The 72089-nt window shown below is 37.0% G+C and overlaps 1 protein-coding gene across 8 annotated transcripts; it reads right to left on the bottom strand.

The window, feature by feature from the left end:
• Window positions 1–20833: 20833 nt before the first annotated feature.
• HMGN3 (high mobility group nucleosomal binding domain 3) lies at window positions 20834–52142 on the bottom strand. 8 transcript variants are annotated; one of them, XM_079146553.1, is made up of 7 exons: window positions 51958–52142; window positions 31931–31981; window positions 25576–25605; window positions 23089–23139; window positions 21839–21952; window positions 21632–21718; window positions 20834–21309 (listed from the first exon to the last, which is right to left on the bottom strand). In XM_079146553.1, the coding sequence occupies exons 1-7, from the start codon at window positions 51970–51972 to the stop codon at window positions 21271–21273; spliced, it is 387 nt and encodes a 128-aa protein (XP_079002679.1). In that variant the 5' UTR covers window positions 51973–52142; the 3' UTR covers window positions 20834–21270. The 8 variants fall into 8 exon arrangements, with proteins under 8 accessions (XP_079002679.1, XP_079002675.1, XP_079002674.1 ...); XM_079146549.1 differs by lacking the exon at window positions 51958–52142 and adding an exon at window positions 51261–51594 and having other exon boundaries at window positions 21619–21718; XM_079146548.1 differs by lacking the exon at window positions 51958–52142 and adding an exon at window positions 51261–51594.
• Between the last annotated feature and the right edge of the window lie 19947 nt (window positions 52143–72089).

Here is a 72089-nt window from a genome sequence, read left to right as displayed (position 1 = left end):
ATCCTTTGAGACAATCAACTATTGTGCTGAACTGATGTAATCTCAGTCATAACCCAGAAACTTGGTACTTTAGTTAGCTCATAGAGATTTAAGTTAAATGTCCCATTTCTATAAGGTTTTCTGATAAAATGAAAATAGTGCAGTTTCCCATCATTACCTCTGAGGCCATTGAGAGACCTGGAGATAGGACCTGAGGTTGGGAGTCCCGCTTTCAAATTACAGAAAAGTATACCAGGCACTGAGCTTTATTGTTTTCTATTACATAAAGTAACAAAGACTAATTTCCAAAGCATTGGCATAAAATGTCCCCAGGGGATTTGGCTTAATGAACAGCTAAAAGTGATCTACAATGAACATATTTGCTATGGTATGTGAATGGTGCTTTTAAGAAGCTTTAGTGTTTTCTTCTGAGGGAGGTGAAATCTGGTTTAGCCTGTTCATGTGCTTTAGTGCACGGAACTTCATCATGGCATTCTGTCTCAGTGATCACCAACCATCCCAGGAGAGTGAGCACAAGTTCATTCTCTCCCTGTTGTCCTTTGTGCTGCTCTTTCCCACACTAGGAGTAAGAGAACTGATTCTAACGATCTGATTTCAGCACATGGAATGGGTAACTTCTTCCACAGGCCTAGCACTTATGGGTAGAGACCCTTTTCAGCAATTCCTTTAGGTTTTCTTTCTTGTTTTTTTTTTCCCCCCTTTCCTCCAACACAGTATAGGTTTACTACCCTAACCTGAGAAGCAGAAGCAAAGCCAAAGGAATGCCCACTCTTGAATAAATTTTTGAAAAATTAGATCATGTTGATGAGAAGGTAGGTAAAATGTCATGACAACGGAGGCTATCCAGAGGTTGTTGCTCTTTCCTGCTTCCCTACGGATCTAACTTGGCCTGCCTCTGCTCCAGGGTAGGTCTTCTTGATCTGATTTTGCCTTTGCTTAAAACAAACAAACAAACAAACAAACAAACAAACAAACAAAAATCTGTTAGGTGAAATCCACAAAGGTCCAGTAACAAATATCCCCAGACTGCAGTGACTTAAATTGGTAAAAACTAATTGCTTTCACGTCATAGTCCAATAGAATTGGCAGTTATTCAGGAGAAGCCTGGGCTCCTTCCACCATTTGACACCACCATTTTCAATACATAGACTGGATAGGTGGCTAGACGGGTAAGTAATGCACATCGCTGTCCCCCAACTTCTTCTAGCCAAAACATATAAGACCTGTGCCAAACTAGGAAGGACAGCTCAGAAGGGACACAAATGAGCTTAGTAAAAACTTGGAAGTGTCTCTGTTACACATGCTCTGAACGAAGGGGTAAGAAATTTTTTTGTCTTATGCTCTCTGGAGGTTTGATTACGCTGTCTTTGGAAGGGGTGCTTGTCACATTTCAGTGATAAAGTTTGAGATTTGGGTTTGAACTAAGTGATTAATTGTGGGGTTGTATCCCTGAATATTTCTGGTTTTCCATGCCAAAATGCCACATCAATAGCATTTAAGAGGACCTGAATTAATTGTAGAGATTCAGAAAGAACAAAATCCGAGTTATGCAGGGTCTCTCTGAGAAAATGGATTTTGTTTGATATTATAAAGGTCAGCAACAGTATAGAAGTATGCGAGGGCTTTGGTTCTTTCCTAATTAATCTTGTTGGAATTTTTCATCGTTTGAAAAATTTTACCTTTCACAAGCAATGCTGCTAGAATTTTCATTTAACCTACGTGCACAAAGGACCATAATCTGAAAATTTGGAGGCAATTAAGCCTAGTGGTCAAAAGCACATGTTCTAGGTCAGACTGCCTGAGTGTGACTTTGGGTCATTTGCTTAATTCTCTATGCCTCAGTTTCCTTATCTAAGTGTTGGGGTGGCTCCGGGGTGAATACATTGGTTTTCACCTGGTATAATATGAACTGCCTTGCTTACCTTACATTGTACCTCCTTCTGGGGGTTTTTCCTCTTCATCAAAAGTTGGAAAGCTAAAATCTGCATTTCTCAAAACTTTTGGCAACTGGGATTTGGTTATGATTTTGATTCTGTCATTTTGATGAATTTGTTAGAAATCTGGAAGGCCATCATCTTGCCTCCTTTGACTATTTTGCTGCTGGCATGCAAGATTCTAGAGTGGAGAGGTTTAATCCATAGTAGGGTTCCAGAGCATCCTTTTTCCAGCTTCCTGAATGTCTAAGGCAGTGTTAGCGGTGGCATGTGCAGCAGCTTCTTGAATCTGGATTCTGGTTCTGGGACGTGTTCTTGAATTGACTAGTTCCAGTGACCCACAAGTAGTGGCTTCATAGTGGGCTAGTTCTGTATTTCTCTGAGAATTACTTCTGAAGACCCAGACTAGAACCTGTTCCTTCAGCCCTTGCAGCTATTTCATAAAATCAATTCCCTGTACTACCCAGCTTGCAAAAAATACCTAAGAGAGATTCCTTTATTTTTTGCAGTGAATCCGAAGGAAATCAATTCCTCCTATGGTTACTGCAAGAAAGAAATAATAAATGTAAAGCACAAGAGCTTGGTATGTAGTAAGTACCAAATATATGTGAGCTTTATTATTATGCACACTAAGGACCAAGAATGTGAAACAAATTTTTATAGGATCCCCCAAAGAGTTCCATTTCAAATATGAATTTGGCTCTAGAAATATGAGTACCCAGCAGCAAATAAGTGGAGTTTGAGTCATACCCTGTTAATTTGCCCACATTCCTTTTCACATGCTAATTCAGGAAAAGCTATTTGGCCCTTCACTGACCCCAATACTTTAATAATTGCCATTTCACCTGGTTCTAAAAGGATACAACCCCAAATTATTATTTAGCTCTTCCACTTTGTGAGGACATTGTTGATGAAGATGCAATGCACCAACAACAGAAGTATCTTATTAAAACCCTCTCTTTTTAAATCACTGTATTTAATTTCAGAAGTCCACTAAGGATAAACAACTGGCTATTCTAAAACAAATGCTAATAAAATAAGAAACTTTGAAACAAAATTGTATTTGGTCACTCTATGAAACTTCCTTTATTCAGAATATAAAAAACCTAATTTAACACTCATTTCATCCTTAAATCCATTCATTATGCCTTTTTAAAAATAAATTACCTTTTCAACCCATGCTTTGCTTTGAAACCACAGAATTGTTCCCTTTTTCTGTTCCTCCTGTTGCACCCATATTTTGAATCAGAGTGACCATTAACATGCCATGCATGAGGAATTTTTAACACAATATCATTAATGAAATTTGTGTCATTTTGGGAGGGGGTTGGCAGATTATGTCTAAGGATGATGGTGATGACTTTTTTTACACAAGAGTAGAACTAGCTTTTTTGAAATGATAATAATTCATTTTCAAATTGAAATTCTCGAATAACTTGATTTGCATTGTCAAAAAAGATTTGCTGGATGCCACAAGGAAGAGAGGTAAGAATGTACTTTAAAACAGGTAAACTCTGATGAGACTCTAGCTACAACTTTTATGACCATCTCTGTTTTTTTTTTTTTTTTCATCTGTGAAATAAGAATAATAAGGGAGGAGGAGAAGGAAGGGGGGAAAGACTAGGGACTGAATTTGAACAAATTATATTCCATGCTTGTATAATTATGTCAAAATGAATTCTAATATCACATATGTATATAATGAACTATAAAAAAAGAACTAAAGAATAATGATAGTTTCTTCTTAGATATTTATGAAGAGTATTTGTCATATGTATGTAAAATGCTTCACACAGCACCTTGCAGACACTAGTGGTACTTATGACCACTAGTAAGTTTCTTTAATTTTCTCAGAAAACTTCTTTACAAAATATTATTAATAGTTTGTATCAAGACCTACTGCATACATGTAGTTGTTATTGTGCCTATTCTTCTTCATAAACAGTTAACTCTCTTTAGAGTACTCTCTTTAAACCAGATACTCCTAAAGTATGATAGATAAAGGATTACCTATTTTTCTTAAGTCACTAGATATTTCTAAAAAAATAATCGATTAAAACATAAAACAAAGCTTAAATTAAAATGACCATAGGCCTAAATGCCATAGAATCAGTTCATGAATTCTATTGTTGTCATAAAAAAAAAAAAAAAAAAACAGTTTTTTTCTTTTTAAGCCTACAACATCTGGTATTTCCATGCAGTCTCTCACCCAAATGCTAACCAGGCCCAATCCTGTTCAGCTTCTTTTTTAAATTTGTTCTTTTTAGGTATACATGACTGTAGAACGTATTTAGACATATTATACTTACATGGAGTATAACTTATTTTAATTAGGATCCCATTCTTATAGTTGTTCATGATGTGGAGTTTCACTGGTGGTGATTCTTATATGTACATAGGAAAGTCATATCTGATTCATTCTATCCTCTTTCCTTTTCCCATCCCATTTCCCTTCCTGTTTAGCTTCTGAGATTAACTAAGATCTAGTACATTCAGGATGGTATGGCCATAGACAAAAAATATTTTTCCACTTGACCACCTGTTTATTTCAGTCACCAGAGCCTGGGAGATTATGTCTAAAAATTTTGCTTCTGAGCCCAGAACCTAAACTTACTGTACTGGAAATTTTCACAATATTTCTAGATAGGAAATATGAACTGTTCATAAAAGTATTAGGTATTTTTATAGTTGTTCCTGAGAATGTTTTATGTTTACAAATGTGATTTAATTATAAGCAAAGACAAAAGACATTAACAAGTCAAAGATGAAAGGCTATTGGTGGAGATTGTGCTGCTGACATTTTCTGCAATGATCATTTGTAGATCCTCAGGATTGTGTTTTCAACTGTGCCTGCAAAGATGCTGAGATTGTTTGTATTTGAGAGTGTTGTGCTGAGTTTGGAGTAGTCTGTTAGTTTTGAGTTATCAAAGTCTGGATCTATCTCCAGGTTCAAGGAACTGAGTGGGTCTTGAAAGTTGAGGAATGGGTTTTCTTGTAAGTAACTAGTGCCACTTGTCCCTTTAGGGTATGCCCCACTCAATACCAGGGAATAAGGACCCTAACCTTCCACGGCCATACTAGACTATTTGACTTGCTGAACCAGGATCCTCATTTCTCTGCCAGTTAAATATAATCCAGTGTGGCCATCAATGCTCTGCCCACTGGTGTCAGCACAGAGGTTTATAACAATGTGCATTTAACTTCTCTTCTGAAAATGGTCTGGAAATACCCTAACTCAGACTTTTCCCTCAAGATCAGGGTTATTGACACTGGAGATTATTATGTAGAAATTGGGCACAGATACTGAGTAAAATTCTCCTCTTGTAGAAAAAAATATTGTTTATCTTTTTTTGATATCCTCTAATTAAAAAATAGACTTCGTGAAGTATAATTTTCATACCACAAAATCTACACATTTTAAGTGTACAATTCAATGATTTTTTTATTGGTAAATTTACCTAGTTATGCAACCATCACCATAACCTAGTGTTGGAATATTTTGGATTGTTCATTTATGCTGAAATATAATTGATTTTTGTATATTGGTCTTGTATTCTGAGATCTTGCTAGACTTTAAAAAAATAAAACCATTTTAATTGTTTTTCTTGTTATATGTATGTTGTTCTATATACAGCATCCTGTTGTCTGAGAATAAACATGGATTCCACACCCCCCCAACTTTTAATTCAATGACAGATATCAAATCTAGCTCCTTCATGAGGAGGAAAGATTGGGAGGAGCCACTGATTTTAGCCTATTCAGCCCATGGAGATGTCTGTATGGCAAGTTGTAAGAACCAAGGACCTATTCTGTGTATTTAGGAATAGGTTACCTCTTCACAGTTACTTGCCTATTTTTATCTGTAGTTATAATTATATATATCACATTCTTACATTTATCTATATTTATTTGTAACTGTGGTTATTTACAACAGTTAATGAGAATGGTTTTATTCCCTTAGGTTGAAAAAGATATTCAAGACTGTAATTCAGATGCCTTTTGATCCCCTGTATGGTTGTGACCTATATTTTATACACTATAATTTCTACCAGGAGTTCCTTGCCATTATTTCTTACTCAACTGACAGTGGAAGAATGACTTACCTCTTCTCCAAATATACCTACCTCCTTTCTTTTCCTTCATAATTTCCCCATAGCACTTGATTTTTGTCTTCATGTACTCTCTTCAATTTCACATCTATGAGCAGTTTATTGGTAAATCCTGCTCCTCTCTATCATGTTGCCATGAAAGCTTTCTTTCTTTAAATTGTATTTCTCCTCTTCTCTCCTTGGCCACCTGGAAAGTCAAAGATATTTTCTCCATTATTAAAGCTATTCAGAATTCTTCCAGATAGAATGTCAAACCTCACATTTCCCATCTTGATTAATAGATACTTCTCTGTTGGCTTTAATTATAAATCACTTCTATTTGCCCAAAATCATTTTCCATCTTTGTTCTTGTAAGAACACACCTTGACCGGTCTGTGTTTTTGTTAACTCTATTCCCCTCATAGAATTTTCATTATATCATGAATGTAGTTCGTCTTTCCTAAGTATCTCCTTCAGCCAAGTTTGGCTAATCTTTTGGTTTTTAAGGTACAAAACAAAGCAAATTGGAGAGGACATCATTCCTCTACCCACTTCAGAGAGTAGCGTTCATGCATTCACATGTTTACCAAAACAGAGGCTGGGGAGCCAGGGGATGTGTTCTGTTCTTATGGTCTGTGTTCTCCCAGCACTAAGCATAGATCCCTGCACAAAGATGCCACTGCATGTTCCTGTGGTGGCTGAACACCTTCCAGATCTCTGGGGACAGATAAAAGGAATTGCCTGGACTTTGATGAGTTCACAATCCAACCTCCAGCAGTGTGAAAAGGACAACGTATTTATTGTAATGAGCACTGTGATAAAAGCAGGGACCTACTGCTATGGAAACACAGAAAAGATCTGTCCAGGGAAGGTAAGCAAAGGTTTTAGGAAGAAGTTGGCATTGGAACCCGGCTTTGAAGGGGATTTTGCCAGAAGAGAACCTATTTAAACAGAATAGTTCTGTGAACACTTTAGGCTGTTGAAACAAGAATGAAAACAGCAGCATGGTGAGGGCAAACTTCCTGGACTCAGTCCTATTTTTGCTATTTTCTAGTTAAATGATCTTGAGTATATCAGTTATCTGTGTCTGATTACCCACCTTTTAAGTGAAACTGATATAATAACATTTCTCTTAAATTATCTGTGAGGATCACACAAAATGATGCCTGTATAAACCCACCTGTGAAAACCTATTTCTAAGAAATTATATGAAAATAGCTTAATTTCAATCTATTCTGTAAATATGGTACGTTAGTTGATATTCCCTGTTTGGAAGCTGATGGAAAGATTATTTTTATGTTACAAGTAAAGTATGCCTTATCTGGAATGCTTGAGACCAGAAGTGTTTTGGATTTCATGTGTATTTTTAAGTTTTGGAATATTTGTATGCACATAACAAGACATCTTGGGGATAGGACCCAAGCCTAAACATGACATTTATTTATGTTTCATGAACTCTTTATACACAAAGGCTGAAGGTAATTTTACATGATATTTTTAATAACTGTGTGCACGAAATAATTTTGTGGAGTCTCCCACTTATGGTATCATGTTGGCACTCAAAACTTTTGGATTTTGGAGCTTTTCAGATTTCAGGTTTTTTAATTAGGGATGCTTAACCCATGTATTATATACTATAATATATAATTATTAAAAATTATCATGAGTTAAAAAATCAAGCCTCAGGGGAAGAAAAACACTTTATTTAGAATTATGGAAGTAAAATACCAGATGAAATAACTGAAAGTGTATGCCTTTGGGATGTGGGTCTTGGGGAAAATGTGTATCATGCAATTGTTATGTACTACTTAACTTTTAAAACATTTGGCTTAAAAAAGTAAAAGTAAATTAAAAAGTAAGAGTGGATAAGCTCAGAAAGAAGGAGTGTGTTTGTGACCTCAAATCCTCTGTTCCATCATACTTCAAAACAGAAGCACAGACTCCACTCCTTGGGCCTGACTGTATACCCAAACTCTATCTGACTTCAGGATCAGAGGTAACCCAGGTTCTAAGTTCTTAATGGTGCTGTACTGTGTCCTCAAAGGGTGTTCTTCTATGAAGTCCTTACTAGTTGTCCCAATGACAAGTTGCATGGAGGTTGGTGAGGAAGGGTCTGGAATGGGTTACTTACTGACCTTTTCTGGGCAGGAACCAGGTATACTAGAAATCCCATCTTGCAAACAGTTCTGCATTTTTCATGACTTTTTGTCTCACTGGATATTCATGTAGTTAAAAAATTTCTGTAGTATCTAAGCCTAGAATTTAACTTTGTTTTAAAATATACATGGTAGATATTCTATTTTTTTTTTGTTGTTGCAGTTTTAAATGTTGCATTCAATTTGGAGTTTAAGTATTGTGTACTATTGCAAAAAAATCATTACCAACCATAAAGTCATTTGTCGTATTTGGGTCTCCATTACAACAGTAGCCCTTGCATTGTAGTGATTTCATGCATGCGTAGAAGTATATTTGTTCCTTATTTCCGAGTTTCAAATAAAAAGAAAATATGCTGATAATCCATTGAATATATTTATTTCTCATAAATCAAAATTTATTTTTTGCATCTATCTACTCTGCTATGTCTTCCTGTGACACCATGCCCAAGTATTTACATATGTAGTTTATTATAAATTATTTTTAAAAATTAATATTTATTTTATAGTTAAAGCAGTATAGGTTTTGAAATTATGCCTTAAGGTAGAATATTGTCTGTGAGTTGTATTCCAGAATAGTGAAGAGGGTATTAAGTGTCTGTCATGTAAGTGGGTAGGTCCAATAGAGTTGAGTACAGTTATTATAAGAACTGAAAGTTCTTTAAAGTTGAGCCAGATTCCTCCTGTCATTATTTAACATCATTTCCAGATTTCAGTCGTTTTCCATCTCCCTAGAAAGTAGCTGGAAAAGAGCTACTCAGAATCACCTTAAATTTTTCTTTCTTTTTATTTTTTTTTTAAGTCCAAAGGTATCAATGATGTCATGTCTTATGCCCACTAAGTTTGGCATTGTAAAGCCCTTTCTGAGTACAAATATAATTTTACATGGCTCAAAGTTCGAAATCCACATTTGGTGTGGAACCAGCCAAAGGATAGCGCAGCTTTTCTGCTGTCTTTTCCTATAGAAGCCTTCCTGAGCGTCCTGAATGGTTGCAGGACTGGTCCTGCTTCGTGGTGATTTGTGGGGCCCTGTGAGCTGGGGCCTGCTGCACTCTGCATTTTCCCTTTGCACTGCTAATTCACGAAGCTAATTAGGCTAGTTAAGGGTCTATTAAGGCAGAAATCTGTTGGAGTTTAGTCTCATTCATTTCTTTCAGAGGAACTTGCAAGGAAGCTCCTGTCAGCTTTTGGAACAGGAACAGAATCTCAAAAGCTTGGCATGAGAAACAGCTGAAGGCGCCAACCTTCCAGGCCAAAGATTCTAGTCACAAAGAGTCCCAATTCAACTTGTTCCCTTGAGGCGAACTTCAAAGTATGCAGGAATCAAAAACTCATATAATGAAAATAAACCAAGGGATAACACACTTAGCTAGGACTTGCTGGAAACACATTTCTTCCACTCTACCTCCACCTCTCTGCCTCCAGAATGGCCTCCTGATCCTTAATGACTTATAAGGAAGAGTGAACAGTTTTTCTGATGTTCACTTATTTTATTACCCTTGTGCTTGTTTTACTACACACTTTAATAATTATTCTTAATTTACAGATGAAGAAATATGCAAACATTTTTTATTTTCCTTTAGTGGTGTTTTTCTTTATTTTTTTTCCCTTATATAAGGTTTTAGGACAATATGTAATTTTGTCTGAGTACCAAATTTCATTTAATGATTGAAAAATTATAAAATGACTATAGTAGAGGCAGAGTAAAGCATAATCTCAAAACACAATATTTGGAGTTCTGGGCTTTTTATTTTAGGTGAAATATCAGCTACTTAAGAAATTTTAGAGCAGGGCATAAATGAAAACATTTTAGACATGCATTTGGTCATTAGTCTCAATTTACCAGAATAAATCAGCACCAGAGGTTTTAATCTCTTGGATTTCTCTTGTTTTTATGTGCTTTTGGCATTGCCTAATTTTCCCCCCACTGGTGAATTGCTTACCTCCAGGCTTTTTTGTGATGGCAAGAGAAGAATGGCATCCTCACAACCTGAGTAGGGGCATTGTTCACACATCAGAGCACAAATTCAAAGAGCAAAATGTCCAACCACGGTGACTACTGCAGTTGATCATTCACACTTCTTGCTTGCACCTATATAGTCCCATTTATCTGCAAGCTTTTGTGATGATTTGATTAAAATGTATTGCATATATATTCAGCTAGTTGGTTTAAAAATTATCAAAGTTGTTGCAAAGTCTTGAAACTTGTGGTCTCTGAAAACTAGAACTTCCCAACTGGAGCATTTTGGATTTCACAAAAGTGGACAAAAACTGTGTTTATTAGATAGATCCTCCCTCATCTAATTTCTTTAGGGTATTGAAATTTTTACCACCACTATTTTGGAATTCTGAAGCCTTGCCATTTAGATTTGGATTATCGTCAACTACCAATTAGTGGAGAGAGGTGTGGGTCTGCTCTCCCCCTTTAAATTTTTTCCATGCCATTGAAATTTTACAGGAAAGTTGCTATTAACTGGAATGGTCAGAGAATGTGGAGGTCTGATTACTTGGATAAGGGAAGAGTTAATGAGGAAGCCCATTCTCTTAGAACTCTTGGACTTCTTTGTAAAATTAATTAGTACTCTTAATGGCCTTAGCAAACAAAGTGTGTAATATTAAACATCACTGAATCTTTCTTTCAGAGAACAAGGTATTTCTATGCCTCAGTGTCCTCATTCTGTAAGTGCATTATTTTACAGAACTGTAGATGGAGAATAGAGGGGACAGGACTGAACCTATGTTACTCCCTGGCCTTCATACTCTGGAATTCTTTTAACTCATATCTCTGATATAAATTGTTTCTTTATCAACAAGATAGGCTATGGAACAATCTGCCAGGGATTAAATTTTAATCCCACAATTCATTCACTGTGTGATGTTAGGCAATTTAATTCTCTGTTACTAAGTTTCCTCATCTGTAAAATAGGTAAAATAGTAGAGCTTATAATAATCCCTTAATGCTTATGACTATTAAATTTCCATATAAAACACTAAGGAAAATGCTTATGCCTAGAATCAGCCAAACTGCAAAGTCTGAGGTTCTCAGACTTTCTCAAGACTATCCTCATTTTTGATAGCTTTTGTTGGCCCCCTTCCAGTTTTGATTATGTACTTGAAGAATTCATAGAACTCACTGAAAACCATGGTTACCGTTCATTGCAGTGAAATGATACAAGAATCTAGGAGGGTTCCAATCTTTAAACTTCTCTTGTCCTCATGTTGTTCTGCTCTTCAAGGACCAATGTGTGGTAATATGCATGGAGTATTATCAACCTGGAATGCTTGTTTGAATTTTAGTGTCCAGCGTTTTTATTGAGACTTGATTTCATAGTTGTGATGTTGTGATTGATTGATTGATTGATTCCTATGTGGTTGAACTAAGTCTCTAGTCTCCCTCCTTTACCCTGAGGTTAAGGCGATACCACCTGACCCATGGGCTACCATGAGTCACTTTGCTAGCGTAAATCAACAGACATGAACAAAACCCAGTCCTCTCTTTTTGTCAGGTCATATTCTTTATTATACAACCTGGCACAGAGTAAGTACTCTTTTAATATTCATTTTATTATTAATTATCCTCTTTCTTCTATTAGAGGATCTCAAAGTTTTTTGGATTTCTTCATTTTGTATTGTGAAAATGTACAGATATACAAAAAAGAATATTACATGAGTACCTGTATAGCCACTGCTAGCTGCAACAGTTAATATTGTGCTGTATTTATTTTATTCTATTTAGATGAATGTGTATACATACGTGTATATAACATATCGAAAGATAAATATATAATTTTTGTATCATTTGAAAATAAGTTGCAGCTATCAAAACTATTCATCCCTAAAAACTTCTGCACAAATTTCTTAAGAATAATAATGATACTGTTATTACAATTTAGAGAACTAATAATGATTCCCTAAAATGCAATATTCAGACTATATTCTAATTAAAGAAAAAATATGAGTTAATTGAGGGAGATGCCTCTTTCTGAGAAAACATGCTCATTCTCCCTCTCCCTTGTGGAAGAATCTAGGGTGGCTTCTTGTTTCTTCCTGAATCAAGTCCAAACACTGGTGGCCACCGTTCAAGGCTTTGTATGATTGTGAGTCTCATGTACTTTGCCTCCATTCCCACATACATTTACATAACATTTCCTGAGTGTTTGTGCCAGCCACAGTGCAGAGTGCTTTATGTGCACAGTCTCAGTTCCTCCTGCTTCCCACCATCAACCCTGCACTCCAGTCATGGTATCTCCATATCTTTCTACACAAACTGTGCCCACTCATTATTGGAAGGAGTCACTCTGTCACCACAGAGGTTTGATTCTTTCCTTCCTTTCTTATTTAAGTTTTGACATAAGTAAATTCTTCACATGAAGACCTTTAGAGGTACCCTATTTGGGAGTTTTCAAATTGTATCCTATGGATCCAGTCAAGGAGCTCTCAGGGCCACCTCAAGGGTGAGATGACAGCCAGGAGGGTAAGTTACTGAGTCCTGCCCTGAAGCTCCCCTACTATCACCGTGAAAGAATTGTCCACATTCGGTTGCTTTAAAAGCAGTTTTATGAGTCACTAATCAAATTCAGTTAGATCATTTTATAGAAGAAATGGAAGTGCAAAATAATGAATGGATTTGTTCAGGTAGTCAAAGCTTGGTTTTGAGAGATGAACTAACCTAGGGATATCTGATTCCCTATCCTACCCTTCAGCCTCTGGAAAGGTTGTTCTCAGGTCCAAAAACTACTCCCCCTCCATCTGGTCCATTCCAATCCCTTAAAGGATCAGGGGCATCTACATGCTCTCCTCCACTAATTCCTCTCCCAGCGGATCAAGATGATCCCTTCTCTGGTCCCTTAGCGCCCTGTTAGTCTGAACTGCACACATTCAACACTTAATTTTGTGCACTGGAAAATATTTTTTCCTCTTTTATGTGTTTTAGTACTTAAACGGTTGGAGAACAATTTGGACTTTTAATTTAGTTCATGTAAATATTTTAATAAACACTCATTGAGTAATGACCTGGCACCAATTAGGTGCTTTGGAGGACAAAAAGATGAATGATTCCCTGCTTCCTGAGACTCAGTTTCTATTGTGGAAATAGACTGTGTTCTACAATATGAATGAAATGAGCACATAAATGGTTCTGTGAGAAGGCGACAGAAAGGCAACTCATTGTGATAGAAATGATCGATGAAATTCTCTTTTGTATTTATCCATCACGGGTCATGCAGTAGATACTTGTTGATTCACAGAAGGTCTTATTCCATCTCAGTTTTGATGAATTAGTATTCAAATTTGTTGTATAAAAAATTGAGAAGTGAATTTGGCTAAGGGCCTATCTTGCCCATAATGGCAAAGTTAAAAATTGCATCTCTTTTTGGAGTTGTGATTACTCTGTTGGTGCAGGACTCAGGACACAGTGGCTGCTTTAACAGTTGCTTATTGAACATTTGTGGTGCTTTGTATATGCTGAGTAAGCCCATTTTCAAAAAGAGTATCATTCATTACCAATTTTTCCCATTGAATTCCATCAAAAAGTGAAAGCATATTTTTAAAATCACCTTATTCTGATTTAGTTCCCTCAATAGAAGATCTCAGAAAATTCTCAGGGAAAAAAAAAAAAAGCAATCCTTTTGAAATTCAAGGGAGACTGAGCTCTAAGAATAAAACTACATTATATATCACTAAGGTCAATCGGATTCTATGATTTCCAACTCTGAGACCACCTTCCTCTCATCCTTTATTTCCCCAAAACTGTTGTTTTACCTGTTAGGTCATTCAAATCCCACTGGCCATCTGTGTGACAGACTGGAAACTTCTGGTCCAAAAAGACATCAGTGGAAGAGCCATGAGAAGTACTCATGGCTAATTATTTCTTGGAAGTACAACTAAACGTTAATTATGCCAAACCCAAATTGTCATTTTTGGCAAGCACTCTATGGCAACCAGATGAATAATACTTGAAAAATGCTGTTCAGTAAGTTAACTTATTTAGTTTCTTGTGGCTTTGTTTATGGCTAACATCTGCTAGGGTCATTGAGATATAGTCCTGAAAATGAAATCCATTAGAGGAATGACATTAAAGGTTTACTGTGGAAGAAGTTAGGGTTCTGTAATGGCTCATGTAAACATACATTTATTTGTGTTACTATGTAATTAATGTAGGCTTCTTTACTAGACCCCATGCTCCATACGAGCAGGGAAACTGACCTCACCATTGTATCCCAGTGCCTGATATTTAGATGTTTAATATATTTCTATGAATGTGTGAGCCTGGAAGAAGACTTTGATGCAATCTTGGAGTACTCTTTGCTCAGTAAAGCATATTTGTTAGAGATCAGGATGAACTCACAGAAGATATAATAAAATTTGTAAAGGGTAAAATAACTGGGGAAAAAGTATAGGTTGGGCAATATGAAATCATTGTTTTTGCAAGTCTTAAAGAGAAGATAAGCATTTCCTATGTTTCACCTAATGCAATTTTTTTTTGAATAATTTCTGCCCCCACTTCTCAATCTAAATTCAAAAGCCTCATTGAAATGCATCACATTTTAAAAAAAGAGATCTATGTCCTACTACAGTAGTCTATGAGGATGGGTGAGAAAAAAAGAGGTGTTTCAAATTGGATGTGATAGGCAACTTCAGATGTTTGAAGAGCCGCTGGGGAAGAATCAAGCTAATTCATATGTTTCCAATCCTGGCAGAAGTGGGATAAAAAATTGGAAGCGACAGGGAGATAATTCTTGCGGTACCAATTAGAAACCACTTTCTAACTTTCAGAGCTGCTTGGGTGAGAACTTCTCAAAAGCTGGAGGTGTTCAATCCATCTGAGCAACTCTGGGGAATCTAAGCTACATGAGAGGGAGTAGTAGATGACCTCAGGTGTTGTTCCAATCTTTATGAGTTTATGCTTTGGCTTCAAAGAACTCATGAGCCCCATTAACCTAGATCCAAGAATATTTCCCTCTAAGGGAATATCCTTTGTTCAGTTGTTAAGTACTTTATGATCTGGAAAGAAAGGTATTATATAGAGCATGATGTAATTTTTCTACAAGAGTGAAGTTGGGTCTGTATCAAAAGTAAATATGTGAGTACACAAGCTGAACAAGTATTGTCACAAGAAGAGTACCACCGCTAAAAGAAAGAGGCTCTTAACAGTTATGGCATTAGTGTTTTCAAAAGTGTTAGCTAAATAAAAACTAAATGAGATAAAGATGGTCCAGGTTTTTGCATTAATTTAAGCAATACCGGCTGGAATTGAAGTGGCTAGGTTTGGCTATACCATTCATTCAACTTCATCTGGAGATGGATATACTGCAGTGGTAACAACCCCAAACCTGGTTCTTGCCTGAACTTTGAAGACCACAGACACTTCAACAAGTGATTAGTGGGTCTCTATGCCTGAAGGCACAAGGGAGAATGAAAGCATGCTGCCCACCCTCAAGGAGAAAAAATCCAGGCAGCCCCTCATTTTGACTAGTAATATTAATACTTTCTGAACACTTACTTTGTGTTACACCCTGTATGGTTGTTTTAGTCAGCTTTTCACTGCTGTGACTAAATGATCTGACCAGCACAATTATAGAGGAGTAAAGGTTTATTTGAGGACTCACAGTTTCAGAGGTCCTAGTTCATAGAAGGCTGGCTCCATTCCTCAGGGCTTGAGGAGAGGCTGAACATCATGGCAGAAGAATGTGGCAGAAGGAAACAGCTCACATCATCAGGAAGCAGAGAGAGAGAGGAACTCTACACTCCAGATTCAAAATACATACCTCAAAGCCACACCCAATTCCAATCTCCTCCAGCCACACCCTACTACTTCAATTAATCCCATCAGGGATTAATTCACTTATTGGGTTAAGACTCTTACAACCCAATCATTTCTCCTCTGAACCTTCCTGCATCATCTCACATGTGAGCTTTTGGAGGACACCTCACATCCAAATCATAACAATGGTAAATGCTATTTTTATTCCCATTTATAGATGGGGACGCTAAGGTAAGACAGACTGAGTGAACAGTCTGTGGTCACGCACTCAGTAAAAAACAAAGACAGGACTGAATTCAGGCACTCAGCCTTCAGGGTTCACAAGCTTAAAATGTGCTTTGAAGTGAAGCACAATTCTTCCTTTCGTGCTTTTCAAGGGAGACCCACTCATCCAAACTGACTGCTGACAACAAACGTGTAATATATAATCATTGGAGAATGCCTACAAAGCCCATTGGTACTCATCTAATTCCAGTTCAATCAACATATATGGAAAACCTACAGTACTTTAGGCTCTGTGCTGATTTCATAGTAACCATCTCATTCAATCCTAATACCTTTGTACTGTATTATCTCTATTTTAGAGATAATAATATTGAGAGGTGGAAGTTAAATGATCTGTCTAGGTTCATATAGTTACTGAGAAATAGTACTGGTATTTAAATCCAGGGCTCCAGATTATAAACCCAGGTTTCCAGATTCTAAGTGTTTTCTGTAACATGATAAATGCCATTTTTAAAATAAAGAGTACAAGTCTATGGTTGTTAGTACATTTGAAGTCATGCAAACATCATCATCACTCAGTTCCAGAACATTTCCAACACCCCCAAAAGTCACCCTGCACCCTTTAGCTGTCCTTCCTCATTCCTTTCTCCCACAATACCTACTTTGTCTCTATGCCTTTTATGGATATTTCATATAAATGGAAACAAACAATATATGGTCTTTTATGCACACCTTCTTTCACTTGGTATGTTGTGCTTGGTGTATTGTTTTCAAGGTTCATCTGTTTTATTTATCCACTTATTAGTTGATGGACATCTGGATTGTTTTCACTTTAGGGCTATTATAAAAAATGCTATCATGAATACTCACATACAAGTTTTTGTGTGAACATGTTTTCAGTTCCCTTGGATATATACCTAATACTGGAATTGCAGGGTGATAGGGTAACTCTATGTTTAACTTTCTGAGGCGTTACCAAACCATTTTACATTCCCACTGGCAATGAATGAAAGCTCCATTTTCTCCATATCATTGATAACCCTTGTTATTTTCCTTTTGTTATTGTTAAGTCATCCCAGTGGGTGTGAACTAACCTCATTATGGTTTTGAATGGCATTTCCCTATGACTTATGTTGACCATCCCTTCATGTCTTATAGGCTAATGCCGTGTTTTTGAACAAATGTCTATTCAAATTCTTTGCCCATTTTAAAAGTGGGTTGTCTAATTTTATTTGGTCTTTTTGGGTATACATAACAGTAGAGTCTATTTTGACATGTTTATACAAACATGTAGAATATCTTATTCTAATTAGGATCCTAGTCTTGTGGTTGTACATGATGTGGAGATTCTAAAGTGGGTTGTCTTTTAGAAGTTATTTATATATTCTGGATTCTAGACCTTTATTAGATACATAATTTGAGAATATTTTCTCCCATTCTGTGGGTTGTCTTTACTTTCTTAGTTTTTAAATTAACTTTTGTTTTCTTGTGTCTTTGATACCATGCTTAAGAAATCATTGCCCAATTCAAGGGCATGAAGCTTTAAATATAAAAATCATCTTTAAGACTTTTTTTTCCTGCCATGAGGTTGAGATGCATAATCACAAAGTTCTCTTTGCAGTTTTAAGTGAATCAAAGCCACTATTTGCTGTGGAAAATTGTACTTACATTTTTACTAGGGTATAGGAACATAACATTAAAATAATTAAAGAATTCATAAATTATCTCAAATTGATAATTTATATAAAGTGCTTATTATAGGGCACCAAATAAATTCTGGCTATTATTATCTTAATCATTATAATTATCCTGAGATTTAAAAGTCAATGTTCCAAATAAAATAATAGAAAATAATGAAAATTTGGAATTCATGACTAAGAGAAAAGCATTAGAAGAAAAGACACATTAACATGTGATGACTGAGAATTTGGATGGCTTCCCTAAGCCTACTCATTTGGCTTAAGGGGTAGTATTTATGCCTCTAGCAGAGGGAAAAGTCCCCTAAATTTTGAGTATCTCCATTTCATAACTTGTTCCGAACTTATTATATCAGTGTACATTCAGAATTTCATGGGACAGTTCATGTATTGTTAGATCAATGTATTTTGACTTTTGGTTCACATTATCCCATCACAGAATTTATAACTGGGAATTTGTGGACCACATTCTTTTTTTTGGGTGGGTGGTACTGGGGATTGAACTCAGGGGCACTTGGCCACTGAGCCACATCCCTGGCCCTATTTTGTATTTTATTTAGAGATAGGGTCTCACCAAGTTGCATAGTCCCTTGCTTCTGCTGAGGCTGGTTTTGAACTCGGGATCTTCCTGCCTTAGCCTCTGGAGCCACTGGGATTACAGGCGTGAGCCACTGCACCTGGCGGCCATGTTCCTTTTGAAGTCCACTTACTCCAATGGAATGCATTGGGTACAATCTATTGCAGGCAGCTTGTCTTGGCTTTGGCTCTGCATTAGTCAGATCTGCAGGTCTATGCAACCAATCTGAGGTTCTTGGTTGTTTTGGGGAGCAGTCAGAACTATAGTATTCACATGCATTATCAATGTGGCAATAATATCCATGTACTTAGACATATGCCAGTGTTCCACACAGAACTCTTGATTGTTGTGTTTGAGATAAAAGTAATAGCATCAATCATCAATAAGATTAATGATTTAAAACACACTGGATCCTCAGTAGAAAAATAGACAAAAATCAGAATTCACAGAATTCAAAGGGTCAATAAGCACAAATTCAATTTAACTGGTATAAAAAAATTTAAGATTATAACAGTGAGGCATATTTTTTACTTATTAGATTGGTAAAAATAAGAGTGCTGGCAAAGGTGGAAGAGATGGCATTCATAAGCTGTTAGTGGGAGTGGAAATTGGTGCATTTTTTCCGGCAAAATTCAGAATGTCAAATGTACATTTCCTTTGATTTATACATTCCATTTCTAGGAAAACAATTAAGTTTAGCAAAAATACAGAAGTAGACAAAGCTTTATGTACAAGCATGTTATTGCAGTTTCACTGGCAACACTAAAATGTTGGAAATATTGAAATGAGCTGGGTGCAGTGGTGCCTACCTGTAATCCCAGTGATTTAGGAGACTGAGGCAGGAGGTTTTTGCAAGTTTTAGGTCAGCCTCAGCAACTTAGTGAGACGTGTCTCAAAACAAAGAGAGCTATATCCATAGCTCACTGATTAAAGTACCCCTGGGTTCAATCCCCAGTTCTGGGAAAACAATAAGAAACATAGAAAAGGAAATCTTTGTCTCCAATTGGACTTTAAGATTGAATAAATTCAAACAGTGTGATTCATTCTTTTAAAAAAATTATGTGCATATGTATGTGTACGTGCATGCACACATATGTACTTATATACACACACATATAGACAAAATGGTATGCAGTAATTACCTCTGGGATGTAGAAATGGGGGAAAGGAAGAGTTATTGGTTTGCTTTTTGCTTTATGTATTATTATAATGTCTGATATTTAAAAAAATCATCTGTAACACTTTTGTAATTTTTTAGAAAGTAAATCTATGGAGATTGAATTCCACTTTTGAATTGGAAACTAGCCATTAATGTACTTCAATTGTGTATTAATGGCACATTAATATATTTTTTGTAAAGTGTTCACAGGATACCAGATATTTTTCTTTGAAGTAAAACTATTCAGAATCTCCAAAACTCAGGAGTTAAGTTACATTCAGTGTTAAGAAACCAAGGAAAATTCTGCACATAATATGGTTGATATCTACAATTGACAATGTCAGACTTGGAACAGTGACACAAGTTTAAGTTCTTAGCAACTAAATACACACTTGAGGGGGGGACTTTATTTTGTTGACAGTACAACAAACACACCTCTAAGGTCCTGGGGGTCAATAGTCTTTTTGCAGGAGTCCCTGAGCAGTGCAGGAACTACTCTACATCTTAAAGATGCCAGTCTTCATTTAAGTGGAATCCAGACAATTCAGCTTTCCTGAGGTGCTCACAGTTCCCAAACTTCTGAGGGAACACAAACAATAACAAATTACATTTACAGAGCAACTCTTCTCTTCCTGGCATTGCTATGTCCTTCTGTAGACAGAGGATACTATTTAAAAGTCAAAGGTTGAACAGCTTGGATTTTCCCCTTCCAGTATGTCACACACACCCCACATTCCCACTTCTTAGCCTAGAAAAGAGCTCTCATACTATCTATGCCAACTCTCCTCTTGGGCTGATGCAAGGCCAGTTTGGTTGTACTGGCTGAAGAGTTTTCAGAGCTGGGAAGTCTTCGACCAATAGGATGGCATTTTAGCACAGATGTGACTCTGTCATTTTGAAAGTGGGAGATTTTCAAAGATGAGCAGCATTTAGGTTTTTAATAGTTTGGCAGAACTCTATCTTGTTTTCAAGAACTTTAAAAACACTGGTATTTTATAAGTTTTATTACATATTGAAGCTGCACCTGATATAAAGTGAGTTACATGTAATTCTTCTACACTAGCAGTCACAGATGTTTCATGAAAATAATACCAACGTTAAAGGTCAAAAAATTAAGAAACAGTCCTGTTTAACTTTTTAGAGATATTGTCATGGGATAGACTAGAAATTCCTTACATCATTTGCAGTAATAAAATGAAGCTATCCCTCAATTTAGTAAAGATACTAAGAGGCAGGTATTTTGCAGACAAGAAAACCTTTTATTTTAAACCACAAATAGTCAGCAGGTGGCCACAACTATCCATGTTTCATTAAAATCACATAAAACCTAGGTACAAAAGCACCACTGATTATTGCTCTAGAAAAACTGCATGAAAAATTTAAATATGCACAGTAAAAACACCACATATGCACAGGACCAAGTTTTTAAAGCAAATGTATGGAATGCTGAATCAATTTAACACACAGCTTCCAATATTAAATTGATATTTATTTTACTTGAGGATGATGGAGATTTCCAAAAAGTACTATGAGGGGTAAAATGTCCATCCTTATATATTTTGTATGCCAACTAGTAGAGTCCTAAAAAATTAGCATTTACAAAATACTTGGTAAAAATAGCTTTTAAAAGTTGTCTCAAGAGGTACATAAAATCAACCCCAATTTTCATGATAATTCATTCTCTCTCGTTATCTACAGATTCAGTTTTCTGTGCCTGTGAAAAAGAAAGAAAAAAGAATACGATTATCACTTAAACTACTACAGCCAAGGAAAAGTCCACCCACCAACACACACACTTTTGAACATATGTTTTTTGCAGCTCTATGTACAACCTACTTCAACTCTGGGTGGAGAACAGACAAGGCAGGAGTACATGATGCCAACACTCTGCTGTGTTCATTACTCTCTGCTTTTCAAACAGCCACAGAAACCTCACCTGCAAAAACCCCCTGCTCAAAATAAAAAAACATCACACCACTATCTGATTCTAGTCACTGCAAACATGCAGAATTTTCTACTGTACCCTTAACTCTCACTGTTTCAATCTGCCCCTTTACTGACAGTGTGCTGGGTGGGGTACTTCTGGAGGCTGAGACATTAACAGTTGAGCGAGAGATGTGGATCTGCAATAACATTACAGGCAATAAAAAGAGACATTATGAGCATGCTATCACCGGCTGAAGGATTGAGCAGTTTCTTTTAAGACACTGATTCAATCAGTGGGAGGTATTTATGGAAAGTACCTCTTCAGCTTTAGTTTCACCATTTTCAGATGGTGCAGTACCTTCCTTTCCAGCTTCCTGCTTTTCCTCCTTCTTTCCTTTAGCACCTCTGCTAATCTTTGTTCCAGGTTCTTTCTAACAGAAGATCAAGCACAAGGGAACAGTGTATGTTAGATATAGTGCGGTTGGCCAAGATCAATTTACCTCTGTCCAAATACAACGATGCCCACCATGGTGACCTTTCAGGGGAAACCAGAGACCCAGTTTTGCTGAGTTTTAACTGAGTTACACTGAGTGTCTATGAAAATGTAATAGGCTGCTTAGAAAGTCCATTGGACTTTCCTTTCTATGGAAAATAAGATGGCAGTCCTCATGTACTGGTGGGGTGGACCACCTCTCCACAGTGAGAAGTGATTCTGCCATTGAGAGGGCAGCTGCAGGACTTGGTGAAGCAGGAGACAGAGCTGGGGAGAACCTGGCTGTGGTGGCTTTGCTGCTGCTTTCCAATGAGACATCTTACATGGAGATATGTGACTTGCCTAACTAGAAAGCTGAGAAAACACTTGAAAACGAAGGCTCAGATGAGGGAAAGTTTCCTAATTTTAAGACCAAGCTACAGAAGTGAGTTCTTCTGAAATCAACAACTCACACCTCCATACAGTTTCAGACAACTCAAAACAGGGAGGGTGCTCTGAAGGGCAGAGCACAGAAAAGCCACTTGGGGGGTAAGTTCTTGATAATTATATATTTCAGTTTCCTCACCTGCAAAACAGGATGTTCATATCTACTTCAAATGAGTTGATGTGTTATGTGGTAAAACAATCAGAACAGTGTCTGGCATAGTATGAGAGCTAATTATTTAACAATTAATTATCTGCTGGCATTAATAAGTATTTTGTTATTATTAGTTACGAGACTGGCTTCTTACAGTTATGTGAGATCAGAAGCCCCTCCCCCCAGGTCCATCCAGGAACCATGTGAATTGCATGTTCTGAGGTAGATGCCAGCATCCCCGTGGTCATGAGACTTCCAGAGCAACCTGCTCTGACTTCCTGCGCCTCATTGACCAAATGGAAAACACTTTCTGCTAAAGCATAAAACTGTGCTTTATGCCTTTTAAGAAAGCCCATAACAGTGGTAATGGCCTTCTGGTCAGTACATTTTAGCCTGAACCATTAAACATTGAGTTTCCTTGGATGATTTTGGGTAAGGAACTATAATTTATTCATTGTCTAAAAAGTCAAAGGTGGGAGGAAGGGAGCACCTCTTACCTTAGCAGATGCTTTTCTTGGTTTAGGTTCAGGTTTTGGTGGAGCAGGTTTCTATAAAGATAAATTATACAAATACTGACAAGGAGAATTGCAAAGACAACTATCCATTTTGAGTTTGACTTTGTTCATTCAAAGGCAATCTCACCCTATTTTCAGCATCAGGAAACAGCATAAAGACTTTGGCATTTCATTAACTATTTTCATCCTGGATTTGCAAGCCAACGGCAGGTGAGATTGAAAAGTCGACTCATTGTTCCCCAGTCCAGAATAGCTCTCTGAGAACAGATTTAAGCTTCTAGCACCAATGTCTCTGTAATTCCTTTTATCACAGCACAGCAGCAAGAGGAATGACTCAGGCCCTTGACCAAATGGCTCCATGAATTCAGTTGCATTGGCTGTCCCACAGCACAATCACAGGCAAAGCCCATCTAGGAATGAAGGCTGCTGTCTGTGAAGTAGTTCAAAACCACTTCCAAATCCTTCCCCCTCTGATGTAGATTTCAAGTTCTGTATCCAAGCTTCTTCTTACTTTCATCCTTTCCAATGCCAGCTTAAGGTGACAATCTCTTGCCCACTCAGACACTGAGCTCATTTGTTGCAAGTGCTTTCATTAGAACACAATTATAGTGAAAACACGTCCACTGTTGGCTCCTAAAGTTTAAAAGTTTACAGCTAATATTAGCCAGAGAGCCCACTAGGAAACTATTTTCTCCTGTCTTATGTGGTTTCCCTCCCATTCTCATGAGTAGCACCCAAACCCTCTGGCCATGATCCTTCTTCCACAGAGCTTCAGGCCTGGCCAGCTCCACAGGGGTCTCAGACCAGGAGGCACCTGTGGGCACTGGTGAAAGATAACCAGTTTAAACCATGGGTTCTCTATAGATATTTTCAGGCATATATTCCTTTCATAAAGCTTGGGGAAAAATGTATATTTTCTCCTGGCACTAGAAGAATGGTTTTAAAGTAGAAAATACTACTAGGGTTTCCCTCTATGGAGAAAAATACATGTCTCTTCACTCAGTGTCCAAGAGGTTCAGGTTCAGGGCAATAAAGTGAGACGATAGGCAATGCAACTCCAGAAGACAGATGGTTAGAAATGACCTTTCAAATACAAAAAATAAAACTGAGCTTGAAAAGTAAGGAATGTTTTTATTAATCTTATCACCCTAAATCTGCAGACTGTTTCCCAAATACAGCAGCTTCCATCATTCCTCAGTTTTCATGATCTAAAACATTTTTTATTCTAAGTTTTGACAAATTAATAGACACGTTTTCTCAATTTACAATGAGTAATTTCTTTTTATATTTTCTGTGAGACAGACCTTTCACCCTGACTCAACATTCAGAGTTTTTGGCGGGACCAAGAATGGAAGTTGTACAGTCTGTAATCCTCTTAGCCTTGGAGGAGGCTGTGTTGGCACACAGGGTGATCTCAGTGGAAGAGGCTTATGTAGCTGGTTCCTGGCCGTCAGGGAAAGTCTTCTTTTAAATTATGGTTTTCCTTTGACTTACAAGGATTATTCCATTAACTGACTAGAGGTTCACAACAGCACCCTTACCTCTTAAATCCTTCTGGCGACTCTATTGCCACTTCCTTATAGGACTCAAGTGAAACACTGACTTACTCAATCCTAACTCAGCTACACTTCTGAACTTGTGACTAGTCTTAGCACCCACTTCCATGTATAGGTGTGGGCCAAGGATGAAATCCAGGCTTGCAGCTCCTGTAACATCTAGTGTCAGGATATATGCTGTCAACCAACAGGTCAAGGCCTTTCCCCACCTTCTCAGGGAGCACCTTGGGCTGCAGGAATTTGACCAAAATCCTCCACCAGAGTCAGACTGATATGTCTACTGGTGGAGTGAGGACCAGTACGTTAGGAGAGCAGTAGGGAGAAGCACAAGAGCCAGCATGGTGTACATGAAGGCTGGTAAGGAAGAGTGGAGAACAGCTGTGGCTAAGGCTCTGCCACATCTGCCCACCCCAGCTGTTATTCTAATCCCCACCCATAGAAGACTCCAAGTAATGAGGTAAAATGACTACATTTCCAAAGATGTTCCAGGACTGAAATGGGGTTAAAGCATATGGATTCAAAACATTCTGACACTGGAATAAAATGTTCTAAAGTATGAGTTGTGGGTAAAAATATCAGAAATCTGTCCATTTCAACACATCTGGTATACAGTTTGAAGACAAGGACATTGCTTGAGGTACTTCTTTCACTGCAGAGATCTAGCAATATCAAACAACACCCTGGGCTTTATTTTCTTGGTCATGACACTAGTCATTGATTTTCACTGATACATCTGATTAAGTGAATTGCTTGGGAACATGGGTCAAATTTGCTAGACCCTAGTTCATTTTCAAAAAGAAAATAAAGAAACTCAAGGGAAATACCACCTTAGTCTTCCTTTTGCTGCTTTGCTTTGGACAAAGGGACAATGCACACATAAGAAGGAACACCAAAGGGGCTCTGAGGCACTTACTGCTGACAATCTGGCAGAACGTCTTGTGGGCTACAAAAGGAATGGAAAAAAAAATTGTAATTATATACAACCAGTTTGATTTTTAAAAAATTATTGTAGACATATCCTATTTTGTTGAAAGAACATAATAAATGACTCTCTTTACCCTCTCCAGGTGAAACACACCCAAGTTGCCTGGGTACCATTAATAACTTCAGAGAAAGTGTTCCTAAAGAGGTGTAGGCACACTGTTCAAATAAGTGGCCTCTATCAATTAGGGCCATAGCAACAAAAAAGGGAAAGGAAGATGACATTTGGCTCTTGATACTAAACCATAATCTTTTCTTTTGTGACAAAATTGAAGTTTAAGAAATGGTCTCCAGTCTGATTCTTGTTCTTTTAAAAATGGAACTAAAGTTTACAAATTAATATAAGACTTATATAATAAGAAATCAGAATAGCAGGAGTTTCCCCATCTTTTTGCTGTGTTGGAAGAAAGAGAATGACTAAAAATCTTACACAGCTAACAAGAAAGACTTCTTTGTGCCTTTAAGAAAATAACACACTTATCTACTAAAAAAGATATTTAAAGATTTAACTAAAGTAAAATGTTCACTAATCTTTTCTTTTAATTTCAAAGTTTAGAAAACCCAGAGAGGAACTATAAAGATTAGATACTGATACTGAATTTAGAGGCTAGATTTTTTTTCAGGAAATTTTTCTTCAAGGATGGTACAAGTTAATAGCAAAGGAGAATGTAAAAAAATTTAAAATAACAGAAATTGTCCTAGGTGCTTCAGCAAATAACACTAGAATTGATATTCTACTTACCATCCAGCAGGGGATTTCACATTCTAAAATCACAATTGCCTTCTTTACAAGTATTTCAGAAATAAATACTCTATACATTTTGTCTGTTTATTCACTGCTCCATCTCTGGCAGAATAGTGTACTACCTAGCGAATAGTACATACTCAAGAATACTTGCTGAATAAATGAATTCAAGTTTTTCCTTAATTCTTACTCCCTTATGAAGACTTTGCCTCATTATGATAGCTTGAATGTTTCAAATACTTTTTCTTGAGGAGGTCAGGAAAAATGGAAAATAGGAACCTGTACCATGATTGCAAAGAATCATGGAAATTCTTGAAGCCATGCTTAGGTCAGTCTAGGTCAGCTGATCAGGCCAAATTGGAAGAAATATTTCTTGCCACCTTCACATCACATTTCTTGCTGAAAATAGCTGGAGAATTTAAATTCATCTTTCTTTAAACTACAGAAGGAAATGAAGAGTCAGGGCCTCCATGAATAATTTTAACCTTGGGGTCTTGAGGAAAGATCAGAGCTGGACTTCAGGCCAGCTAGCAGAATGTGCTGAGAATAGGATACCTGCAGATTAAGTGGTTGACAGGGATATATTCACTGACCAGAGCAGTAGGATGTAGGAGTCAGTACACAGCTTGATCACAGCCCTGGGATTACCAGGACAGAAGGGTGTACATGACATTCTGCATGGGAAATAACATGGTGCTTGCTATGAATATCATAGGTATAATACGATGATGCACCCACAAGTCCCTAGGAATGAGACAAATCCTGCAGTGTCTTTTCCAGGATGGTCAATCATGTTAGCTGGTTATCACTGAAGAAAAGGAAACGTTTTCCCTTCAACTGGGCAATAGTGTGTGTCTTGTGCTTCTTCAACATGCTAAGTGTGGAGGAGCAAAGGAGGATCCACCATTACTAAACAGAGCTCAGCTTCAAAGCTGCTGTGTTGCCTCAAGAACTACAAGCACCATCTCACGAGTACAGCAAGCATCATGATACCCTCCAGGAAGAAATGTCGAAGCCTCTATGCTAAAGAGAAGTGAATGGGCCTTATCCGAATCCCCCCAGCCAGACTGTCGGCATATGGTACCTGCTGGCCGCACCTCATTGTTTACCCTGTTTCGTATCTGTAAAGAACAATCTTTCTCTTATATTTTGATAGCTCCAATGTCTAGTAGGCACCCTCAATAAATGTTGAGATGAACAGAAGCATTAAACACCAGAAATCAGTAAATTACTCATTTACTCTCTAGGGTAGGCCTGACAAGGAGCCAAGTGTGTTTGGCCCTATTCATAATTGCCTGTCAACTAGTTGTCCTGAGTAAAATCTTATTGAAGTGAGGCAAAATCATGTGAAAAATTCCCCTTCTGTGATGCTCTAGCTTCTGTCTTCACCTCTCCATGTGAGCACCTGAACACACTGAATAGGCTGAGTAGTGTCACAAAGCACTAGCATTTCCAGGCAGACATTCCAGTGCTGCTGCTATGCAGGGTCTGAAAGCTGTTTGACCCAAAGGACTTAGTTCAAATTCAGTACAAGAGTTCCAAAATAAAAAAGCTTAAGTAATTAATGCAAAAACAAAGCTTCCCTCTATAAGCTTCTAAACCAGACAGTCTCTAAAAAGCATATCTTTTACTGTAAAATCATTTTATGACTTCCTGCCTAAAATTAACCAGCTCTTCTTTCTGTCATAAAAAAAAAGACTTTTCTTAAGATTTTCTTCCCAACAACCAGTATAAGAGATTTTTTTTTTTTTTTTTTTTTTTTCACAGCAAACAGTGAAGGCTGAGACTAACCTTTCACTCAGTCAGCAGTACTGATTATGCATGCAAGTGTGGACGCCTTCCTGGAAAGTTCCATCAGCTTTCACAGCCTTAAAATCTATAAATGATTGAACTATATTTATTGGATATGAAATAGACTAGACTGCTATTTTTTCCTTGTTAAAACACTAGCATTTCAAGTAGTCATTTAAGACTCATGCTGGTTGGGTAGGACTAAGGAAAAAGAAGATATTAAGAATTTCTCTTGATTTGTTGATTAAGTGTGAAACCTCAGGCAAGTGGTCAAAAGAATGGCTCACAGGGAGGAAGGAAGGCTTTTAGAATGGTAAGTCACCAGCCTGGCACAGCTGGGTACACCAATAATCTCAACTATTTGGGAGGCTGAAGCAGAAGGGTAGCAAGTTCAAGGGCCACCTGGGCAACTTACTGAGATCCTGCCTCATAATGGAAGGGGGAAACAAAAAAAAAAAGAAAGAAAGAAAGAAAGAAAGAAAAGAAAAAAGAAAGAAAGGACTGGGAATGTCACCCAGTGGTAGAGTGCTTAACTAGCAAAGTTAAGGCTCTGGGTTCAATTAAAAAAAAAAAAAAAAGACAAGTACCATGAGAATGACAGATACCAGACACAACAAATGTGATTGTTTATCATTTGGTTTCTGGTGCTGGGCACATTAGAATTATCCAGTAATCATTTGATTAGTTGATCATTCCTAGTTGGAGAAAATTCTGGTGAAGGCTATTCTGAAAGATATGGAGTCCTGTCCAGTGGCAAAAGTAGCATGCAAGTATAATCTTACAATAATAAGATATCCCAGAGATATCAAGGAGAATCATTAGAATTTGCTGAATATTGATCCAAACATATAGATCATTCCATTGGAATTTTCAAGTAGTCTTATTTTCATGATATTTCTTTTCCTCCTGAGTCTGACCATGTACTTCCAATAAAAACCCAAATGTTAGGTTGCTTTTAATTCTCAAAAACAAGTGAGAAGCTAAATAGAAATTGCCTTCTTTTCAAAACTGAGAAGTAGGAAAAGATAGAGCTCTGGCTGGGCAATGAAGAAGACTGGAAACTGGATTACCAGATTTTTGTGAATGCCGAAAAGGCAAATGGGGACAGTGGATTTTGGATCAGGAGGTTCAGCTATCTTTACTGGTTCCACTATTTCCAAGTTAGAACAAATCATGTCATTTCTCCGAGTACCTTGTTTGCTCCACTTAAAATAGGGATAATAATATCTGCTTGTTATCAAAACAGCACTTCTTCGAATCTGCTATTCCCTTGTCTCAGTTTATTTTTCTTTATAGCAAATATTCAATTATTTTATTTTACCTCTTTCTTCCCCACTATAATGGATGCTTCATGAAGTCAAGGATTTTTGGGTTTTGTTTACTATGGAATCCACTGGGCCTAAAGCACATTTTAAGCGCTCATACATTTTTGTTAAGAAATGAATCTGGAGCTAGGGGTGTAGCTCAGTGGAAGAGCATGAGTCCACCACACTTAAGGCCCAAGATTCGATCCCTAACATACAAAAAAAAAAAATAAGAAAACAAAACAAAACAAAAATAAAAAGGAAGAAAGGAAGGAACTTAGGGCTATTATATGGATCAGACAAAACAATGAATGTGAAAGGGTTTGTAAACTGTTCAGAATAACGAACAGTTATAATATATGGTTTCAGTCAGTTATTGTCTACATCTCCTGGTACTGTACACTGTGCACATTGCCCTTCAAATACCACAGCAGTGGTGGAAGACTTTCAAAAGAGGATCCCCTTTGTAATTGTTATCTATTCAGTAGAGTCAATGCTGTGCATACTCAATGACATAACTGGAAAATTCAGTCTGAACTGAATTTCAATTCAACAGAAAAAAAATCAATCGGTGTATTCTCTGACAGTTTTTACCAAAAGCCACCAGCTCACTGACTGACCTTTTCACTTTTCCAGCAACTGTGTTGACATCCTATAGACATAGCATGAGTTTTAATCTGGCCTTGGCTTAAATGACAGGTCTTGTCTTGAAAAGATTTTTGTTACTAATAATATTAAAAATAAACAAAATAAATAGAAACAATATAGAATAAAATAATAAAACATAATATAAATAATAATAAAGGTCCTTCAGCTAAACATGTGTGTATGTATAAATATATATATATGTGTATATATATATGACAGCTATCTAAGTAAAAACACATTTATCTTTTATATACTAAACATCATGATTTGCTTTTAGCACAGAGGAAATAGGAAGACTTTCTGCTAGCAATTATCTACTGTGTAAAAATGATTTTTAGATTTTTCTGATTGACAGATCAACTTAAATGTCAGTCTTCAAGGAGAAACCCAAACACTTTTTTTGGTGACTAAATCTAAAAACATTAAGGTTAATTACACTTACCAAATGTCCTAAAAATTATACTTTGCCATTTTCCAAGGAAATTCAAGTATTTATGGTTGGCTCTTATTATTTTTGGTTGGTTCTAGCATTTGTATGATGACCTGACTTTGGATCACAAACTTCATGACTATGCCAAACTCTGGAAGACAGTGAATGTCAGGTACATGGATGCCATTGTTTGCTTTGTTTTGTTTTTTTGCCGTACTGAGAATTGAACTCTTGCATGTTAGGCAAGCACTCTATCACTGAGCTATACCCCAGCCTTTTTATTTTATTTTGAGATGGGAGCTCAATAAGTTGCCCAGGCTAGCCTCAAACTTGTGATCCTCTGCCCTAACCTCTTGAATAGCTGGGATTACAGGGGTGTGCCACCATGCCCAGCTAGGTACATGGATGGTAGAGACAGGCACTTTTGTTTGCTTTGCTTTTAGATTACTTCTTTATAATTTCTGTTAAAGAGTTCCCATTTGGTGGAACTAATTTCCTTGTACAAATCTTGTGTGGGGGTTATGACAAACTTTCTGAATTATGAATTATAATATGTATTACTCAATCACAGAATCTGTAATTGGATATTGTTTCTGTCTTTTTCATGACCCTTTTAGATTATAAGTGCAAGGGTAAGAGCAGTAGTTCTCCACACACTGTAAAGCTCTGTGCAAAAGGGAAGGGCTATCGTCATAGATATATCTCATTTCCTACTTTTTATTCCATCTCCTTTCAAATGGTCATAATGTTATCACCAAGGATCAAACACAAGCATCTCTCCCAAGTTCCTGGTCTTTTTGAGGTTTCTGTATTTTAATAGAAAGTATCTTTGAATCATTGCCTAATTGGTTTTCCTAATACCCTAAGAGTTTTCTTGATTTTAAAAAAAAAAGCTTTAATATTTTGACATATTATGTGTCCTTCCATATTTTTGACTTTAGAGGAGAATTCTCTTAGGTGAATTTTCAGAATCTAAAGAGTAATTTATAATTCACTCACTGGAGCAGAAAATTTATGAAATCAACAGTCTTTCATTTTCTTGCTATGAAAGGAAGACTTTGTTCTCCTTTATGAATTTACCTATTATCTCACTCTTTGCCCAAAAGGAATTCTCAGTATCTGCTCTGAAAGACAGCAGGACCAACAGGTATAAAAATAAACAACATAGTAATTGGAAAAATACCTTGATCAGTATACCCAGATGAAGCATACCTTTGCCAAACAAGATGATACCCACACACATTTATCTCTGATTTATGTAGTCTCAGTAATGTTATTACAACAGTGTTCATTTAGATTTAGACAATCATAATAATATTAAACATTTCAACTTCAAAAATTAAAAAGAGGATGTCAAAGATACACTTACCTCCTGTTTGGTTACTTTGGATCCATCTTTGCCCTCTGTATTCTCTGGGGACTAGAAAGAAAATAGTTTGGTGAATTGTATTTAAATTAGAAATCACATGTTAAAGATTAAAATATACGAAGTCATTCCCATTCCTGGGATCAGATAAGCCAACAATTTTTTTTGCAGGGAAAAATAAGTTTATGAAAAGATTTATTTTTACACACACACACACACACACACACACAGCATTTAGCTGCATAATTGCTCTACTTTTAAAAAGGGAATAGAGAAGAGTGGATATGAATTCTTGGCCTCAGTGTACTTGCACTCTAAGCAAATTTTCATTTATCTTCAATGAGTCCATCATAGTCAAAGAGCAGGGACTCAGTAGTCAGTGGTGGGGGTGCCTGGGATCCATTCTCTTGTTTCACTTGCTTGTTATAGTCACTGTGACCTTGAAGATAAGGCAGGATGCTGGTAAAACCCAGTTCAATCAAAGAAGCATATTTTCATCCTATATATTCCTTTCTTTGATTTCTAGCTCATTTTGTAATATGACTTGACAGATTTACCCTGGATGACTATTTTTCCATATCCAGCTCCTGCATCTCCACTATATTCCCAGCCTCAGCAAGACAGGCAAGCACCTTGCCACCCCCAGCTGATTTGTTTTCAGAGTTTGATCCATCCCCTGGGGCAGAACCTGCCCGTCTTGTGACAGTTCAAACCTGACAGGAAGCAAAGGCTGCACACACCATGAAGGAAATATACTTTATATTTTCCTTATATGTTAAAGTAAAATGTATTTGAGATTTATAAGACACTTCAGATATCCCAATATATTTCTATTGGCTAAGAGTTAAAATATGAGAATAAAACAATTATGTTAATACAAAATTAAACTATTTAATACAGTTTACAACTATATAATCTGGGAGGTAAATACTCCTGCAGAGTAAATGGGTGGCTGATATGAACAGTGTAGCATCATAAAAGATACAGTGAACCCGCATTTGGCACAAATGTTTGGCTTAGCAAAACAAAACAGCCATGTGGTAACGCCTTATCTGATAAAATGAGAACACAATTTACAAGGTCATAAAATCCACCATTCAGTGGAGCTGGTCACGTGAATTAATATAATCTTTTCAAAGAACAACCTGGCATTATGAAAAAGACATAGGACTAATCAGATGACAACTCAGAAATTTCAATTTTCAAAGCAGATTCAAAAAGAGAAACTATAAAAATATGGTTTTATTTGTACTATTTCTAATATGGAGCAATGAGAAACAACTTCCATATTCAATAAATAATACAGAATTACTTAAGCTACATAACTATTATTGCAATGGGATTAAAATAGGCTATCTGAATATATGCAAAGTCTATTTAAATAATACTAAATTTATAAGCTTAGATAATAAAACAGTAAGTAAGACATAGGTCCAAAGTACATAAAAAAATCTTAAAACAGGAACTTTTCAAGGCAAAGTATACAGGGAGCCTTCTCTACTCCCTAGAGCTGTTACCTACAACTTTTCAGAGCCTCTCATGTCTATAAAGGTACCTCCTGTTTCCCAAGTGGGCCAACTGTTTTCTCCTCTGCCAGGGAGACCCTGGAGTTCTGAGAGGAAACAGCTTCCTCTTTTCTGCTCCCCACTCCTGCACAGGAGAGTTTGCAACAAAGACCTTGCGTAACATTGGTCAGTTGAGTGATAGACCGCCAAATCTCAGCAAGTTTGATTCCTTCATGGGTCATTTAGCTTTGCTCACTTCCATGGTTACAGACTCAATGCTTCTGGACCCTCACCAGACTCTCTGATTGTTTGGGAATGCTGCTCTCATCTGTAAGGTCACTCAGTAGATTTAAGTCTGGGGTACCCTCCACCAGTAATTGTTAGGCCGTTAAGGAAGTAGCACATATCTATCATCAGAAAAATTGATGTTAATAACATTATTTTCAATATTTTTCAAGGCAGTGTATTAGAAGCAAGCAAAATGATCAAGAGAGCAGTCTAAACATGGATCCAATAATGTTTGTATTAGATAAAAATTACTTAAAAAGAAGAAATTATAAAAGACTGCATCAAAAAAGCAGGTATACTGAAAATGTTAATGCCTTTGGATAAATGAACATAAGACTAGTTGAGGAGCTACAACTCTAGACAAAGCTGGCCCTCTGGAAATCTCTCCAAAAGGGCTTTCTACAAATAAGAATATAAAAATCTACAATTAGGAACAACTGATCTTTATGCTGTGATTAGCATGGCATGAATGCAGGAGACACTTGCTTGAAACTTGGCTCTCTACTTAGGAGGTGTATGATCAGGGGCAGTGACTTGATCAGAGGCTCTCATCACCCATGAATGACAGATGATAACAACATCTAACTCAAAAGATCATGCTCATTATCAACTGACAGATTAGAGAAAGCATCTAACTGAATTGTTATACAGATGCTATGCAGCAGAAAAGACACAAGATTTTTAAGTTTTCTTCTGAATTATAAAATATGAAATTATATTTAACATATATTCAGATATTGAGCACATTTTCTATTGTCCAGATTTCCTATAGATTGGTCATCTGTTTTCTGTTACCTCTACAGTAACAGGTATACTATTTTGGAAAAACCTACTATTACAGGCCATCTTATTCCTCTCTACCATTAACACTGAGCCATGTGGCTAGAAAGGAGGAGGCCATGGTATGAAGAGATTGAAACAAAAGCCCAAAGTTTTTTATCCCCATGGGTTGTGAGGAATTACAAAAAAAAAAAAAAAAAAAAAGTGGGAAATGAAGGGTTGGGGGTGCATGCAGGGAACCTCTGATGTAGCTCAACTTTCTAGTGGGCTGATGTGAAGAAGGAGGTGAGTTAAATCGGTTGCAGGGAATGCCAAGGCAAAGGAGTTTGCTCCACTCACCAGGACACAGTAGGCTTACACTAATTGTTTGAACCAAGAATAGTCAAGAGGGTGAGAACCATGGTCAAACAAAAATGTGTACTCACGTGTCTGTGACTCTCTCAGCTGGCCCAGGTGCAGAGTTGGGCCAGCATGGAGGTGGGGGATACATAGGGCAGTCACATGGAAGGTACTCCCTGGGTGCTCTGGGAAGTCCTGGTACCACCAAGCACTGGTCTTAGGGCAAGTAAGCAGGCAGGTGGATCACTGAGTACCAGGTGACTGTATTAGGATAAAGAATTAGCAAAGAGGGCCTGAACTTGGCATAAGTGAACATGGCTGATCCTGAGCAATCTCAAAAGGGCAGGTAACTCTGGTGGGCTACAAGTCAGAAACTTCTCTATGTGAATGGAGCTAAGGAAGCATCACTCTTTATAGCGTAAGCTGAAAAGGTACAGGTACTGGTCATTATCAGGTAAGTATGTATCAGTGCTGTCTGAGGGGCTGGCAGAATGTTCATCAGAAGGGCACTAGAGCAGAGTGGGCTGCTGTGTCTTAGAGGTGTTTGTATTAATCCCATATGAAGGCTTACAAATGTGTTTCAGGTCCTAACAGGTTCTAAGGGGTCTAGGGAGCAACTGGCACAGTAGGCCCTACTGTCTTCCACTCAATGAGAATACCATATTTCTGAGCTGAAGAGATAGGGAATCCCTGATAGCTGATGTGGTTGTCAAGATGCATCAGGGTCAATTTTTGTACATTCTTAGAACACAGGATTAGTTTTCAAGGACACATAGTGGTGTGGAGTGTGGCCACATATCAGAGTTTAACTGGAGAGTCTTTTTTCCCCACACCCAGTGCTAAGGCTAGTTTAGGCAAGATCTTCATACCCATTCTCTCCAAAAGGTGATTTAATTTTTTTTGTTTCTTGTGTTTTTCTAGGCAGTTGCTTAGGCAGGGATACTCCTGTGTGTTCTCTCACCCTGTGCCTGCCAGAGGCTTTGTTTTCTGTCACTTCTCTCACTTCCCAAAGGGAAAATAAGTGTGTGTGTGTATGTGTGTGTGTGCTTGCTCAATCAGATCTCAAGACTTAAAAATAACAAAATGAACAATATGAATGTAGCTAACTAACACTTATACAAAGGGTAGAAAATCCAAGGACACAGGAACATGAAAATAAAAGGATGTCAATAATATACATTAAGCTAAAATCTAGAAACAACTCAAATAGCCACCATCAGGAGGACAGTTAAATATATTACGATACATAATGAAACAATATGTAGCACTGAAAACAAATGGACTCCCTGTATGCACATCAACATGGGTAAATCTTATAAACATAATGCTGGACAAAAATAGAAAAGAATTACAAGATTCTAACCAAAGTATAAAAGTGATTGTAACAAACCTATAAGAAAAAGCAAAGAAAATGTAAATACAAAATTGTCTTGAGGTTACCTTTGGGCAAGGGTAGGGAGCGTGATTTGACTGTGATAAACAGTCATTGGTAAATGATATTTTTCTTACTTATTCTTATTTAAATCAAATATATGTAGACTATGTATGCACAGGATATGTTTTATATTAAAATGTTTTATAAAAATAAGATATTCTGAAGTAAAATAGTCATGAAAAACTAGCTAATTTGAAATTAAAAATTCTCAAAATATAAATAGCTAATTGAAATAAAAAACTCAAAGCAGGATAAACTCAAGATGAGGGACAGTAGAATAAATGGTGAACTGTCACAGAGTACTGAAGAATTAACACAATGCAAAGAGCCACAGACGTGGATAGTATGGAGGAGATTACAGCACACCTAGTTAATTGAGAAGCTCCACATCTAGCTAATTGACATTTCAGAAGCAGAGAACAGAGGTACGAGGAGGAAGGCAAAACATATGGCTGAGAATTTTCCCAAACTGAAGTCATGCATACTAGATTAAAAGTGCACATCAAGGAATGAACTGGAACCAAAATGAAGCAAACAAAACAATACAACACACATTGTCATAAAACTACAGAACATCAAGGAAAATGAGAAAAACCTTAAAAATTGTCAGAGTTAAAAGATGGGTCATCAATAAAGAGTTATTTCTCCACCAGCTACAAAAGAAAAGCTACGTAAGAAAATATGGAGTGTTGTTCAAGGAATTGAGGAAAACTATTAACCTAGAATTCTGCGTCCAGCTATCATTCAAATGATGGCAAAATAAAGCCATGTCACAATACAAACACTGAGAGAGTTCACAAAGTCTTTCAGCAAGGATCTATCATTAAAGGATCAAATTCAGCAATAAGAAAAATGAGTCTAGATGCATATGAAAAGAAATGACCTGTCTAGTAATCACATTCACAGTTCCAGCTATGCAGGAGACTGAGGTAGGGGCCTGGACAACTTAGCGAATTCTTGTTTCAAAAAATAAGAAAGGACTGGGGATGTTGCTCAGTGGTGGAGCACTACTACTTTGCCTAAAAGTGCAAAGCCCTGGAATTAATCCCCAATGACACACACTTAAAAATATACTGGTAAATCTAATCAACTATTTCCTATAAACACTACTACCTATTGTTTGTGTGTTTAAAAGAAGTTTTAATAGAAATGTTAGACTGGTAATGTCTTTAGAAACATAACGTAATTTAAAATTTTCAAACAGCCACATTAAAAAAGCAAAAAGAAACAGGTAAAATTAATTGCAATAATTTATTCAACTGAATATATATCTAAGTTCATAACCTTTCACCATGTAGTAACATACAAATTATTAAGTTGATACTTCATATGTTTTGAACTAAATCTTTAAAGTCTGGTGTGTATTTTACAATTACAACACATTTCTATACAAGCACTATATTTTCATAGGGAATATCTGCATTTAGAATTCATAAAAATTTATAGTTGTTTCACCCAGATTTTTTTCAAACATATTTAAAAATTTCCAATAATGGAATCTCATTCAATTTTTAAACTTAAGTTGGCTAAAATTAAATAAAATTAAAACTTCAGGTTCTCATTCTTTTTAAGTACTTAATAACCTCGTGCAGCTGGTGGCTGCCATTTTGGATGGACAGCAGAGCTCTAGACAGTAACAACCACAAGACATGGGAGTGGGGTGAACAGATAAGAAAGGAAAGCAGGTTAGGGTCCCAGTTTTGCTTGAGGATGACAGATACAGAATAATTTAGACTTTGCTAAAATAAAATTAAAAGATTACCATTAAAAAATTTTAAGAACAGAAACAGGATATTTAAACATCTCCATCAGGAGGACTGGAATGAAGCAAAATTTTACCAATAAAAGGAAGGGAAGACAAAATAAAAAGAAAAACATAATATGTATAAAACACACAAGTCATCAGAAAAATTTCAAATATGTCAGTAATCACAATACATTGAAACAAAGAATACCCATTCATTATGTCAAGTGATGGAGGTTGAGAGAGCAATACAGATACATGATTCCACTTTAAAAATTATGAAAAATGTACACATTAGTATTATGGATGTATACATGCATGTATCATAAAAGTATAAAACGTGGACAAGGAGACTATAAACCAATTTTGTGATAACAATTACCTCTAAAGAAGTACATAAGGAAAAGGGATAAGGGAGGTGTTTCAAAGGAAACTTTGTAATAATTTATTTTTTAAAAGACAGGAAACAAATATAATAAAAAGATTCAAATTTGTGAACACTTGGTGGCTGGTAAATAGGCATGTTATATTATTTCTTGGATTTCTCTGTTTTGAAATTTTTCTGCAAATAAAAATACTGTCCATACTGGGAGAACAAAAACAGACTAGAAGCAAACTTTCTTCATATTTTAAGTCCAGTTTAACAGTGCCATGTCTATTCCCTGACAAAAATTGCAAATTACTCAGCATCTTCTATATATCTCAATAATGTCTTATGAATGTGGTTCATACACTGCCTCCTTTTCTGTTTAAGACCTCTAATTGCTTTGGTTGTGTGATATGAAGAAACTGGACACAAAACTTCTTTTTCTAGCCAGCACGGGAGGAGCTGGCTGAAGAAACACACATGATTTCAACAGCTGATCAACGATGCTATCTGCATTCCAGCTTTACATAAAGGTGCTAGGTCCTGTATCTTTAAGATGCTATAAAGTATTCTGAAGGGAATGCAACTGTAATTTCCTTAGGTCTCTCCAGAAGTCCAGATAAAGAAACCAAGAAGAGAAACTCGGAATTTTTATTCTACAGGCCATTCATTAGGAATGCACAGGAAGTGTTGGGCTTCTCTTGCAGTAAACAGAGGTGACCACTCCACAGAGCCCCACTTTTTTCCCTCCAAACTCATGAAGATCTCAGGGAAGTGGAAAACTTTATGTTCTTCACCGGTTGCTTGGGAACTGCTTTAGATGGCATTAGCCTGAGTATCTGTCACTGCAGAGAAAAAAGATCCTGAGAGTAAAGCAGCAAGTTGGGGAGGATAAGGCTAGTGTAACCAGGTGCCATGGTGCTCAGGCACACTTGAGAAGAGGCTCAGGATTCTTGGTGGGAGTGTTGGACCTTTCTTATATCAAAGTGCCAAAAAGTCATTCCTATTAAGTGTAGGCTCTTGGAGATATACTAACTTCCAAGAGTTTAGGTGACCGGAGCTATTGCTTTTAACTTCAGTGAATTAGGTGAAAGCCAAGAGTCCTCATGAAACTCAAGTAACCACTTATCAGCAGTCACAGAATAAATTTAGTTTCAACCCTGGGTTATCCATGCCAATGTGTAAAAGTTGGGATGGAACAGTGCATACATGCAATGATCTTTCTTCAACTTTGAAGCATGTGTTACATTGAGAAGATTTTTCTCCAAGTTGCTGACCAATATTTTAAAAATTGTTATTCCATTATTTAAAAGTTCTTTTAAATTAATTTGCATATTCTGTTATGAATCCAAGGTTGGAGGTTCAAAAAAGAAAAGAAAAGAAAAAGAAAAATGCAGCCTACTAGTAAGCTTATTACTAGTTTGCAGAAGCAAACCATCTGGGGCCAAAAAATCAAATAATCCACCATGAAATAGACTGAAGTATGCCTATCCCTAACTCTGTCACTCTTCAATTAACATTAATACAAACTACTTGATTAACACAGGTTATTTCCCCACAAATGAGGTACTGCCCATGAAACTCCTAAGAGGTTTTTCAAACAACAGGTAGTTCCCTTGAATTAAAACATTCCTATGACACATGAAACACTGGAAATTTTATTCAAAGCCACAAAGACCATATGTTTAACATTGGCATGACTGTTTTTCATTCATCCTGCAGCTTATGTTTGGAATCCTTCGATGCAGCATTGCTTTTCAAAGTAATCTTTAAATACCTAATAGTTGAGAGGTTACTTTAATGGTATTAATGATCAAGCCTATGTCAAATTTTCTTGCTATTTTCTCCCCGGTTTGGCAAATCAATTTCACAGCTAACTTCTATTAAACCACACTGCATTGATTACAAGGTCACTGAAGGCTACTAAGCCTTCCACAAATATTTTGTTATTCAAGATAAGACTGACTAAGCAAGTTTTGGATGAACTATAAGGAGGGATACTTGGAAAATATTTCACTTGTAATCAAAAATAAAAGGTACTAAAAGTAAAAGTCATGTTCGAGTATGTTCGATGCAATTTTACTAGCATAAGTATACATAATTCAGTAAAGGAGGTATACCCTCACTATGAAAGAAATAATTTAAAATAATATACATCTCTTTAGTCTGAGGTGACTCCTTCACCTGGGATACCTTTCTCATGTGTTATAATTTTTTATGGATGAGATCATGGAGAAAGAACCCACCTGGATCAGAAGACTGAATTACAGTCGGCTCACATTTGACTTTTTTGGGCCTGAGTGTCTCCACCAGTAAAACCAGTAAAGAAGGGAACTGAAGATCTCACGCATGTGTTGTAACTGCTCATGTGCTTGTATTTACAACACTACAGAATTGTAAAATGTATTCTGGGAATGTATTCTGGCAATGGAATCTTGGGAAAGGATCAGGGAAGGGGTGCAGAAGAATAATAGTAATGAAGATATGTATTGGTCTTAGGTGTGAGGCAATGACCAAATAATTTAATTCTTACTACAATTTTATGAAGTTAGTAAAACGCTATTACAGACACTTTATATGTGAAAGTTAGAGGCCAAAGAAGACAAGCAGTAACTTGCCCAAAAGATGACTCAGTTGAAAACATCGCTGGTGAGTAGAAGAGCTGGGATTCAGACTAAGGCAGGCTGACTCAAAGTTCATACCTTTAATAGTACACTGCTACTTAAAGTGGCTTGTGTTGGCATTCCCAATTTCAAAACTGGCCTCAGATCTGGGATGCTAAACACCAAAGAGTTTCCACTCTGGGAAATAACCTTAATCTGTAGCCTTGGCCAAGGAGTACATGATACACACTTTAAAAATATACATTTTAAAAATCATTTCTATAATTAATCAATTGGTAATCCAGAACGCTGAAATAAAAATCCATGTAGCTCTAGGTCTAACAGATTTTCATAGCTATTAAGCTTTGATTCTTATTTGCTGAGTACTGAAAACAAAAGCATTTGCTCATTTTTAAAATCCAATGCCTAAGTAATGGCTTAATATGTACATTACAATCTCTGAATATAATGTATAATATGCAAGTGCATTTACATGTTCCTGGTCACAGGGGGAGTACCCTTATTTTTTTTTTTTTTTTATATAACAAACTGAGGAAGACACAGTATATTGGAAAGAGCAAAACAACAACAGTTCATGGTAAAATGTAAAGAAAACACTAAGCATTTTAGATGTTTAATATTCAAAGAAATCAGAATCCGAGTAAGGAAATGTGTGTGTGTGTGTACATATCTTGTACATAACCCCAGAGACCATAGTTACTGAAATGCCTGGGAGGCTTAATGTGCCTTCTTACCAAGCACAGGACTGGACACTGAGGTAAGCCTTCAGATAAGTCACAGATGTTAATGACTTATTGGGTAACTTCCTATAACTGGGGCCTAGAAGGAATGGCATAAGCCTATATCTTAGTAAAGGTAATATTTTAAACAAATGAACACTGGTGTACTTACATCATTCTTGACTCTTCCTTCTTTCATTTTTTAGGAACCTTAGTTTAAATAAAAATATATGAGGCTATTAGAAATAAGTATGTATGGTAAGTACTGTGATATGATGGTTAAAAGCAAAATTTTCAAATTAAAGAGGCTTGAGTCAGAATGCTGCTTTGCTTACTCCCAAGCTGTGTGACCCCGAGGAAACTTCCTAATCTCACTAAATCCCAGGATTCTCTCTTGTGTGTAAGAAAGGCTGAAGGGTTCACTGGTTAAGATCAAAGGATCTGTCTGATATAAATTTCCATGTACATATATAAAAAAAAATAGTGAATCACATCACCAGGTACATTCATAAGAATGGGACTCTAACTAGAATAAGATATATTCCATGCTTGTATAATTATATCAAAATGGATTCTGCGGTCATGTATAACTAAATAGAACCAATTTGAAAAAAAAAGAAAAAAAAAAAGACCAAAGCCTCTGAATCAGACTTTCAAAAGGGCCTTGGGGAAATGTGTTAGCTTCTAGGTGCCTCAACTTCCTCATCTGTAAAATGGAGCTAAGAACACAGAATTCACACCTTACTGAGTGGTTGGGGGACTGTTTACTAATGCAGTGTGAAAAAAAACAGTGCCTGACTCATAGAAAGTCCCCTAAATGCTAGATAGTCATAATAAATAACACTTCTCTGTGAGATGAGGACAGCTTCACAGAACTGTTGTGAGAACAATGTGAAATTACATTCTAATATTTCCTGTATGTGCTGATTTCTAATAATTTTACACAATGTTATTGAACTAAGGTGCTTGAATATAAAGCATAGCTCAGACATTCAATAATGGTAGCTATTTAAATTTTAAAATAATATATTTCTGTTGATTAGTGATACATATTCTGCTTAAAATATTAAAATTTGAAACCAACTTTGAAATTTAAAATCAATCTCTATTTCCCTACTTTTGAAAATGTTTATCATTTGCTTTGTGTGACTGAACATGCATTTGCCTTGGGCATACTTAAATGGCTCTGTTTCTGGACATGCCCACAGATATACAACTACTGGACTCAATACATACCTTGACCAACACCAGTAGGTAATATGACTAAATTCTTCAATAAGACAGTAAAATGTACAATAAATAAGCATCCAGTGAAAAAGGAATTCAACATTTTGATTTGGTTTATCTTTAATGCTGATTTTTAAATTACTCAGGAGACTAACATCATATTTCAACATACTAGGTACTGTGAAAGCAGACAGCTTAAATGGTATTTATTTCAGTCACCATTTCCAAATTGTACCCTGCAGGAAAGTAGAATATATTTAACTTTGGTGTAAACAAAAGCAGCATTTTAGGGGGAAAATATAGGAAAAGAGGATTACTTAACTGATTTGCCAGGGGAATCTTAATGTTATATGGAGATATTTTTAAACATTTTTTTTTTCTGTGAGAAAAATCAACGAAGTAAAAACACACAAGATTAAAGCTTATGTTCTTTCCAAAGCACTACATTTGTTATTTGGTTGTTGAATTTCTACTGCTATAACTGCAGTTAATTAGACATCCAGGGTGAGGTCTACTTGCTCCCTATCCACTGTATGTGTCATGTGTCTACAAAATGAAGCCTGAGGTTTATTACAAGCTTATTATTTCATTGTGGTTCTCTTACTAATTAAAAATATCATCATCACAATAATGAGCATTCATGGATTGTTTTACCCATGCCAGGCATGGTGCTAAGTACTTTATATTCACCATCTCATTTAGCCCCCACAACAACTCAATGAGGTAGAACATACTATTACCCTGGCTTTACCCTAGGAAACTGAGTCCTAGAAATTAGGAACATAGGGGCTGGGCATATAGCTCGGTTGGTAGTGTGTCTGCCTCGCAAGCACAAAGCCCTGGGTTCAATCCCTAGCACCGCAACAAAAATAAATAAATAAATAAATAAATAAATAAATAAATAAATAAATAAATAAATAATAGGAACATAGGAGTTTAAGGAAAGGCTAAGTAAGCTACCCCAAATCATACAGCTGGTAAATGGTGAATGCTAGAACCACACTGGACTTTTTTCCCAAAAAGCATATGAAATATTTAAACTTAACTACTTTCTCCCCTTGAAAGCAATTCATTCATCCACTTGTTCAACAAATACTAAATAGCACCTCTGGCAGGTGCTATGGGGAATAAAAGAGAGATCAGAACCATTAAAGGGGCTGGGGAGATAGCTCAGTTGGTAGAGTGCTTGACTTGTAAGCACAAGGCCCTGGGTTCAATCCCCAGCACCAAAAAAAGAAAAAAAAAAAAAAAAAAAAAGAACCATTAAAGATCTCATGGTCAAGTCAAATTAGAAGATTTACAATACAAATTCATTCAAAAATAGGTAATTCATCAAATAACTTGTGCTGATTTAGAAACACAGTGCCAGACAACAACCTTAAAAAAATCAGAGGGTTGAGATTCACTGTGGTGTGTTCATACATGTACAATAGGAAAGTTATGTCAGATTCATTCCACTGGCTTTCCTATTTCTATCCTCCTCCCTTCCTTCCCCTTTGTCTAATCTCAACATTGTGTAATCCATAAGACTGGGATGCTAATTAGAATAAAAATACACTCAATGCTTATATAAATATATCTCAAAATAGATTCTACTGTCATGTATAACTAAGAAGAACAAATAAATTTAATAATTTTTTAAAAAGTGCTCAGTTAGTAGACCCTGGTTTAAAAAAAAAGGTTAAGAGCACAACCTTCAACCCTTTAACTAAACAATTCTTTGTCAATGTTTCTTCTTTGGACATTCAGTCTGGCAAAATCTTTGAAGGCTCAAAGCTCATAACTTTTCTCATGGTTAATTATCACTTCTTGCCATGAATTGTAACTATTTATGTGTATGTCTCTTGTATACCCTGTGAGACTGAAAGATCCTTAATGACAAGGGCTTTAACTCATTCACTCTTAAAAGGGCTGGGAAAAAAACACTACTTCTTCACTTAATTTCCCAAGGTGATGCACCTTGCATAAAAGTGATGCTCAATGACTGTTTGTTTAACATGGAGTGAATGAATCAATAAAATGTACAGCCCTGACTTTTTGAGCCTTTATGCAAATATAGGTTCCATATCAATATTTAACTCAATTGAACTCAGAAAGCATTTATGGATGGCAGATATTTCATATTCAGATTGGGAGACTCAGTATCAACAGGAAGGCAACCGTCCTCAAATTAATTTATAGATTCAAATCTATATCAAAATTATGGTGGGTTTTTGTATAAAAATTTACAAGCTGCTTTTTAAATTTATAGGGATACACAAAGGACCTAATTTTCAAAAAGCGGAAGACTGACACTATCAGATTTAAAATCTTACTACAAAATCATAGTGATCAAGATTGTGTAGTTTTTCTGTAAGGATGGAATTACAGATAACAGAACATAATTGAATACTCTGAAATAAAGCTTTATGTTTATAATGCACTGAGTTTTGACAAAGGTGCCTAGGCAATTCAGTGCAGAAAGGACGAACTTTTTAATAATGGTGCTGAAATAACTTGTATCTACATATAAAATAAAGAAAGAAAACAACTTACACCCTTATCTTATATATAGTATTAGCCAAAAACGGATAATACAGCTAAATATAAATCTAAAACTATACAGCTTCTAGGAGAAAACAGAAGCAAAAATTTACCACATGACACTAAATGAACTACATCAAAATTTAAAACTTTTGTTCTTCAAAAGATGCCAGTAACATGGTATTGGTACCAAAATAGACAGGTAGATCAATGGTACAGAATAGAGGACATGGACACAAACCCAAATAAATACAATTTTTCATACTAGACAAAGGTGCCAAAAATATGCAATGGAGAAAAGATAGCCTCTTCAACAAATGGTGCTGGGAGAATTGGAAATCCATATGCAACAGAATGAAACTAAACCCATATCTCTCACCCTGCACAAAACTCAACTCAAAATGGATTAAGGACCTTGGAATCAGACCAGAGACTCTGCAGATTATAGAAGAAAAAGTAGGTCCCGATCTTCAACATGTTGGCCTAGGACCAGACTTCCTCAACAGGACTCCCATAGCACAAGAAATAAAAGCAAGAATCAATAACTGGGATAGATTCAAACTAAAAAGCTTTCTCTCAGCAAAGGAAACTATCAGTAATGTGAAGAGAGAGCCTACAGAGTGGGAGAATATCTTTGCCAATCATACTTCAGATAGAGCACTAATCTCCAGAATCTATAAAGAACTCAAAAAACTCTACACCAAGAATACAAATAATCCAATCAACAAATGGGCTAAGGAAATGAACAGACACTTCACAGAAGAAGATGTACAAGCAATCAACAGATATATGAAAAAATGTTCAACATCTCTGGTAATAAGAGAAATGCAAATCAAAACTACCCTAAGACTTCATCTCACCCCAATTAGAATGGCGATTATCAAGAACACAAGCAACAATAGGTGTTGGAGAGGATGCGGGGAGAAAGGTACGCTCATACATTGCTGGTGGGGTTGCAAATTAGTGCAACCACTCTGGAAAGCAGTATGGAGATTCCTCAGAAAGCTTGGAATGGAACCACCATTTGACCCAGCTATCCCACTCCTTGGCCTATACCCAAAGGACTTAAAATCAGCATGCTACAGAGATACAGCCACATCAATGTTCATAGCTGCTCAATTCACAATAGCCAGACTATGGAACCAACCTAGATGCCTTTCAGTTGATGAATGGATAAAGAAACTGCATATATATACAATGGAATATTACTCCGCCATGAAGAATGATAAAATTATGGCATTTGCAGGCAAATGAAGGCATGAAATTGGAGGATACCATGCTAAGTGAGATAAGCCAATCTCAAAAAACTAAAGGATGAATGATCTCGCTGATAAGCGGATTAGGACATATAAGGGGGGGTATGTGGGGTTAGTGTTAGGGTTAGGATTAGGTTTAGGGTTAGGGATAAGGAGGGTGGTAAGAATGGAGGAAGGAAGGACTTATAAAGGGAAAAGAGGGGTGGGAGAGGTGGGGGGAAGGGAAAAAATAGCAGAATGAATCAAACAACATTGCCCTATGTAAATTTATGATTTTTAATTAAAATAAATAAATAAAAAAAGGTGCCAGTAAGAAAAAAAAAATTTTTAAGGCAAAAACTGAAAGAAAATATCTACAAATCATAATCTGAAAAAGGACTTATATATAAAATGTATGAAGAACATTTATAATTCTTTAGTAAGATAAACAACCTACTTTGAAAATGGGCAAAATTATGTGAACAGATATTTCTTCTAAAAATACACATAATTCTAGTTAACACATGAAAAGATGCTCATAGTCATTAGTTATTAAGGAAATTAAAATTAGAATTTATTAGACTGTCTATAAGCAAAAAAAAAACCTGACCATACCAGGTATGAACAAGGATGTGGAGGAATTGGAATCCTTATGTTCTTCAGAAAACAGTTTGGAAGTTTCTTGAAATGTTAAACAGATTTTTCACATCACCTAACAGTTCTACTCTTCAGAATCTTCCCAAGATAAATGAAAAAATTTATCCATCAAAATACTTAAACACAAATATTCACCACAGAATTACTTATAATAATGAGAAGTTCAAACAATCCAATGTCCATCAACTTGTAAAAGGATAAACAAGAAGTGGTATATCCATAAAATGGAATATTATTGGACAATAAAAAAGAAGGAAGCATTGACATATCACCACATATAAGGAAGTCAAAACCATTATGCTGAATGAAAAGAAATCAGAAACAAAAGACTAAATAGTGTATAATTCCTTTTATATAAAATTCTCAGAAAAGGAAAATCTAGAGAGAGAAAAAAAGTGAATCAGTGACTGTATGAGGTTCATATGGAAGTAGAGATTGAATGTTATCAATATGAGGAATTTTTTGAGGTTATGGAAAAGCTATTAAACTGGATAAAGAGTTGCACAACTCTCTAATTTAGTAAAAATAACCAAACTGTGCATTTTCAATGGATGAATGGACTTTATAGTAAATAGGTCATCTTCAATAAGTTCTTTTTCTTTTTCTAAGGAAATTCAACTCTTAGTCACATTCCTTGACAGTGCACTGGGCAGTGATACTTTCAATATTTTTCAACCAGATTATTTTTTTAAAATCTCATTATTATCAATAATGTGCATACTTTGACTTCTAGTAAAACTAAACATTTTCTTCTACTTGAGTGTTATTTTTCTAATAAGAACAACCATGTTTTCCCATAAAGACTCTTACCTTTATAAAACAGCAGTATATTTTCAGTGATATCTGGTACAAATATTTTTTTCCATCTTTTCATAAAATTTAAGACTTTGGATTTTTTTTCTATATTTAACTATTTATTTTCATCCAGCCAAAAAGTACATATATTTTCATTTATGATTTCTGTCTTTGCTATTACAAGTGATATTCTATTGAAAAATGGTCAGAAATCTTGAGCATTGTAAATTAAGCATCCCCTATGCCAAGTCCAATGCTACGGGACCTTTTTGGGAAAAAAAAATCCACCTTAAAATTTCAAAGCTAGGTGTCAACAGACTTTTCTTCTTTTAGCCTCTAAATGGAAAGAGATTACTGCTTGCCTGACAAATTCATGGAAATTGCCTCAGTTGAGAATTTCCAGTGTTGAACATTAGACACAAAAGTTCTAGGGATGAGGAACTAGAAAAATAAAAAGGATGTAAAATTGTGTTGGCTTTTGCTAGTCATGCCAGAACTGTGATTCTAGGCCTTGCTGGCTCATGCCTCTTTTTAGAACATCAGACCATCACTTAATGACATGACCACTGCAGGCATTTGTGGATGTTTGATCAGAACAGCCTAGAACTCAGTTACTCGCTGTCCTACCACCACCCAAGTCCATGAATGTTATATTTCCCTGCTATTTCACTTGCTCACCACCTATTACATAAAACAGGAAACTCAACTTGATTTAAATCTTACAAACTCAGACATAGGTCACATTATTAAGTGCTATCTTGCTTCAAAAAATAACACAGTGGTCATAATTGGTTTTGGCTTAATGTTGCTGTGACTATTATATATAAGTATATACGTAAAACTTGTAAAAACATTTCATAAGGCCATTTTATATTAATGTGGACGATATAATGGCCTAGAAGTTGTGTAACTGAGACCTAGTCATATAAAGATACAATCAGAAGAGGCATTCAAATGCCAGATAACAGAAAATGACTCTGATTTTGCTTTTATATATATGAGTCCTAACTACATTTTCAAGACCAGTTCAAATTCAATCTTGTTTTCTTATCTATGGTAGAGCCTTTGGACTCCAACTACACAATCTGCAACTTATGTATGGACTAAATGTTGTTGAACTGTTTTGTGCCTGCTACTCTTATCCCTCCATTAAATTAAACATAAGCTCCAAGAGAGCAAACTATGTGTCCCTACAGCATTAAAACAGTGCTAGGACTCCAAATCTTTTCATGGATTTTACTAGTACCACTTCTTGTTCTGTATGACAACTTGATTACAAGTTACATTTCTTGATTTCAAGATAAAGGAATACAAGGAACTAAGATGGCAAAAAAGTATTGCCATGGGAGTACTTTTGAAACTGATCATAATATAGAATGGGCAGTTCTTCAGTCAAAAGAAAGTATTGTGGAGAATATGTAAAAACTTTGGCAGTTACCCAGCTGTACAGATCTTTAAGAGGTATGCATGGATCATCTCCAGTTCTTTTTTAAATTTTTTTCCTTACATCAAGGCAGGCTTTACCTATTGACAGTGGTTTCTAATGTAAGTGTTCCAGTGAACTCAAGGATTCCAAAGGGATAGCTCTAAGGTTTCACTGATAGATGGGATGGCCTTAAGAGCCAAGTTTAATCTGTGGTTGTCTCAGTCCAGACACCAACCCATGTCTTTGAGCTCGAGGTGTAAATAAAGAACCTTGCTGTTAATAAAGGAGAGTTTTTTATCTCTTTAAAAAACTTTCAGATGTCTTAAAGAACCACAGGTGCCTGTATATCTTGGTTAGCTCATTCATGGGAGTTCCTGCCTTCCAGAAAGAGAAAGCCACAATCAAAATTCAGTTATTCTACTCTCTTCTTTTCCTCCCTTTTCAGTCTCCTTGAGAGAGGTAGACAGGGGCATAAAGTTCAGAGTGATGCTTTCACCAGCTCTGGCTCTTGAACAAGGTAAAGTTCCAAACTTAGGGTCCATTGTACACAAATATGCACATCTAATCTGCTGCTTATCTAAACATTTCTTATTATCTCCAGGGAAAGAGATGGCTCCAATTCACTTTATAACTCATTTCTTGATGGGTACTAGAATTCCAAATCCATCATTAACCCTCAGATAAATGCTGAAAATGGTGTCATCAGTTTAATATCTTCATTCTATTACAGTAGCACTAGGAAAAAAATACTGTCATAAAAATTAAATTTATATGATGAGTCCTAAGTACTAATACTCTTAAAATATCATCCATCTTCTTAAGCTAGAAGTTCCTTTAGATTTCCTAAATTCCTCTTGTTGCACCCGTCACTAAATGAAGGCAATGAGTAAATAATGGTCTAGAGTAAGGCCTATGGGATTTTTAGCATTTGATTCGATCTTTGCTATTACCTACCCGTTAGTAAGAGGTTAGGCAATTTATGTCTTTAAGTAGGGTTCAATGAGGATAACACCTGCTCAGTGAGTTCTGAGAGTCAATGAGATAATGCAAGTCTGCACAGCATGGGGCACAGAGTATGTAAACATGGAACTCTGAATTAAAAAAAAAAAAAACTGCTTTAATTATTATTATTTAAAAAATAAAAAGAGTAGGAGACATGATTACTCCAAATTCTCAGTGAAGACAAATAATGCAAAAGATTCTGAATTTTAAAAGCTCTAACATTTTTAAGTAATGCTCTCTCCCTCTCTTCCTCACCCACACTCACCCACACACCAGTGCACAGTCTTTAATTGATAAAGTAAGATATTATTTATAATTGTACTTCAAGTTTAATAGTCGCACTGGTTGACTTGTTGGAAACCCTGGGACAAACTGGTTGGAAGGTGCAAAGCATTTTCTTAGGAACCATTGGTCACTCCAGTCTTCCCAGGAAGGGGGAAAGCTTTCCCTTTCCTGACTGGGACAAAGACAAGTCACATCCCGATCCCATGGAGATATGTGACCCCATGCGTGGTACTTGGTACATGAGGCCTGAGCGGAAACGGGCACATGGCGTGAGGGCACACAGTCCGCAAGAAGCCGGGGAAGAGCCTATAATGACCGGGGTTCCTTCTATGCACCGATCAGCGCGAGAACGAACCAGTGTGAGTTCGGAAAGAACCCTGACCTTGGACCAGCCACTCTCGACGTCCCCGGCGCGATTAGATCTTCCTCGCTGCCAACTCCGCGGCTCCCGCTGCGAACTACTAGTAGGTCCAGGCCGCGGGGGCCCCGCCTGCGCAGTCCCCAGCCCTGATTGACACTGGAGTTGGTACATACGGGTCTGCAGCCGAGGAGAGCAGGGGGTGGGCACTATTTTAAACATGGCTTTCCCTCTTAGCCTCAGAGCCACCGCGGCACAGTGGGCACGGCCCACATGGGGGCAATCCCAACATCTGCCCGATTTTAGTTATTTATTTTCGATTTGCTAATGCTCGCAGTTGCTTTTCTCCTCTCGTTGATTTCCCTTCCACACTAATCACAACCTGGAGTTTGAAAAGAGGAAAACTCTCCTCCTACAAGGGGAAGAGAAAATCTCTTTTGCTTCTTATTGGAAGTGGAAACCATTCTCTGAGAATGAGTTCAAAAAGAGGGGAAGCCGCGTCGCTGGAGGGAAAGTAAGACTCAGAGATCGATGAGGACGGAAGAAGGAACAGATGAAGCGAGAGAGGAATGTCTGCAACAGGCATTTGAAAACAAGTGGAGCAGCAGAGATTCCCAATTCCCGAGTTACTACTGCGCGAATTCGGCGCGTCCATCGCAATGACAGGATTTGCTGTAAGCGCAATTGAAGGCCTATGAAAATCTTTTTAGGTAAGACTTACCTTTCTCTTCGGCATAATGACTATATTGGTGCAGCAAAAAGTAAAGCAACGGGCTGGAACTGCTGGCACCGCGTTTAGATGCTGCCTCTGCCGCTGCAGCTGTTCACGCGCAGGGCACAGCGTAGCCCGGCCTCTCCGACCTGCACCTCAGCTGCTCCCTCCCGAGGCCCTCCACTCTCTCGCTTCCCGTTCCACCAATGAGGGATCCCATCAGCCGTCCGCGAGGCCCCATTGGCTGAGGCAACGTTCTAAATTCCACGAGGGCACGCCCACCTCCGCGCGCACTGTACGCGCTGTTGTAGTTTCCACTTCACTGAAAAAAAATCTGCCTGGCGACTGAGCATGCCCAGTTCAACTAGTAGCCTTCAGGCCACACAATCCTGGAGTTTCATTGTTTTACTGCTTCTTTGGATTTTATCAATTAGAACTGTGTGCATCTTCATAGAAGGAAAAAAAGTAAGGATGAACACATTAACTTGACAATGTAAATATATATCCAGCAGTACTTTTATTTCTTACCCAAAAAAGCGTGTAATGAATGTTGAAATGATGGAGACTAGTAAAGGTTCGGAAGGTACTCTCTTCCAGAAGTGTCTTGCAATCTCTGAGGATTTCAATTTCCCCCTCTAATCCCTAAAATTGCTTAGTTCTTATTTTATAAAGTCCATGATTACAAGTCACCCACTAATTCAGCCAACCTGATGAAAATGAATAGAGTATGTTTGCTATAACAACCAGGGGTAAATGAATAAGTTTAGAACAGATTGTTTTGTACTGAAATATATGTTTAAATGACACCTATCATGTCATATATTGTGCATTGTTTAATGTTTCTCAAAGTTCTGCAATGCATTGAGCAGGCACTTCAAAAATACTTATGACTTTATTTCATAAGAGCAGTTTTATCCTGATAACAAAACCAGTGAAAAAAATCAAAAGAAAGTTACAGACTAGTATGCTTCATAAACATAGACACCAAAGTAGTAAACAAAATTTTAGTAAATCAAACTCAAGAACATTTGAAGAATATGTGACTAATGTTTATCCTGAGAATACAAGTTTGATTTAATGTCAACCAATGTAGTTCACCATATTAATGCAATAAAAGAAAAATGTGATCATTTCAACAAGTGCAAGAATAGTGCCAAGGAATGGTTTAGCAAATTGTGATAAACACATACAATGGAATTCTACTGAGCAATAAAAAGAAACAAAAAGTCCTATGTGGATAAATAACAAAAAGTGCTATGTGATAGAAGCCAAACACAGAAGACCATACTGAATGATTTAATTCATACAAAATTATAGAAAAACATAATTAGGCAAGTTTAGTTTGAGAATCATCTTGGAAGGCAAAATTCACATCACAGGAAAATGTATTGAAACCTTAAACTACAAATATGACCATATCCATTTTGGTCACATGGAGGCTGTAAATATGTATTAAGCAATGCAATCAAACAATACATTTTAAAACTTTACTTTTTATTTATTAATTTTCAGAATAAATGAATTGATATTCTTTTGCAAACTCCAGAGTGAATTGAAGACTTTCTTTTTGGAACATCTTTACAAACTCATGGTATGTTTCAGTGTTTTGTTATTATTAGTTGGCATGCTTCAATCTACTGCTATCATTATTATTTGTTAATGCTCCTATGGACCTATTTATAGTCTATGAGTCTTTTCAAGTAGTGCCTATATCATTTTGTCCTAACACCAGTGGTTTTTGGTAAATTCCTTCTTCTCTGGCGTTCAATGGAAGACAATATACTCAAAAGAACAAAGATAAAATCAATTCATTGCTTTAGAACTTCATAAAAACATAGAGGTTAATAAATTTACCATTAAAATAATATTTATAATGAACATGTCTTGGGATAGAATTAGTTTGCCAATTGCCTGATAATTAAAAAAAAAAAGTCAGGAATTTGAACCCAAAGATGCTTAACCACTGAGCCACACCCCTAACCCCCTTTATTTTTATTTTTTTTAAATCGAGACACTGTCTAATTTGCCAAGGGCCTTGCTAAATTACTGAGGCTGGCCACTTGCAATCCTCCTTCCTTAGCCTCTGGAGCTACTGGGATTACAGGCATGCACACTGGCCAGGGAAGATAATTATAATAAAATGTAAACAGATGATGGGTAGAACTTGAGATCTGAGTTGAATTGTTTTTCCTTATGAAGATTTAAAGGTGTCAGAAGAAAACTTTAGTCTTTTGGGCTAAGACTCAGAAAATCGGTTTCTTTAGTTGATAACTTGCAAGGCCAAATGCTCAGTTAACAACAGCAAACAAAATTGTGATTATTTTAAATGCACCTAATAAAATGATTGTAATGAAACTGAAACTTGCTAGCTGGAGAAAGAGAGTTGATTGCGGAAGAACTTTGAGTCATTTGAGCCTTTTAGTTCATTTACAAGTGCTGAAACTAACAACTTTGGTTGAAAAGTAGCAGTGGTTATCTATCCTTTGATGTGGATTGCACCTGACTGAGCAGCACTGGAGGGTGGAGTGTTCTTTCTTGTTCCTTTGGTAGCCTTCAGGAGCTGGGAAAATCAGAATGCATGTCCATTGGTAATACTGGAAGTGAGAGGAGTAGGCAACGAGAATGATAGGTAGGTATCTAGAATTCCAGTTTAAGAGATAAAGACACCTGAGCAGAAATAAATACACCACATGCAAGACAGTGAAGAGGACACCGTGGTAAGAAGTAAAGACTCATTTGTTTTTAGTAGATTCCACTGAGCATTTCTGCTGTTTTTGAACTATAAACCTCTAAAATAGTAAAAGCTTCTTTATAAGATGCAGACACTACATTGGCTAAAATAGACAATAGGTAAATTAAGGAAGAAAGAGGCAAATTAGTGAGTAAACTTTGTTTCCACTTTGTTTCCACTCTAACTCAGAACTTTTGGAATTCTACACCTATCTCAACATTTTTCAAACAAGGCAAAACCATTTAGTGTCATGATTATCACCAAGGAAATGGAGAGGGAGAGAGAGGGAAAGAAGTAGAGAACTGGCCAAGCATGTCAGAGGTAAGTAATGTTTTATAAAATGATTCTTTCCATTTCCCATACATGTGCACATAAATACACACGATATATATGTGTGCATGTGTGTGTGTTTGTGTGTGTGTAAAGGGTACTGAGTTGTGATGGGATATGTATTTTTACTATTGGTCTTGGTGAAAAAAATTTTAAAACTACTGCATAGCTAATGAAGTTTATGGATCTTTTCGACTCCAGAAATTTGTTCCTCTGGAAAAATTGGTGTTTGATCTTCAGATCTTGAAAGGAAATTTTGAATGAAAGTTTTGAATGAAGAGGATCATTTTGCAAATAACCTCCCTCTTCATCTGTCCCCTTTCCTCATTAAGGCAGGCACAGACTTCCATAGACTTTTATCTAAGTAAAAGCAAATTACTGGAGAAATCAGACCTAGAATTTGTATATTGTTACTTGTGATAACTCTGTAATCCCAGGTTATGTTTATAGTCCTTCAGTATAGAGGCCAAAGAATTCCTAGGTGCATTCAAAGCAACATAAAAACAACAAACAAAAGGTAGCAAAAGAATACTTTATTTTGTTTGCATTTTGTCACTAAAGTCTCTACTGTGATTACATGCTAACTTGACTAAAGTTTTCATAGGTTAGTTATTACAAAGCCACTAACACAATCCAAGAGCCACTGGTCTCAAATTACATGAGTTACCTGACAACAGTGTAGATTCCTAGACCCCGTTTCCAACATACTAAATTGAAATCTTATGATTTGACCTGGGAATCCACATTTCAATTAGCTTCTCAAGTTATTCTTACACTATAGTTGAAGAATTCTAGACCAGGCCTTTTTGACAAATATACACTGAATGCTGATACAGTCATCCCTGATTCCAGGATCTCCTATAGATACCCAAATCTGGGGATGCTTAAGTCCATTTTTAAAACAGCATAGCATAGTATTTTCATATAACCTACATGCATCCTTTGTGTATTTTAAATTCGTCTCTAGTTTACTTCTAGTACCTAACACCATGTAAATGCTATGAACACAATCATTATGTGGTATTTTTTAGGGAATAATAACAAGTTAAAAAGGTTCACAAGTTTAATGCAGATGTAACTTTTTTTTCCCTTATATTTTTTATTTGTGGTTGATTGAATCTGTGGAGGTGGAACTTGTGGATAAAAAGGGCCGATTGTACTTAGAGTTTGATAATGTATATCTATAACATTCTGATAACTTTAACACACTTTCAAAGCAGGAACACAGTTCTGTAGGCGAAACTCCTTCCCCATAGGAGCACGTCAACTTGTGCTTCATTTCTTAATTCCAGGATTGCTGGGCCCTGGAGGTTCCTTTCACATTCTTTCTCTTCCTTAGTTGCAGGGGGCCTGAAGGGTGATTAAAAACTGTTCACATAAGATACCTAGAAAAACATCTCATCCATCTTCCCATGCGTCACTCTAGGCAGCTTCCCTGCAAGATTAAAATAAAATCCCTAACACCACATCCCCAAAGAGAACCCCATCTACGGAACCTGTCCTAAGCCAAAGTCCTGCAAACCACACACGCCCTTTCACAGTTATGTCAATGATTGTACAAGCATACCTTGTAATTATTAACGGCAAGAGAGGCCAGAAAATTCTGGCACCTTTAGACAGGAACCCACTTCTTTTTTCCATAGCCCTCAATCAAATTTAATATGTGTGCAGATTCTTTACCCCAAGTGTGTTTTATAGTTTTCCCACCCTCAGTCCTTTTGGGTTCAATTTCTGTGCTATTTCCCTCACCCACTTCTTGCAGCTGCTGCTTAAACTCACGGAAATGCAATTAACTTGTTCTTTGTATCTCCCAAATGACTATTTGGGGATGAATTAAGTATGCTCAGTAGCTGGACACAGGGACTGGGCTACTTTAGTTTAGCCATCCCTTTCTGCCAGGGCATTAGCATGTCCGGTACCAAGAACTAGTCAGGCTCAAGGAGGCAAAATTGAGGGAAATCCCCAAGGTTCGTGGTGAGGTCACAGTAAAGTAAGGTTGACTTCCACCCCACTGGGGAAAGAGCCACAAGGTGCCAAAGACCTGTTAAGAGTTATTGCTGAGCCGGATGCGGCAGTGCACGCCTATAATCCCAGTGGCTTGGGAGGTTGAGGCAGGAAGATCTTGAGTTCAAAGCCAGCCTCAGCAAAAGTGAGGTGCTAAGCAACTCATTGAGACCCTGTCTCTAAATAAAATACAAAATAGGAATGGGGTTGTGGCTCAGTGACCCAGTGCCCCTGAGTTTAGTCCCTGGTAACCCACCTCCAAAAAAAAGGAGTTGTTGCTGAACTCTGGGTCTGAGTTACTCATTCTCGTGGCATCCTGTCATTGCCAGCTCACTCTCAAGCAGGACCACACCCCCTGCCCTCTAAGCTGGTGGTCTTTGCTACCCATTTCTGTTGTCTTCTGTATTTGTCTTTCTGTATTCCAGAATCACTGGGAGCTTGTAAGAGACCCAACAACCCAATCGCTATCATCATCGCAGCACTCTGCCTTCCGAGCAGTTTTTTTTTTCTTTTTTCAATGAAAGTGAAGAATTCCAGGTTTAAGAATACAAGAATCAAATGAGTCATTCTATAAACTTTCATGTAGCACCTGGAGATAATTTTCAGTGTAGCTTTGTTAATAACTATTCTAATTCTGAAGTATTAGGTAAGAATTAATAGAGGCAATAGAATAAGTTTGCCAGGTCAGAATGAATTCTAGCCACAAGTCTATAAATTTTTACTCAACAGTGGAAAAGTAGTCTGAAAATATGCCATAATCTTCAAGGTTGCTTTAAGCAGACTTTTTTGTTTTTGTGGCCAATATACCTTTATTTTATTTATTTATTATTATGTGGTACTGAGGATCGAACCCAGGGCATAACACGCCAGGCAAGTGCTCTGCCACTGAGCTACAGCCCCAGCCCTTGTCTTTGTTTTCTAAGCATGAAATTGTGTTGTCCCCACTGAAAATCTCTCTTTTTCCCCACCTTTTCATTCCCACTTCTATTCTCTAGAATATGAAACAAAATAATTTTGAATAATCTGATTCATGTCTTTAGATGTTAAAGTTTTTTTAAGCTTTAACCATTTTTAAAGTAAATGTTTATCAGAAATCCTGAATTTGAAGTCATATATGTGGAATTCAAATCCCAAATCATTGAACTTTGATCACATTACTTAACCTTTTAAAACCTTGGTTTCCTTGTTGTAAAACGAAGAAAATAATGTTTATTTAAGGTAGATATGGCTAGTTACTTTCCCAATATTCACGCTAGCTTTATTCCTTTATAACAGAATTCTGATTTCAGCAATAATCCTGGCCAAAGCAAAACACAAAACAAAGACTTTAGTTTCCGAGTCCCCTGTAGATAGAGGTTGCTATGTGACACCCTCCCTGCTGAGATGTGGAAGTCACAGAAGTCAGGAGGTGGTAGTGTAAACACACCTACAACCCTGGCAGAACCAGCCTTTTGCCTTTGTTCTTCACCTCCTTCCATCCTGGAAGTTGCTGACAATGCCAAGAAGGAAAACAGCGATCTTATTATGTCTCTAAAGATGAGGGCCACAAGGTAAGGATGAAAGCAGAAAGAGGCATCTGAGTCTCTGTCTTGGCCCTAGATTGCCCAGCTTCAGACCAGTTCTCATATCTGGAAAATAAACACCCTGTTTGATCAAGCTACTCCAGGAGACATCTGTAAAGTCCAGCTGAAAACAATCCCTCATTGATACAGTGCTTCACAGAACTGGTGTGAAAACTGAAGAGCACCTACTGTTAAATTATGGGGATTCACACATGCCTGAAGCATGATACTTAACATATTTCATTTGAAGCAAATATATTTCTCTTTAGATTATAAAAGAGAGCCCTGGAAAATTTTAACTTCCTGAATCCCAGAGGGCCTGGTTGTAAACATGCAGAGTAACTCTATTAAAATTATTTTAAAGTAGGCAGGGATAAAAATGATGAAGTATTTCATTTTTGCCATAGAATGTGGTACCCTACATATGGCCTATTGCTATGTTTTAAGGGATGGAAATGTTGGATTTTTTGCTTAGCTTCTTGTTTGTTGCAGTGTGCCTCCCAGAACCCACATTATAGAAGCATAGATGCATGGATGCATAGTGTCCCTAGTGCAGTTGGGGTCCTGGGTGTGATTTGCATTTGGCTAATCACACACACTAGCATGAGATTTAGAAAATGGAGGTTAGGGAGAGTCCACGCTCTTGCTCTATCTGCTGTGTCTGCTGCTTTCTATTTTCCTACAACAACATCAGCAAAGATCCCAGGCAACAGATTTGTGGGTTTTGAGAGGCAGGTCTCCCTGTATCCACTCTGTAGGCAGAGACTGTTACTTGTCTGACCAGAAATTGGCAGCACTAGTGGCTTCCTGACTGAGAAAGTGCTTCTTTTGTCACCGAGTCCTAATAATCTGTGGTTTCAGAGGTGCAGCTTCTTTCATGGACTCGGTTCTGGGTATGACTTTGGTAGATTTTCCTGTAACCTAGAACTTGTTTCTGTTCTTTAGTGCCCTCTCTGTAAGGCAGCTTAGGACCCCGGGCGATTCTAGCCGCAGCTGTGTGCTCCCGCTGAACTACCACTCGAATGCTTGTCTCAGTTGCGGCTTGCCAATAGCTCCCAGAAAAATGCACCGCAGACACAAGGTCTCATGCAAGAGACTTTATTATGCGGACGACTAACACGTCCGCTCCAGGGTGAAAAGAAAGGAAAAAAGAGAAAGGTGGCGTGTAGCTTCTCCCAGATATTGGAATCTCCCGGGCTGGAAGGAACCAATAGCGGAGGAGAATACTTGCAAGCTATCTAGCATGTTAGGACATAACGTGGGAAGCAGGAAAATGGCGGGAGGGAGCGTAAGCCGGAAATTCCTGTAATGTAAGAGGTGGGCAGAGTGCAGATTGACAAGTGGTTGGGAGACGGAGTATCGGCTTTATATTAAACTTTCTGCCTAGAATCTGTTTCTTGCTTCTCCCAGCTAGACCATAATCCACTGAATTCTTGAATCTCTCCCTTCTTCCATTGGGAAGAGGGAGTTCTATTCCTGGCAATGGAATCCAGAGCTTTGGAGTTTCTATTAGAGCTATTTACTAAATATTTCTGGCTTTAAGAGATGCATGCTCTTCTCCTAGAAGCAGTGACCATAGAAGCAGATGTTGAGGTAGAGACCATTTTGGGTGCCCTTGAGTGATCACGGTAGACAGAGATTTTTGAAGACCCCTTCAACGACATGAAGCACAAGTGAAAATAAACCTTTTATTTAAGTTGTTGAGATTTGCAGATGTTTGTTACCACAGATTTATGTGTCTTGCCCCCAAATGGCATAGGACTTAGAACTTAAGTGGGTTACTGCTTTAATATAAGATATAATATGTGGGTGTGATTTAACTACTGGACCAGTGAGAATCAGGGAACTATTAATGAAGATTGGAACAATGGAAATACATGTTTTCTCATAGTGAAACATTTGATAAAATTGTCTGCAGTAAATTGTAAGGCAAATGGCATACTTAACTTCAGGGAAGAGGTTTTAAAAAGATGATTATTACTGTTTTTTGGCAGTTACTAGTTGCACTTGACAATATATTATAAGAAAGAGATGTTCAGAGAAAAATTTGTACAGACAAATAAGAGACTAGAGAGTTTGCAGAGGGATTTATAACTCTAATAGAAGCTCTGCAACTCTGGATTCCATTGCAGAGAAGAGAATCGCCCCTTCCCAATGGAAGAAGAGAAAGATTCAAGAATTTAATGGCTTATGGGAGAGCTGGAAGAACTGAAGAAGCAGACTCCATGTTGGAAAAGACAATTGGCTTTCAAACCAAGCAATGAAAGATAAACCTGAGTTGGACATGGTAGCACACACCTGCAATCCCAGCTACTTGGGAAGCTGAGGCGGGAAGATCACAAGTTTGAGACCATCCTGGACAACTCAGAGAGAACCTGTCTCAAAATAAGTCTGGGGATGTGGCTCAATGGTACAGCACTTGCCTAGCAAGGCCCTGGGTCCCCAGTACCACTTTAATATACAAAGATAAAATTACTGCTTTAAATAGCAAAGACTATTAAAACTCCCCTATACATCAAAGATCAGATCACTGGTTATGGATTAGGGTGTAGTGCCTTTTCACTGCTTTCAGTTGGACCAAATGACTCGAAAGGACTTAAGTCAGTTCAGGGGGAGAAGTGTAGCTCTCATTGCTGGGCTCAGGGAACCCACCACTGGGGGGTGGGGCAGGGTAAGGGGAGAGATAAAGAGATATTGATTGAGAACAGAGAGGCATTGGGGCAGGACAGCAAAGAAATATGATAAAGAAAAATGTCTAGAAAGGGGTAGGTAAGAAGATAACCATGTTTAAGTTTGTAAGACAGTTGTACTATGAATAAGAGCCTCCCATCTAGACATCTCGGAGATTTAAAATGAATCTTAGCCTCCCTACCATCTAAAAGAAGGAAACAGGTTGGGGAAGCCGCTTATCCTCAAAGGCAGACATTTCTTCAGTGCCTACATGAGACAAGCTAAATTAGGACCTTTCTCAAGGGAGTATCCAAAAATCATCAATGGACAAGGAGCTCCCCCTAGAAAATACACATGGGGACTATTCAGGGAACATTCCTCACCTTCAAAGTAGGAATTCTAAAACCTCTACCCAGTCTAATATTGGATTTGTTACAAGCCAATCACTGCTATATGTTGCCCATTTTTTCTGTTTTTGTTTGGGGTGGGTTGGGGGTTTTATGAATTGAACCCAGGCCTCACACATGCTCAGGAAGCACTCTACCGCTGAGCTACATCCCCAGCCTTTCTTATTTTTGATTTTGAGACAGGGTCTTATTAAGTTGCTCAGGCAGACCTTGAACTTGAATCCTCTTGCCTCAGCCTCATGAGTTGCTGGGATTATAGATGTGTACCACCACACCCAACCCATTCTTCCTGTTTTTAATGTGAGTGTTTATAAGTTATCCTGACTCTGTTATGCCACCAGATTCTGTGTGTGTGTGTGTGTGTGTTTGGAGGTGGCTGGGTCACTGGATCAAGGGAATATACACATAGATTGGTTGTAGAGGCTACTTGTACATTTCTGCCTGACATACAGATTACCACACATTGCCCAGAGATCTTTGACTTTGAAGTTGACATCATCACTGGAACTTTTGAGTTTTGTTCCCTGGGAAGAGGTCGAGTGGATGCAGTTTTGTATATGGGAAGGGGAAGGGAAGAAATACTCATGCCCAGAAGAGAAGACTGTGATAATCATTAGTACTCACTACATGTATCTGCTTTGTACCTTCAGGATAAGAATACACTTCTTCCTTTTTAAAGTTAGGCATAATTATGTAACTTGCTTTGGCTAATTAAATGTAAACAGAAGTGATGTGTCTCTTTTCTGAGCGTGACTTTTTTATTTTGGTTTAAAAAAAAAACACATATCATAAAATTCACCAGCTTAACCATTTTAGGTATACTGCTCACTAGTGTCAAGTATGGTCCATTGTTGTGAAACAGATAACCAGAACTGTTTCATCTTGCAAAACTGAAGTTCTACACCCATCAAACAGCTCCTCTTTCCCTCCCTATCCCATTCCCTGATCACCACCATTCTGTCCACCTGGTAACCAACTCTGCCTCTATGAATTTGACTACTTTAAGTCCCGTAAGTGGAATCATACAGCATTTGTCTTTTGTTGTTGTTGTTGTTGTTAGCTTATTTCACAGCATAAATGTCCTCAAGTTCCACCCATGTTGTAGCATGTTATAGGATTTTCTTCATTTTTAAGGCTAAATAATATTCCATTTTTAAGACTAAATAATTGTATGAATGTGCAGCGTTTTATTCATCCATGCGTTCATTAGTAGATGCTTGGGGTGATTCTACCTTTAGCTATTATTAATAGTGCTGCTATACCGAGTACCATGCCAAAAAACAGCATATGATTCACTGTACTTCCTTTTTCCCTGCTGCCATGATCAGGGAAGCATATGTGCCAAGATGAGCTTTTTCCATTCTGTGTCTCTGAGTTATTAAAATGAGCAGAGCCCCCTGCTAACCCAAGACAGACACAAAGAACCAGTGAGAAATATGTCTTTGTTGTTTTAAGCCACTGAGGTTTTGGGGTCCTTTTCTCTAGTGAAAATTATTAAGGTTTTCACTTTTGAAATCCAAAATTTGACTCTTCTAAAGTTTGCAGAAAAGAACTTTGATATGCCAGAGGATTCCATATTGGGGAAGGCTGCTATATTTGGGTGCTATGCTTCCCTTGTGTCTGTACCCACTCCCTGTCACACTTTTTTCTTGAGGTTTTTTGGTGGACACATCTCCTTTTTCATTTCCTACCTGCTTGTCTTGTTTTCCATATACTTTGGGCTGTTGACACATGGCACCCTGTGCATTTGATAGAATCAGGAAAAACAGTGGCAATGTGGTGGTTCCATGGCCAGTGAGGACAGCTTCCCCCTCATTCCTCTCACCCTCATCATGTACCTTCTTTATTCAAAGTGCCAAATACACCTTAATTCTTTGTATGTGCATTTTGGAGGATAAAAGAGAAAGAAATGCCCCCTCCCTTTAACACAGCTTCCAGAAGCTGCATCTATCACTTATATTTACATCCTGTAATAGAATTTAGTCATACCAAAGGAAGCTGGCAAACATGGTCTTTATTCTAGGTAATGGTCATCCCAGTTTTTGATAAATAACTTGAAGATTCTTCTTTTGAAAAAGAGCAGAATTGATATTGAAGTATAACTAGCTATGGTGTGCAGAATAATTATCCCCCAAAGATGGACACCCTAATTCCTAGAATATTAATGTGAAAAAGAATTTCTGCAGATGTGATTAAAGCAAAGGCCCTGAGATGCAAAGATGATCCTGGGTTATCCAGAAAGGCCATTTTTGTTACATGAGTCCTTAAAAGCAAATAATTTTTCCCAGCTGTGGTCAGAGGAAGATATGACTACAGAAAGAGGCTCAGAGATAGTTCATGTGAGAAGGACTCAATTTACCTGCCGCCTTTGTAAGTAAGAAAGAAGACCATGAGCCAAGGAATGTAGGTGACTTTTAGAAACTGAAGAGGCAAGGAAATACATTTTCCCCTAACATCTCCCAAAAGAGACACAGCCCAGCCAATACCTTAATTTTAGTCCAGTGAGATCTGTGTTGAACTTCTGACCTGCAGAAGGGAAAGATAATATGCTTTTGTTGTTTTAAACAAATTTAAGGTAATTTGTTATGGCAGCAATAGAAAATTAATGCACTAGAAGTCCCAGCCATAATGTCCTATTTGGCCACTCAAATATCTGCACATTCTTCTTTTTACACAAGTTACAGACTCACCTTCTGTTCAATGGAGAAACTCCTCAAATCTCATCCATTTCTTCCAGTTAAGAGTGTCCAGCTCAAAGTCCAAGAACTCCAGGAAATATCTAGACTTTTCCTTCAGGTCTGGAATGTAGCCAAGTTATCTGCTCCTCAGACACTGAACATATTGCAATGAGGTAGTGAATCCTCATTCTCTAGTACAAGGTTCCTTGATTGATGGACATCTGTCAGGCTCATCTAACAGGGTTGATTGCACGTTCTCCAGGAGAACGTCCCATGTCCACTTTCCTATATACCCCTGACACTGCCCTTTGGGGAAATTCATTCTTGTCCAGCATCTTCCAGGGCCATTCTGTGGGTATATTGAAGGGGTTCATCCTATTTGCTGCTGCAGAACTTTGGCATCATATTTCCTCTTGGTGTGAGCTTAAGTGTCCAACAATTGCTTTGGAAGTTGAAAACAGTTTTGAATTTTCTAAGTTCATCGTTTCTTTGGCAATGTACTTCCCCCAAATATTTGGTATGCTTCTCATTGATTTATTGTCAGTTAATTCCACTTACAACTAACAATAGCCAGATCTTATCTAGACATAATTTTTAAACCTCAGGATTCTTTCAAATACTTGCCTCTATACTCTTTCTGTCTTTCCCTCTCCTGAAAGTGATGGCTTTCTTGAAGGCATATGAAACAATAGGCTTGGGTAGAAAGAAAATGCTTTCATTTCAATATTTTCTGCTGTACTGACTCTTATTTTCTGGCAGATAATTCTTAACAGAAACTGCTTTAAAAATCAAAATTTAGGGCCACAATCTTATCTCCAGCTGTGACTGTTGATTTAGAAAATACACCTTTCCAAGCCTTGAAAAACTCTACAATAGCAGACTTCTTGTCAAATTAGTTTGCAAACCACAGGAAGTTATCCTAGCCTAGTTATAATTTCTTTATTTCGGTGCTTTATACCATTCTATTCTAACCTAAGGTTATCTATTCGTCATATAACTTTGCTAAAGGCAGCAAGAAACATCAATATACATCTATATTCTGATCTTTTCCTATCACTTCCCCTGCCTGTCAAGGTTTCTATGGCCGTTTCATTGCCTGATATGGTTTGGCTATGGTTTTAGTGTCTTCCAAGGGTCTGTTGTGATTGAAGGCTTGGTCCCTAGGGTGGTAGTATTGAGAAGTGGTTGGACCTAGCGGGAGCTCCGTAGATTAGCTGGTAACATGACCTCAGAGGAATTGTAGGACTCCAGTATCTCTTTGCTCCCTGTCGTCTGGAAATGTGATCACTTGCTCCAACATGCTTCTGCCATTGCCATCTGCCATTTGTCAGAAATACTCACCAGAACTGAGGTGTTGAAGGTGCCCTGCTTGTGAATCTCTAAAACTGTGAACTAAAGAAACCTCTTCTTCCTAAGTAGTCTGTGTCAGGTATTTCACTATAGTGACAAAAAGCTGATTAATATGCTACCAAATATCTGCCTCAGAATAATAAGGATAATTTTTTCTAGTTGCTTATGTTTCAATGTCCAGCTACTTGTTGGTACAAGAACCCCTCATTTCAGGGAAAGTATCATGTATCAGAGCAAACGGCTTCAGAAAGATAAACACTCTGCCTGCCGAACTCTAGGCTGCTATAACTCTGCCCGTCACAGGGTCACAACAGAGGGAAACTAGAAACTAGACCTCCACCTTAGATCTTTAATCTAGTCCAGTACTTTACACTAGTTTGACTAACTCCTCTTCTGGGATCAAAGAAAAAAGTCTCTAATGAGGCTTCACATCTGCTTTTGACCCTAAAATAAAACAAAATTTAAAGTTTGAAGTTAAGAATCAACTGACTTTACATAAGAGGATGTCAAAAAGTTTTAGCCCCACAATCTGAGAATCAGCATAGTTTCCAGGGTGGTGGCCTCTTTCTACAAAAGTCACTTTGGCTCCTTTTGCCTGTATGGAGACCCCCTTTAGAGTAAATTGCATAGTGGGTCAGTGTCTTCAGACTGGAGAAGTAATCCTTGCCTCAGATCCTTCTTTATTAAACCTGGAAAGTACCCATATTCTGTTGATTTCCCCCCATCTAAATGGCACAATTAAAATAAATGGCACTCTGCTCCAGTGGGGATGTTGAGAGTTGTAATGCAGAGCCACTCTCACCCTAACTAAAAGAAAATTGGACAAACTAAGAAAATCATGTTTAAAAAGAGAGATGATTGGATGAATAAGTCTAAAAGAATTAAAAATGCATATGAATATATAATAATGATTGCAATGTAATAAAATTTAAAACCACTTAAAGGTGTTATTTTTCTACTAAAAGTAAAGCTGTTGAAATATTAAATTAATTTCTCAAAGACAATTTTTAGTAAACAACTTTAGACTTTGACATGAGAATTTAGTTTTTCAGGCATTGTTGACATTTTTCATCTTAGCACTTGACACAACTAATAATAAATTAAATACCTTTTGATGAGTTTAATAAAAAAAGTACACTCTTTTTATTTAATTCTCATGCCCAACTCAGATGCAATAACTTGAAGAAAAAATGTACAAAGCATCCATAAAGCCAACAGTAGGTCATAACCATGTATAGGCCACTTCTTGAAATATGTTTGAGATTCAGCTATTGAGCAAAAGAAAAGTCCTCAATTCACTACAATCTGTGCACCACAGTTTTGTGACATCTGACATACGTTTTGTGTACCTTCCATGAATTCAGTATTAATGTTGCTCACATGACACTCCCGCCAAACCCAATTCCCATTGAGAGGAATTAAATATTAAAGAATGAGATTTTATCAGACAGGATTGAAGGGACACATACTATTTTAAGATTGTTTTAAACATCTCCATAGGAATAATTTTTGCCTCATTAGGTACAGTAGGGCCCCACTGAGAATGCATAATAGAAATGAATGTAAATAATTGATAAGAAATATTAACAAAATGAATATTTTGAATATTTTCAAGAAAGATATATTTCCTATTCAATTGTATAATGTAAATTTTTTTGTCTTCTTACAGTTAATTGTATATGTACAAAGAATAACTTACTCCCTTCCTCCCCCTAAATCACCCTAATTTCATTATGGAAGCCAGTGACCCAGTGTTCATTTAAGAAAAATTCATTTTGAAACATGCTTTCCCCAGGGACTTCAGGGATCATTTTGTGCTATAGTTCAACCTGGGATCCTTAAATAGTAACAAAAGTAATAATGAGTTCTTGTGAGCTATTTTTAATATTTCAAAATGCCTATACAAAATCAAACTCATGCTGGAGTTTTTTTTCCTGACATGCCACAGTCATATAGGTCTTTGTTCCATAAAAACAGTGCATCCCATCGTTGCTTCTTTACCTGATGAAACGACATCTCTTTCTAGCCCAGTCGCCTTTCCTGCCCTCTGCTTCCCACAGCCACCTTCTTTTGTTTACTACCATTTCTAATCCCTCTTAGGGATGTCAGGATTCTTAACAAAACAATGACAAAAAGAAACAATTATTGCTCAGTAAATGAATTTTTCTAAATATAATATTTTGCACAAAGTTGTTGTTAACAGAGAGCTTAGTAGTAAAGACGTTTCAACTGCTTATCTAGTTTAACTGTCTATGGAGGTCTAAAGCAGTCAAGTGCATTTTCCAAGGTCATGCACCTCATTAATGATCAGGTAGGGTTAAATCCCAAATTTCTGACTAAAACCTGCCATGCTTTTCAGTACTTTAGTGCTGTCCTCAGCATGGGCAGCATGAAACTTTGCCCTCAGTGGCATGAAGTCCATTTCCTGTGGGTGCAGGTTACTAGCTGCCTTCATACCTCGAGGCCTCTGAGAACTACTTCTGCCTGCCTGCTTGTGAGCCAGGGTATTATCTTCAGCCTGGAGCACAGCGGAAGGCTGGGAGGCACAACACTGGGCCAGCATTTCTGATAGACCCCAGAAGTAAGCCCATGTTGTCTGTGACTGCTGAATTGTGCTGTTATAATTGTGGTTCACAATGATGTCCCCAAGGCACTGTAAGTTCCCAAGATGTGATCCGAAGTATTAAAGAGTAATTATATGTAGAGCAGTTTAACATTTATTATGTATGATATCATTCTAAGGTGACAATATAGCAACTCTTGGTCAAACACGATTTGTTTAATTGGACTTTAAAATAAGATTTCTGGAATACAATTTAAGGAAGATTCAAGGTCTAGAGTTATATTACTTGTTATTATAGTTTATACTTGTTATAATGGTTTTACTTTTGTCTCATCAAGCCTTTCCTGACTATTTTGGTCTCTCATTGACTGTTTTCTTCCTTGGACTACCCAAGTTCTTTAAAACATAATTATCAATTATGCATTTGTTTTAAATTCATTGTAAATTCATTCACCAACTGTGTGCCAACTTGTGCTAGACAGTGGGGAAATAGTGGGAAAAACTCTGAAGATTAGTGCCTGAAAGCATATAGGACAAATAAATACTAAATTACAACTGTAATTGGTGTTAATGAAAGGAAGGTATGACTAAAGGGAAGGCAGATTTGACAAAATTGGGATTAACAATGAAATTTAATTAAGTTGGGCATAATGAATTCCTTGAGAAAGCAATGATTAAGCCAAAGTCTGATGAAAAAATAATAGCTTTTAAGTTAAACAAAGAAGGCAGAGAGGAGGGTTCCAGACATATGAATAGCATGTGCAAAGTCCCTGGCATATGTTTGGTTCAGTGAAATGAAGCTGAAGGCTGCTGAGGTTTAGAGTGGGTTGGAAGATATCATAGGAGATGATGCCGGAGTAAGGACCAAAAGACACGTGATTTGTAAGCAGCACTGTGCATTTTGGCATTATTCCAAGAACAGCTGAGATTATTGAAAGAAGTGGGTGGTCAGGTTTATGTTTTAAGGAATCATCAACAGCATTGTGAACAGCACTGAGAGGCACGAAGGAGGTATTTAGACTTATTAGGAGAATATTTTAGGAATAGGAGGAATAAAGCTGATTGTTTAGACCATGAACTCTCAACAGGTGTTTCATCACTCCCAATAGGGCAAAATTGGCTCATGGGTGAGGAGCAAAAAGAAATTTTAGCTATGACAATAGTCTGTGGTCCTCTAGAGCTCCTTTAACACATAAAATCTTATTCCTTAGTATTTAATTTCACTCTCTTTTTTTTCTTTCTTTCTTTCCCTTTCCTCTATGTGGTACTGGGGATTAAACCCAGAGCATTGTGCATGAAAGAGAAGTGCTCCATCACTGACCTGCACCTCCATCAAAGTCATATTGCCAGAGGTAGCTTGAGCATGGCTATGGCCTTCTATGAGCCACCTTGTGGAAGATCCTAGGTCTGACTCACTTGATAGCATAGATGAGTGTCAGTCGCTGAGATAGGGAAGAACTGGAAGAATAGCAGGAGCCTGTCATGTGCTTGTTTGTTTTGTGTTATCTATTCATTGTGTGTAATTATGTACTTGTGTGATAGATTTAATGAAAGGGTCTTGGACATATTGACTTTTAGGTACCTTTGGTAGACAGAATAATGACCCCTAAAAATATTCATATTAAGTCTCTGAAACTAGTGAATGAGCGATTTTGCACATCAAAGAGGAATTAAGTTTACAGGTGGAATTAAGATTGTTAATCAGTTGACCTTAAGATACTAAAGATAATGATTAGGAAAAGAATTCAGAAATGTATAGTAAAAAATGGCATTAAAAGAGTCTATTTAATGTAAAAGTATACAGTGTTGTTTGAATCTACTTTCTTGCTGAACAACACTGTATACTAACAAGACTCAATAAAAATCTATAGAACTCTCCACCTAATAACAGCAGAATACACATTCTTCTCAATTGCTTGTGGAATATTCATCAGAATAGACCATATGTTAGACCACTAAACAAATCTCTAAAGTTAAAAAATTGAAATCATACAAACTATGTCCTTTTGACCACACTGACACTGAAAATGAGAAACAGAAGGAAATTTGGAAAATTCACACATATGCGGAAATTAAACAACATACATCTAAAGAACCAATTATTGAATAAAGAAACCACAAGGGAAATTATGAAATACTTTGGAATGAATGAAAGTGAAAACATAATATACCAGAACTTATGGGATACAACGAAGGAAGTGATCAGAGGAAAATTTATAGCTGTCAATATATCTATATTAAAAAAAGAGGGATACCTCCGATAAATAACCTAAACTTTCGTCTTAAGAAACAAGAAAAATGAAGCATAAACTCAACACAAAGCAAACAGATGTAAGTTATAAGGATTAGAGAAGAAATAAATAGTATGGAGAACAGAAAAATAATACAGAAAATCAATAAAACAAAAAGTTTGTTCTTTAAAGACAGCAATGAAATCAATAAAAATTTGACTAGACTAGATCATAATAAACAGAGTGAAGACCTGAATTACCTAAATTTAGGGAAGAAGTGGGGGTGGGCATTACTGCCAACCTTATAGAAATAAAAAAAGTATTTTAATGAAATACTATAATGTTATGCCAACTAACTAGGTTACCTAGATATAATAGGTAGTTTCTTAGAAAGATACAGACAGCCCAATAGTGACTCAAGAAAAAATACAAGATCAGAATTGAGCCATTACCAGTAAGGGAGCTGAATCACTAATCAAAAACCTTCTATCAAAGAGAAGCCTAGGACCAAATGATTTCACTGGTGAGTTCTACCAAATACCCAGAGACAAATTGGCACCAATCCATCACAAACTATTCTAAAAAATAGAACACTTCCTTATTAATTCTGTGAAGCCACTATTATCTTGATAAAAGGCAGAAAAAAAAATCACAGGAAAACTCCTTATCAATCTCTCTTATGAATCTTCAGTAAAATTCTATTAAACAAAATTCAGTTACATATAAAAAGGATTATATATCACGATAAAGAGGGACTTATTCCAGGAATCCACAGTTGGTTCAACATACAAAAATGAATCAATGTAAAATAGCATTTTATAGAACAACAACCCCAAAAACAAACAAACAAACAAAAAAAACTCCATATAATCATCTCAATAGATGCAGAAAAATCATTTGACCATATGCAAAACAATTTCTTGATAAAATACTCAACAAAGTAGGGGAACTTCCTCAAACTAACAGAGTATCTATAAAAAACAAAACAAAACAAAACAAAAAAACCCACAGCTCATACTTGTGGTGAACATCTGAAAGCTTTTCCCTAAAATCAGGAATGCCAAAGATATCTGCTCTTACCACCACTTTCCATAGGAAAAACAAAGGCATCTGGATTGGAAAAGAATAAGTAAAACTATCTCTATGTGCAAATTAGTCTCCTATGTTTAGAAAATCCTAAAAACCCCACAAAAAAGCTATTAGGGTTAATAAATTCAACAGTTTGCAAGATAAAAGATCAGAATAAAAAATAAGTTGTATTTATATATACTTCATGAGGAGTATATATAATTAAAAAATGAGATTAAGAAAATGATTTAATTTATAGTAGCACCATTACTTAGCTTTTCAGTGCTGTGACAAAAATACCTGACTGAAACAACTTAGAGGAAGAAAGATTCATTTTGGCTCATAGTTTCAGAGGCTCAGTTCATGGTTGGCCAACTACTTTGCAGAAACATCTGGCAGAGGGTATGGCTGAGGAAAACTGCTCAGACATGGCAACTGGGAAGCAGAGAAGGGGCGGGGAGGGAGGGAGGAGCCAGGGGAAAAATAAATTCCTGTAGGGCACACCCCACTGACCTTCTTCTAACTAGGTCCCACCTCCCATAGTCCA

This window comes from Sciurus vulgaris (assembly GCF_902686455.1).
Source record: "Sciurus vulgaris genome assembly, chromosome: 7".
NCBI classification, from domain to species: domain Eukaryota; kingdom Metazoa; phylum Chordata; class Mammalia; order Rodentia; family Sciuridae; genus Sciurus; species Sciurus vulgaris.
Note: the sequence above shows the minus strand (reverse complement) of the source record. Positions and strands in the feature narration are given on the sequence as shown.

Bases quoted from the DNA above. Each gene is read 5' to 3' on its own strand.
- HMGN3 (XM_079146548.1), bottom strand. From the start codon at position 51,458: ATGTTTAAAATAGTGCCCACCCCCTGCTCTCCTCGGCTGCAGACCCGT. The intron at 31,982-51,260 runs GTCAGGGTTCTT...TTTTCTTTCTAG, and splicing joins TCGAGAGTGGCTGGTCCAAG to TCCCCAGAGAATACAGAGGG. The intron at 21,719-21,838 runs GTACTTTCCATA...ATGTTATTGCAG, and splicing joins GTGAAACTAAAGCTGAAGAG to ATCCACATCTCTCGCTCAAC.